Raw genomic sequence first — 72,089 nt, forward strand, 5'->3', positions numbered from 1 at the left:
CTCTAGTGTCATCTGTGGTCTAAGTAAAATATCACAGCTCTAGTGTCATCTGTGGTCTAAGTAAAATATCATAGCTCTAGAGCCATCTGTGATACAAGTAAAATATCACGGCTCTAGTGTCATCTGTGGCCTAAGTAAAATATCACGGCTCTAGAGCCATCTGTGGTCTAAGTAAAATATCACAGCTCTAGTGTCATCTGTGGTCTAAGTAAAATATCATAGCTCTAGAGCCATATGTGGTCTAAGTAAAATATCACAGCTCTAGTGCCATCTGTGGTCTAAGTAAAATATCACAGCTCTAGTGTCATCTGTGGTCTAAGTAAAATATCACAGCTCTAGAGCCATTTGTGGATGTGGAACTTCGGTCTTCAGTTTGATAAATCATCTTAAATAAACATTCATGCAAACCGACATCGTCATATGAACAGCTGTTTATTATATGATATTACAAATTTGAGATATTCGTGTATACCTTCAAAAGAACGTTAGCATAGGGTGTCCAAATTTGCATATAGTGCCTTACAATCACGCTTTACCACCTTGCCTTATCACAACGCCTTACCATCATGCTTTACCACCTTGCCTTATCACAATGCCTTACCATCATGCTTCACCAAAATGCCTTAAGGTACACCATGCATGCCTTAACAATACCTGGTCACATTTAAACTTCCTCACAATGCTTATACAGTTAATCGACTTGGGCTCAATATATTCATTTATTCATTTATTTATTTGAGTGATGTTTTACGCCTTACTCAAGAATATTTCACTTATACGAGGACGGCCAGCATTATGGTGGGTGGAAACTGGGCAGAGACCGGGGAAAAACCCATGACCACCCGCAGGTTGCTGCAGAACAACACATTCATTGTGTACAATTTAATATTCTGTTAGTCAGTTTATTTGATTTGAATTTGAAAAAGATATTTTGTTCGTGTCTACCAAAATGAATACATAAATTTATAAATTATAGACTTTATTCTTAAAGGGCCACCGTCGTATATACATAAGTGAAATATTCTTGAGTACGGCGTAAAAAAAGCCGTTCATATAAATAAATAAATGATCCTGAAAGAGCGTGGATGGATTTTGAAGGAAATAGAACAGGGCTTCATTTGGTGGAAATATTTCCATTGCATTTTGATATTTGGATTTCTCTCACTCATAACAGACGACCAACGGTCTGTTTTGATCATTTCTTTATATATCTTGATTTTTTTTTTACAATCATCTCATCACAGTGAGTAACATTAAACCAAAAATATAAAAACACTAAAGCACTGTTGTGTTTTCGTAGTTGTGCCAAAGAAAATAAAATGTTTATCACTTCGACGAAAATAAATGTAAATAACGTAAATAGAATTTCAAAAAGTGCTGCGTGTGAAATCTGTGACACACTTTCTGTCGTCGCTACTTTGATTTCGTTCACTTTTGCGTAAATTTCATTTTTATCTCACATTTTTCTCTTTTCACTGACAGATATTTGCTTCTTTACACCTCTCCACCGCCTCACCCCGTAAAATCCTCTCTCGTGGGGGATTTTTCAGTGAGTATTCAAACAGGCTCGCCAATGTTTAGAGCGCAATACCTATAACGTTATCGACACAAGCATCAACAAGCTTAGTAACATTTTAGATGACGTATGCGTCCCTAATTTGAAACGTTATTTAAAACATCAAAGATAGTGTTCAGTGCTGATAATAACACAAAACACTTCAGCATTCTTTATAATTGCTATAACTATGTGCCATTACTTTATGTCTATTTTTCTATCAGTAGGATAGCATCGCGGTTGTGTGTATGGAATAGTGCCAGTGTGGCGTCAAACTGTATAATTATTCATTTATTCTATAGTAGAGAGAATAAAGAGGTGACACCAAATAATGAAGCAATTTTCGCGGACCGTTGATTATTGTTTAGCTTCCTAGCTGATGACATTTGTGATGAAAGGAAACTTTTGAAACTTCACAAGCATAGGATTTATTTATTTGTTTTACGCCATACTCACGAATATTTCACTTATACGACGGCGGCCAACATTACGGTGGGAAGAAACCAGGCAGAGCCCGAGGGAAACCCACGACCATCCGTACGTTGCTGTTAGACCTTCCCTCGTACGGCCGCATTGGTGAGAGGCTTCTGGGTCATTGCGCCGCGCTGGCGTGCTAACACCCTCACCAACAGAGTCCCGAACTAGCAGAGGAAGGGTATACGTGAGGTGTCAAACTATGTTGCGTACAAATTCCGAAAGAATGTCTTAAGTTAGTTGTAAATACTAAATTCCAGTTATTTAGCAACTTTCATGGCTTTCTCGTTTCAAAACCCGCAAGCATAAAGCATGTGAGAACCTGTATGTGTAGAAAGAAAGGTTTAATCTGACTTTAATCAAAATCGTAGAATTTGACTTAAATTGTGGAGTTTGACATCGAATTGTGGAATATGACTTCAAGGTATGTAATTTATCTTCAAATTTTAGAATTTGTGAGATGACATTTTCAAATCCATATATGGTAATTTATTTACTTATTTAATTATTTGTTATTCATTTCTTTTATTGTTTGTATCATGTGACACATTACTGTAAGGTGTGGCATAGTGTCACGCAATGTAATATTGCTACATCTTCTTACAAGTTGTTACATAGCGTAAAACTGAGTCGCATTGTTTAATATTGTTACATGTGAGTGATACGGTATATCGTTACATTGTGTGATGTTTTGGCAAAAGACCTAATATTGCTTTATCGTGTGACTAATCGTGATATTGTGTGGCATAGTTTATTATTACTTGTTTGATTGGTTTGTACATTTTATATCGCTATATTGCGTGGCATAGCGTGGCATCGTGTGGCATACTGTGCCATTTTGAATTATAGTACAGTTGACTATACCTGAATGGTGTACACATTATCTGATATATTGTTAAATTCTGTTACAAGCCGTGATATCTTGTGGCACTTTGGCCTAGTATTGCTGCGTCGTTTGATGTATCGCGAATCATTGCTTACTGCCTGAATGGTTTATGCATTGTATGGCAAGCTGCTACATAGTGTGACGTATCGTGGTATTTTATGGCATAGTGGGGCACTTTGGATTAGTAATGCTCCGTCATGTTATATCTTGAATAGTCTTGCTTAATCTCTGAATGATTTATACATGACATGGCATATTTTTACTTCTGATAAGAAATTGTGACATCGTGTGGCAGTACGACGTGTAATTTGTGACATCGTCTGTAACACTACGGCGTGTAATACATTGTGTACCACTGCTTATACTATCTGAATTATTTCTTCACTTTGTAACACATTGTTGTATCGTGTGACACATTTTGACAGATGAAGTACTTTGAGACAAATGGTTACATTTGTCTTACATTGTGTTCTGTGACCTATAGTGCCACAGGCATAACATCGTAGCATCGTGTGACATCTTCCTCGTCGTGTCGCGTGTAGCAAATCAGTATCCATGTTTGTATAATTTAGGAATTTATAAAAATAAACTTATGCAGAATGTAAAAGCGACGACAGTATAATAGTAGCCAAATGGTCACACGTAGCCGGTGAAATACGGTCTCTGGTCAATTTACCTTGGTTCGGATTTTTATTCTAACTGTTCATGTAAATGCTTAAATCGTAGCGAATTATACGTAAAATGCTGAGTTGGTATTACATTCATTTTAAAACAATGACATAAAAATAATGCAAAGGGGCCTATTCTTAATTTGACTCTGAAAGTACAGTTGTTTTGTAGTAACAACCAATGCAGAAAAGAATTAGTTCAACGCGTGCCGCAGGACAAACTACCTTTTTCTTTGTCCCATATTTTATTCAAAATTCCATCCAAGAAAAAAAAAATAATCTAATTAATCAAGGCTTGAAAAAATCTATCGGCCCACTGGGCAGTGATATAGGCTTTAAGCTGACATTTTCTAAGAAACGTAACAATGGCCTGCCGCCAACTCCTTTAGGGCGTCCATTCTGCACGACACGTTTTATACAGGTAATTGAATAATAAATGAATAAAATAAATAAAAGTTACATGACGTATGAATACCAGAAAACGAGTCAGTGAATAATTGAGTAGGCTGGCAGTTTCACATGATTCATTAGTTATGATCGTAATTGACCATGTGATTGTTCACAATTTATCGCTTGCGTGTTAGTAACCCTGGGCGGCAAAACATCTCTTGCGTGTGGCAAAATTCCGGACGTCTTATTTATTAGGTCTTCAGGGGAAACATAAAGTATGAGGAAATAAATGACGACCAATCGGATAAAAATGTTGCCAAGATGTTCGAAAATTTGATCATAATCACACTTTGAACACGAAGTTACTATATTACAATTAATATGGTTAATTATAAACCATATATGTAATCACTAAGTCAAATTTCTAATAAGACCATATGATGTGGAAATCACATTGTTGTTTTTTGTCCATATAATTAGCAGCAGAAAGAGACCCTTAGATTGGAAAGAACTGTTATGCTTTAAATATAGACGCATTTCATGGGTCGACTCTTGGAGACCTCGAAACTAGCTTTTGTCATTTTGACTTCAGCTGTGTCAGCTGGTTTACCTGAAACAAACCATCGTTACTCCTCGTTTTCTCCACTCGTGTAACTGACTCAGTAACCACCTTTACACTCAGGTTTTCTCCACTTATACATCTAACATAGTAACCACCGCTATTCCTGGCACTCATGTTGTCTCCACTCATACATCTGACCTTCGTCATAGAAACCATATTCTTGAGTAAGGCGTCACCAGTCAAATAAATTATATGAACCATACTGTATGCATACCAGTGATATTTAAACTGCATCACGCATGTTAATACATCCTCTGAAACAAGGCCTCGTGTCAATTTACCTCAGGTAAGGTTTTATTCTGACTGTTCATGTAAATGCTTAAATAGTACCAAGGAATACTATGCGGTACATAGAGAGTTGCGAGTATGTAATATAGTGCATAGAGAGAGAAACCAGAGCAACGACGACAGTGTGATAGGTGGCAAATGGTCACACGCAAGCGATGAAACACGGCCTCTTGTCATTTTAGCTCATTTAAATTTTGTTTCTAACTGTTCATGTAAATATTTAATTTTGTTGCAAATTACACCCCCCCATAGCACCAAGACTTAAACAGAATTAGATAAAAGAAACTACGAAGTGACGTTAATTGCAATGTATTGGGCAGAATTGATCTAGATTTACTCAAAATGTTGTATTGTCATCACATTTAATGTACAATCACATTAAAACATTAAACAGATACATAAATGATGTCAAACGCCACTTTGCTGTCTGATGTATGAATGAACTATGAAGTCCGTTAAACGCTCGATCTTTCCAATGTGAACAAAATGCCTAAATACTTGGAAATGAATCGCCCCCAGTACCTGAACATCTCCCCAGTACATTTTTTTTGAGCATACAGATTCAAATGCACGCGTTTTCACTAGCTGTAGAACGCTGTATTCGGGTAAACCTTACCGCCTTTTCTCGTCGCCTGGCTTGTTCGTCAAAAGCGTTCATGTTGCAGCACTGCGTTCATGCCGGCACGAATTGTAACAGGTGTTCGGGGTTCTCACCATGTAGCCAAGTGGTCCTGTCCAGAAGTGAACAGTTTCACAACAATATGTGCTTAAAGGCTCTCTGAGGTGACGGTGAGCAAACATTACTGCAGTAAGTGACGGTAACTTAACAAGACGGCTTCACGCACACCGTATACCACTTTCTGTTGACACACCTTTGCAATGCTCAGGTTCTTTTCAACAGGGCAGAGTAACATTTGAGGCAAAAGACCCATGAAGTGTTAAAGAGCCGGAACTGTGTTCGTAGATTTTGTGGAACACTATAAGAAATCATGTAATGAAGTAGAATAGAACGCAGGCAATTTCTAAGATGGGGAATTTTCACTCAGAAAGGTTATATAGAAGTCAAAAGTTAACTTTAAGAAGCACACATTCAATAAAAAAAATCATGCAAATTGTATAACAAGACAAGAAGCCATGTTACAGTTTTTTTGCGGCTGTCCGAAAATAAGGAGGCGAAATCTAAAAGTAAAGAAAATAGATCGACCCATGCATAAAAAGCTGAAACAGAGTTTTCCATTAAATTAATGTAGGAAAGATACATGGTTAATTCGTTGTTCTAATTGTCCACGCTTTTGGCTGGACGCAATAGGGAGCAGACCAATTCCTAAGGCGTACACGTATATAATTCTAGGCTATAAAAGTGTTAATAACGCGGTAAGATTTTAGTTTTTGGCGACGATATATCATATCGTAGATACAGTGTACATGGTAAATAATTTATTCTACTCTCTGTTAATAACAAACGAAAAGGAAACAACAAAACTACAAACAGATAGTTGCTGACGCGTAAATTTAAGAACTTGCAGTTTACTGCATCCATGCCAACTTTTTGTATGTGTCATGCAGAGAAATTTCTAGTACACAGTTATTGGAGAGATCAAATGTACGTTAATTCACCCGATTTTATTTAATGGGTAATTTTCACCAAAAACAGATTTTTTCATGTACCGAATGTGGATTCCAAAGATAGCCACACTTTCAGAGATAACTCTCCAGTCAAAGATTTGTTTTTAAGCTGGCGACTTTCGACGAAATCCATGAAAAGCTCTGACAAATAAATGGTATAGACGAGGAACAGAGGTTCAATCTATTTACAGGGAATACAATTTTAATGTCTTCTTTAAAATGTTTCAGACGGACAATCCTGAGGAAAATACATCAGTTCAACCAATTACGAAACGAAACAATATTATCACTATGTTTGGAGACTTTTCTTTCCAGATTTAAGGAATTCTACACTAAAATCCTTTAAAATATTCCTGTAGGGATTTATGCATGCAGAAACCTAATTTCCTCAGTGATATTGGGAGTAACTCCTGGTTGTTGACTTATGGTTTTGTACACTGATTGGCAGCACTTTTCAGTGTATTCATGAACAAACTGTATGGGCATCCCGCTGATAGATTTGGAGATCTACAAATACATGTGTAACCGGGAAACGTTAGGCCCCAAATCATTATTATATCTGAATCAATAAATTTAATTGTAATCCAAGAAAAGAGATTCGATTTTAATAATACACGCAATTTGTTTGCTCCACTCTCATGCAGGACAACTAATTTATGTGCAGACAATATGCAGGTGCTTACACCGAGATTACAGAAAAGCGTCATTGTTCTTAACTGACATATTGAGGTAGTATTGCTTGTATAATTCATGCTTGTCGAATAAATACAAATTGTTGTGAATTCAAGAAAAATTGAAGCAGCATGCAGGTAGCAAGCACTTGAAAATGGCAACAATAGTTGAGAGAAGTCTGCATCCATTTTATCGCCATCCAAACGACGAAATTATTCCCGTTTTTCTTTATGTTCATGCAACTGATCAGTCCATTATCGACAATAAATCTTAGTTTATATTCTGTAATGCCTTGTCTTATCCAAAAGGAACAGTTGTCGACAAAGCCAATGAGGGAAAACAGAAAACATGCAGTTTAGTATAGATATCAATGGGAACCTTGCTGAGCAATCTGTTAACATGTCAGGAACGACACCACTTTTGTGTGACTTAAAATAAACCCATCGGAGGAAATATATATATACTACGGATGTTATATTGGAGATTTTTGGCAATAAATCCACATTCGCTAATCAAATCCGATTTTCCGTATTTACCAAGTTTAATCATTGTCTTTCGGTGTAAATGTCAAAAGACTGGTATACTTGTATTATTTACAGTATTAAAATGATTCTAAAGTTTTAAAAAGTTATAATGCGATCCGCTTTATAAATTATACGAAATATATTACTGGTTTTGAACGGTGACACTATAATAATTTGGGCCTTTCTAAAATAATGGCTGTGTCACCATAGCTTATAACGAATGAGCTGATATCTGTGTCACCATAGCTTATAACGAATGAGCTGATATAGGCCAAAGTGTCACCATTGCTTATAACGAACGAGCTGATATAGGCCAAAGAGTTACCATAGCTTATAACGAATGAACGCATAGGCCAAAGTGTCACAAAAGCTTATAACGAATGAGCTGATTTAGGCCAAAGTTTCACCATAGCTTATAACGAATGAGCTGATATCTGTGTCACCATAGCTTATAACGTATGAGCTGATATAGGCCAAAGTGTCACCATTGCTTATAACGAACGAGCTGATATAGGCCAAAGTGTCACCATAGCTTATAACGAATGAACTCATATAGGCCAAAGTGTCACCATGCCTTATAACGAATGAACTCATATAGGCCAAAGTGTCGCCATGCCTTACAACGAATGAGCTGACATCTGTGTCACTATACCTTATAACGAATGAGCTGATATAGGCCAAAGTGTCACCATAGCTTATAACGAATGAGCTGATATAGGCCAAAGTATTAACATTGCTTATAACGAATGAGCTGATATAGGCCAAAGTGTCACCATAGCTTATAACGAATGAACTCATATAGGCCAAAGTGTCACCATGCCTTATAACGAATGACCTGATATAGGCCAAAGTGTCACCATAGCTTATAACGAACGAGCTGATATAGGCCAAAGTGTCACTATAGCTTATAACGAATGAACTCATATAGGAAAAAGTGTCACCATGCCTTATAACGTATGAGCTGATATAGGCCAAAGTGTCACCATTGCTTATAATGAACGAGCTGATATAGACCAAAGTGTCACCATTGCTTATAACGAATGAACTCATATAGGCCAAAGTGTCACCATAGCTTATAACGAATGAGCTGATATAGGCCAAAGTATTAACATTGCTTATAACGAATGAGCTGATATAGGCCAAAGTGTCACCATTGCTTATAACGAATGAGCTGACATCTGTGTCACTATAGCTTATAACGAATGAGTTGATATAGGCCAGAGTGTCACCATAACTTATAACAAATGAGTTGATATAGGCCAAAGTGTCACCATAGCTTATAACGAATGGGGTGATATAGGCCAAAGTGTCACCATAGCTTATAACGAATGAGCTGATATCTGTGTCACCATAGCTTATAACGAATGAGCCGATATAGGCCAAAGTGTCACGATATCTTATAACGAATGCGCGGGGTTTTGCTTTATATCTTTATCATCACATTTTTAAATTAGACTGGGTCTCGGCATCGTCTCTGGGAAAATATTCTATTATATCTCACGAATTTACGAATTCCCCAAACGCGTTCTGTCTTCACGATGACAGGTCACTTGGGAACTTTCTGGAGTCATGCATTGATCGAGATGGAGACTCTGGCCTGTTCGGTTTAATTAGCGCCAGGGATTTGGACAAGGTCCATCTGGTCAGCGCTCTATAGTAAGGCTTGATTTTGGCATAGATCGAGTCTGGATAGTGTTCAGGAGGATTTGATTCGTGGATCAAAACCGAATGATGAAGTGAGTGCCAGCCAATGGCGCTATCGCTATAGGCTGTTGTGGTTGTAGACAGCGCATACATTACATACAATCAAACTTCAAAGTCTGACAAGGAGCCCCCATGGCCAAGTATTGGTTTCCACGGGTTCTGTCTGTTTTCCTCCACGGGTTCTGTCTGTTTTCCTCCACGGGTTCTGTCTGTTTTCCTCCCATAAAGTAGGATGCTTGGCGTCGTATATCAGTGAAATATCCGCGTAAAATACCAACCAAATAAATCAAAAGATGCTTGGCGTCGTATATCAGTGAAATATTCCTGAGTACAAATACACAATACAGCAATAGCATATCGGATCTATAGTGTAGAATGGAGTGAAGGTTTATGTCCACTGTTAATACTTCATTTCTTTCCATAAATTTTTGCTGCGTGCTACTGACGTTTGTTGAGATAGTGTAAAACACTGAATTCATTTTTAAAGTTATGAATATAAAAAGCTCAGCATGGAGAGTAAAACCAGAGGTTTTTATTCCAAATGTTCGTGCAAATGCTTGTAAAGTATAGATGGGGAAAAACCAGGCATGTTATTTTCAATACTTGTCCCCAGCTGTATCAATACAGAGTTTGGAGTAAATTTTCAGTCGATAAATTAATTAATCTAATGTGTCCTACACGAATTTTAACTTCAGCACAAATGCAGAAAAACTAACATTAATTTATCTATATTTGAAAATGGAACAAAGTTAAATAAGGATTTTAGCAATGAAATTTGAATAATTCATAATGTCGTCATCATGATACGCGCCATCATGAAGGAGAGTTTGTTTACGATATTTGGATATTTCTTATTTTTTGCCTAATTTTTCAGGTTGTTTTTTGATTTTATATGACCCTTATTTGTCCCCAAAGTCATAAATAAACACCCCTTAGCTCTTTCATACCTCTATTTAAAAAAAGAAATCGCCTATGGTCACTTTTAAATGAAATGTAGACTTTGAAATATAGATTCAGACGCATGTGTAGAACATTATCAAGAGTTGCTGTCTGTTTTGTTACATGCAACGGACGAAATAAATCCCAACGATAAACAAAGACACGGATATGTAGTTTTACCCTCAGGAATTTTAATGTTGTTAACGTTTATCTTCAGAGTTTTCTGTCGGTCTTTTGTTGTTAAACAGAGCCCACTTTTCCCATGTACATATAAAAGATAAATGCGTGACAAATTTTTTTGTAATTGATAAATGTATCACTTTTCAAACTGTACATGTATTTACCATACGCTCCAGGGAAGTAGGCTTCATATCAGTGGGTTTATTCTTGGCAAATAAGAGAAAGACGAGCTTATCAGATGTTAATGCCAAACTCGCCTTTTCACCGTTTTTAATTATTAAAATGTTGAATCCTGGCACACACTTTGATAACGGGTCAGTAACTTAATTAACACAATCAGGCGAATTGCTGAATATCGACGAATGGTGCATGTGATCTTTATACTGTTACACAGGCCATGCATGGAAAAACACCAAGCATCAAGCGCTCCTTATAAAACTAATAAGAGAATATCATATTTCCAAATCAACGGTAAATGAATTTGATGATAATTAGCGAGAGGTGACCCTAGTTTACGACATATGATCGCATTTCAAAAAGGCGGCGAAGCCAACTTGAAATAGAAAAGAGTTGAGATTTATACAGATATATATTATCATGAAGTGAGTCGAATGTTAGAACTCAATGCAGGTGTGTTTCGTATTTATATAAATGCGAAATTCCATGACATCTTTCACAGATAAAACTGATATTTCACATTCTGTTGGTACAAATTTGTAACAACATTTTTGTTGTCATTCATATTTGTTGTTAAGCTTCAGACATTACAGATTTGCTATTACACTTCTGTTGTTACACCTGTGTTATTACATGTTTTTTGTGTTCAAGTTGTGTTGGTTCCACCGGCCAATGATTCAATACTGATCAGAAAAATTCGAATATCATAAATATATTTTTCTCGTGAAAAATAAAAAGAGTACATGACGTTTTCACGAACATTGTGAATCAGCCTGAAGGGCTTACCTTGGAACCCAGGAAACCCAGAGAAAAATTGAAAATCTCTGTGTTTTGTGCCACGACGCCAAAATATTATAAATAATGATGAACTTTAAAATAGTCAGTATAAATAGAATCAAACCTCTTAATTGTAGCATTCTGTATAAAGCATAAATTCTTGTCAATAGACAAGTTCGTGTCTCCAGGTAATTCTTCTCATGTTGCTGGCTTTCACATGTCAGTTTGGAAAAAGGTATTGGTTTTTTTCTTTGAACTATTAATTGCCTCCTTTATCACATTCAGTTTCGCTTAATTTTAAGGTAACAAAAAAATTACAATTTCAATTAATTTAAATTTCTCACGGAAAAAAAACAAAATTACATTCTTGTTACAGTGCATCTTAAATAAATGCATGTTAATGATGCCTTGCTACAAATGTAAAGATTTGAGTTATTGTGCTCTGGGGCCACTTTCACAAAACGTTGTAAGACATATTTCTTTTAACTTTTCTCGTAAAAGACGTTGACTGCGTTATTGCCATAAGGCAACGTCATTTACGAGAAAAGTTACGAAACACTTATTTACGAATTTTGTGAAAGTGGCACCTGGTCTATATGTTCTCTTTCTCCACTCGGATATCAAATTTAAAAAATGCTACTTTTGTATATAATCGTCGTGAAATGTAGCCTTAAAACCTCCCACATAATATATAATAAAATAATATGATTTGATTTAATATTTAATTTGTATGCGCATCTTTGCTGAATTTCAACAAAGCCAAAAACTCTTTTTATGATCTCAATAGTTATAGCCTTCCACATCAACGAGCTTATATACTTATACTATATAACAGCTGACGTACAGAGTTATATTCCTTCACTCAGAGAACTTGTCAATTTTTCTCACAAAAAGTGCTTTTATTCTTTTTCCAAATAAATTATAATTTTAATGAAGCAAATCATAAATTTTTATTCAATGTTACACTAAGTTTTGTTTATAACACGTTTAAATTTCATTCCCGATCAGTCTAATCGGTAAAAGTTATCAGAGGGTGTAAATAAAGTAAATTTTTGTTTGGAGGGCCCGACAGATTAACGGGAACAAAATATCGGCGTGATATTCTGACTTCCGAATGTATGTGTCATGTTTTAAAGAAGTCTAAACTGATTTCTTACCTTACAAGTTTATCAGAATTCTGTCCACGTGATCATGTCGCCTTTCGACTCACCATGCTCTGACTACACAAGTATACGACCTTTGTATTAAAAGGTAAAATATTAAAATAAAGGATACGCGTAGTTACAAATTCGAAATTTCTCCCTCATCAATATGCTGAATAGCTTGTTACACTGCAACAAACAGGACGTGGTTTTTTTTTTGTTTGTTTGTTTTTTTTTTTTATCTTGCGAGAGACGAGAACTATTTCAAAGTATGCATACTCAAAATGAAGTTGTGAAGAGTTTTCTGGAATGCAAATGGCGCTTATACAGTTTAATTCAAATGCTGCTCAGGTATATATATTTACATCTGTGAAATGAATACCAGTTGTTAGCGTCAAATTATGTGGATCGGACAGAAGCATGCTTGTATAACCATGCAGCCAAGTATAGAAGGAGCAAAGCCATTTTGTTAATTTTTACATCACTGCTTGTTAATTTTTACATCACTGCTTGTTAATTTTTACATCACTGCTTGTTAACTTTTACATCACTGCTTGTTAACTTTTACATCACTGCTTGTTAACTTTTACATAACTGCTTGTTAATTTTTACATCACTGCTTGTTAATTTTTACATTACTGCCTACGGGTGGAACTTTTTCAGAGCAAACTGGCAGCTTCATTGTAACATGAATCCTTCACAGGTCAAATTCCACTGCACCTTGTACATTAATGTGGTTGTAGAACAGCCCATAAGATGTATTATACCAGATGTTCTGGAATGATTGAGACAACGAAAATGCATATGTCTTTTGGCATTTATCTGTATGTGCAATATTACGTTTAAAACATTTTCCGTAAAGATGGCTGAGTTTTAAGTGCCAAAAAACTGTGTTTTGTCGGCTCTGTGTTATCGGATGCCAGTCATTACCCTGATGTCATTGCTTTGGTTCAACACACTTCTTCATTTCATTATGTATTATTATTTTTATAATACTGGACAGGAGCAGGTGTCCAGTATTAAATCAGTATCGCGGCCATAAATCAGTTATATCTCTAAAGTCAAGCGTTAGTCTCTTTGTTGTTGTACGGTAAAAAATGTCGCAATCGATGTCGCAATTGATGTTATCACATTCATAAATCAAATTTCCACTGGCACGTCGCGTACCCTTCCCTTTCCAATTTTCAAGCGAGTAAGTAGAGACGAAATTAGTTTTCAAACTTTACATTTCACTTTTGTTTGATGATCTGACAAGACAAAAATACTGGTAAAGACGAACAATTGGTTGCTGAATAGTTTCTGTACGGATAGCTTACATGTTAGATATTTTGTTTCTGCAGTCAAAAATCACAACTCGTCATTTTTTGATAAACAATAAAGAATGCAAGGAAGAAAATTTGCATGCGTGTTTTTATGGGTGTTTCGACGCATAGATTTATGTTTTATTGTTCTATAAGCTCTTGAAGCAATCCAAAGATCTTGCAGAATACATATGTTTGCTTTAAATAAAACTGTTTGTGATAAGGCATAAAAAAACGTCCGAATGGAACAAAGGGAGTATATACTCAAATTGTCGATTGCTTCTTCATGGAAACATGCATATATAGCATAACGCATGTGAGAAATGTAATATAGACATGTATGTTTTGCTGATAGACATTTTTGTAATATAGACATATATGCTTTTGCTGATAGACATTTTTCACATTGTATAAAACACAAAATCTTACATGTTAAAATTGAAGGATATAATATAAACGTTTACCTACAAATGTGATTGGCCGACTTGTACATGATTTCAAACTGATGTCACGGAACAATTGTATGCATATAGTTGTGTTATTTTGCGTGTACATACCCGAATAATGTTCCTTGTGCTCCTAATGTATTAAGCATTTGCGTTGAATATCTTGGGGTAGTCCTAAAAAGATGGGTGGTGTTACCATAAGTAGAGGAAGGCAGGTGTGTGTTTCGGTGGGTGGGGGTGAGCGGTGAATACCTGGCGAGCTTAGCAAGCGTGGTTGGATGGTTATAAGAGAAGGCGGTCTGATCCAAAGGGAGGAGATTGGAGGATCTAAGAAGGTGCTGGTAAATCACAGAAACATACTCAATGTACACTCGCGATTCTGTTCCTTATTGTTGGGAAGAGGCATTCTGGGCCATTTCTGCTTAATCCGTGACATCCACATCAAGACGTATAGGAGTTTTGAAAAAAACAACGTGTATCTAATTATAAGCGAGGGCGCCGTGTATACGGTGCTGGCGAGACGTTCCCCGTCCCACGTTGTCTGCTCTTTTGGTAATCCAGCCGCCAGAGAGTGCCTAAGGGGGCAGTCGTGTCCTATATGCCAACGACTCTTCCTTTTGTACAGTGATTTGTTAGTGCTTTGTGTTAAAAATGTTCTCCTCTCCATAGAAAGTAACTGGCCTCTCCGGGGCAGTGTATACCTGTCGAGGGATCAGCCAACGCTTGGTCGGGAAGCGGGAACAGACACCACAGTGGGCCGGCAAGACGTCAGCATTGCTTTCTCAGTGGCCATCTACATAAGAGCTATTGGTATATAGATCTGCAGCCTGTCTTTTTTATCTTTATTCACAGCGTGCTACGCTTCTAGCAGGATTGCAGCCTAATTATGGACCTGTTTGGCATGATGTATCCCTGGTAAGTACTGACTACCCTTCTCTGTCTCTATCATTACCAGGTATAAAGTTACAACACAACGTATGTTATATAAGACCAGCACCCTAAGACAACACGCCAAATACCCAACCGCATACGTTTCTCTCCATGCAGTCGCTTCGCCTGTCTATTGTTAACCTATATAAGCAGTGCAGCGGAATACATTTTATCGGCAGAGCCTTCTAGCTAGTGTAAAATCAACGTAACTTAATACCTACTTTTACTATGAATACGACTGCTGTTCCCAAAGGCGGCCTATTAGGTGTGGGGTTTTGACTGGCGTTGTATTTTTATGCTGATCAAGTAAGTTTGCATCAAGCTTGCCTGTAGTGAATCCAAAACTACGGTTACACGTTTGCGCCTTCTTGCTTTACAAGCAGAGAGGCACCCCTGCTAAATGACCACTGTTTAGTACGTTCACCACGTCACAGTTAAGAGTTAGGTTGTTAAAAGTTATAGAAATTGATGAGTCTATAATTGAATGTTATTTTAAAATTTGGGTTAAACGTGTTATAGCAATGAAGCATTATCATCATACGAACTTAGACGTCCTGGTAGGGCCATAACATGTCTCAGTATGTTGTCACAGAAATAGACGATGAAATAGGAGTCTTTTGTGCAAGTGTTAAGGTCAAGGCTCTGCATGTTTATGCAAATCTTTGCAAATAAACTGTACAATTCACAGACGTACATTTCTAGATGTCTATTTTTATACACCTTTGTGTTTGTGTAACGATGATAATATTTGCATAACGAGATATACCGATAAAATTGCGTCAATTTGTCTCTATGTCTGTTGCATATGTGCAAATTTCATTATTATCACTGAAAAATTGAGAATTCCTCTGTTCATATTCATTACATGTTTAATGCATTATAACTTTTCCTAAATGGCGATATGGCCGATGATCAAACAACTATACTGTCTGAGTTTATGCTGACAATATAAGCTCGGTGGTCTCTTAAATTGTTCATACAGTCATACACTAACACCATGATATTTTGTTTTGCCCTGTTTGTCGGAGATACGGCATAGCTGAGATTTCATTCACGGTGTCTTTTACATATTAATCTCATATACACTCCCAGACTTATATAAATATGTACACGAATAATTTTCACGAGCATTTCCATTATGTTATTAATATTGATTGCGATTTGCATGCATATTACCATAGTTAATCCGTAAATCTGCTGTCAGAAGGGATTATTTCATGTTAATGACTGGAAACTTTTAATATACATATATCCCCTCTTTAACCACTGCTGGTCGTTTTTTTAACGCTTTTTGGACTGTTAGTCACGTGTAGGTGTGGTTAATTCGTGAATTTTTTTATGTTAATCAGTGAAAATAGCTCCTCTGTCAGACAATATTTTGAAAGACAAAAGTGATGAATTATCGAAGCGTACAGTGTCTGTTGATAAAAAAAAAATTAAAACTGAAATCGTGATATGTAGTTATCTGCCATTACACAGTCGCCCAATACAACACTATATTCATAACATATATCCTGTTGTGCTTTGATTGTGGTTCAGCTAAGCATTTTGACTTTCCACTTACACGATGCCGAAAAGGCTTATGGCTATCATAAGTCGTTGGACAACCATGTCTTATTTGTACAATAAATAAAGATTGGCCGCACTCAAGTATATTTCACTTATATGACGGCGGCCAGCGGGAGGAAATTTTTCGATAGAAGTGAGTTGTTCGGGCAACTCCCTGTATTCCACGGGTAGACAATAACGTCTACCTTTAGATACATAAATACCGTCGCATATACATGCACTCTAACGTTATATAACTAGTAATCCGCAGAATTTCGATTTTCACTTTGAAAACGCATCATCGCCAAAAAAAAAAAAAAACTCAGCATGTTATGACTAATTGGCCATGAGTTGTCCATGTACCTGTCTTACAGTCAGCTCGTGTTTTACGACTTTATGGAGAGAGGTTTTGCCCGGAGCCAATCTTAATTCGTCTTGTTATCTGACTTAGACAGGTTTGTACACGAAAATCCCGGGATAATGTCTTTTAATTAAATCATCATTAAAATTTAAGAGAACAAAACTGATGACAATGTTAAGCTTCAAAAACCACTGTCATGGCGTCCAGTCTTCACTACTCGGCGTTTTGTTGAATTTAATGTATATTGCAACCCTTGAACATTATTAGCTGTAAAACAACTTTGCACATTTTCGGATGTTTTTCTTACGCCATTAGCTCTATGCCTGGAACCAGAGTGATGCTGATTTGGTGAATTTGAAATTTTATGAATATAAGATATCTAATCATTACAATTTAATTTGTTTATTGTTCGATTTAGACAAAAATAAAATATGTTTTGAATATGTTCTCTTTATCTTAGTTACAAACGGTATAATTATTCTTAATTATTTTAACTTTAAACATGTTTAATCCTTGTACAAATAAAGTAGGTTAACGGCTTTAAGGCAAACCCAGCTATAAGGTGTGCCATTTACAATAAGCCGGTGAGCTCCGAGAAAATTTTTGAGAGTTAAGTCAAAATGAAAAGGCAAACATTCTTGTCTTTAAACAAAGTTTGAAAACAGCTACAGTCTTAAAGTTCACGTGTGTATATCTAAGGGACGCGCTTGGGGGCTACAAAAGGGTTAAGCAGTTTGTGCTAATCATGTATCGGAAGCAAGTGAACATATTTTCACGACAACATACCGGTGTGTACTTTACAATACAATACTGTTGTGCGAGCATGCTTCGCGCCACATTTTCTCTATTATGGCGAGATATTTGGGACTGACTTCGACCCCGGCTTGTCTCAAGGTTTGAAATCCATCTGCCAACACTTTAGACAACAAGGGAACAAAAGAACCTATACGTAGCTACTACACCACGGCACGAACGATACCCCGAAGAAAGCTTTGTATAAAGTGTGCCCAACAATGATGCAGCACTCTACTGACAAGGAGGGCAAAAAATGTACAAATAGTAACAAAAAAGAAAAAAAAACTTGTTTAGATTGCATTCAGCTGCTATATTACATACATGGGTGACTTATCTCTGATTCATGGACAAAAGTATGAAAGAAAGACTCAAATCGCCTTTAGTCAGCTGTCTCCTTTAAAGTGGTTGGTATATAGAGAAACTGACAACAAAAAAAGAAAAAAAATGCTACTTGTGATCGCCGCATACTTGAATATTTATATCGCACCTTGAGTTGATCTACTTGCATATATCGATGTGTAAATCGGTTTTTGTATAACTCTTTTTCATCACATCCGCGTGACATGGCATACCATTAACATACACGAAAGCGGTACCTTTGTCTTGTCCTGACTTTCTTCTGCACTCGTCTTTGGATAAATATTGTGGTCTCGTAAATATCAATTTAAAGAATATATAGGACAGTCGAATTGTTATTTTATAAAAAAAAATAGCACAACACTAGCCATATTTTCTTTAAATGAGCATAAAGATAAAATAATAAATGAGTATAAAACATAAAACATTTCATCAAAAGAACCGTTGCAAACTGTATGTCAAAAATGTGTCTCATGAAGCACAACTTAAAATCTGAAGAATCGGGTGCACTCTTCTGAGTAAAACAAAATGAATACAAAACAATCAGTAGACATAATGTGTAAATACATGTTTACACCATCTTTTGATGATACTTATATATACCACGCGTTTCTTCTCTTTTATAACAAACATAAATAATTGAACTTATAAAGTGTTTCCGAAATCAAGGTAGATCATATACTGCACTATTTTCTAGTAATTAACTATGTGGTATACATACATATGTATATAGAAATACATGCACATCATCGTCATCATAAGAAGAAAAATAGTTTGATTAAACGAGTGTTCATGTTATAATTTAATTTCAAAGCTATAGTGTTATCGGAATTCGTTGTATTTCCACAAATTGGAAAGGGTAGTAAAGAATGTTTTAGACAGTGTCATGGGATTTAATAAATGCTTTTCATTGTTATGTAGTAAGTATAAGTTAATAATAATTATTATTTTCTGTCATTTAAACATGCCATAAGTTATATGCACATGCATTCGTGCACGTTGTTGCCATGCATTCATATATAAATATCTAGAACCTAGGAGAAAAATATTGGTGGAAGTACGCCCAAAAAAGTTTTCTGTTAAGTTTAGCAGAAAGTCTGTTGTGTAAGTAATGATATAATGTATTCTTGCTATTGTAACAGATTATTCTGTGAACTATAATACACATTTTCTAGTACTTCAACATAGTACTTCAAGATAATAATGTTGACTATAACACAGTATTATGTTTTAATAACAGAATATATTCTAACATCACACAGACAACAGACTTTTTGTTAAAATTAACATATTAATTTTTGAGTGTAGATGCACTATCAATTCAACTAAAAATTTAATGACTTCAATGACACGTGTTCACTGGTGTCTCAGTTATTTATGTTGAAATGAAATTAAATCGGAGAAATATTACATATATGTCTGTAGCCATGCGGGGCGACAATTCTTGACTCCCTGCTAAGAGAACTCACATTTCTTCCCAACTCATTAATTCACCGTTTGACATATTCATAGCTCTGCCATGTCTCTTCAATCCATAATCATGGAAGCCACAAGTTGTCCGTTTCAATTTGAATAAACACGGCGAGAAATTTATAAATTTAAACAAGAATTGGCTTAGCGGCCTGCATATTTGAATACGTATCACTTCAAGGCGACATGAATTCTATTTTAATACTGGAGCCGGTAAATTACATACCAGAGTTTTGAATTTCCGATTACCTGTATCGCTGACGTGTTAAGGGGTTTAGCAACGCGATAGTTAGAGATTAAGACTAAAGGTCATTGAATTAACATGCAGATCCTATTTCTAAATTCGATTCTCATAACCGAGTGAGAGGACAACCCGCTGAGGTATTTTCAGGTGCCAAATATGTAATTAATCTCAGCGCCGATCACGCGTATCGCCCTCGTATTACACTACACAAGCCTATCACACTACAGCTCACGATATCAACATCTGGCGGATTGGTTATAATGCTCTCATTTGTGTATCCCCGAAGGACAATAGGTACAATAACACACACAATATGTTTACATTATCCACTTAAGCACACACATTGTGTTATACTCTGCTACACAACAATGTTATACCAGGGCGTAAAACTCCAATCAAATAAATCAACTCAATAAACAACAATGGTATACCAGGGCGTAAAACTCCAATCAAATAAATCAACTAAATAAATAACAATGTTATACCAGGGCGTAAAACTCTAATGAATAAAATTAAGTAGATAACAATGTTATACCAGGGCGTAAAATTTATTTATTTATTTCATTGGTGTTTTACGCCGTACGCGGAATATTTCACTGATACCACGGCGGCCATCGTTATGGTGGGAGGAAACCGGACAGAGCCCGGGGGAAACCCATAACCATCCGCATGTTTCTCGCAAACCTTCCCACGTATGGCCATGGGCGTAAAACTCTAATCAAATGAAACAAGTAAATAAACAACAGTGTTATACCAGGGCGTAAAACTCCAATCAAATAAATCAACTTAATAAACAACAATATTATACCAGAGCGTAAAACTCCAATCAAATAAATCGACTTAATAAACAACAATGTTATACCAGGGCGTAAAACTCTAATCAAATAAATCAACTAAATAAACAACAATGTTATACCAGGGCGTAAACTCCAATCAAATAAATCAACTTAATAAACAACAATATTATACCAGGGCGTAAAACTCCAATCAAATAAATCAACTTAATAAACAACAATGTTATACCAGGGCGTAAAACTCCAATCAAATAAATCAACTTAACAAACAACAATGTTATACCAGGGCGTAAAACTTTAATCAAATAAAACAAGTAAAGAAAAACAATGTTATACCAGGGCGTAAAACTTCAATCAAATAAATCAAGTAAAATAAACAACAATGTTGTACCACAAGGTTGTTGACTTGTAATGTACCTTATAATGCACTCATTCAGGTACCTGTCATGTTTGAGCAATATTTCAACTTCATGAATCCAGCTGCACGAATTCCCAACGACATACTCACCCGATGTATATATGAACGAATCAACGATTGATTTATCAAACGACAAAATTTTTTAATCCAGGCAGTGAAATGCAGAGCGAGTTTATTCGTCGAAGTATTTGAAATATTACGTAATAGTTTGTCCAAGTATATGAATCCCGTTGACCACCCAACGAGATCATTTGTCCAAGGATATGAATACAGTTGAATACCCAACAAAATAATTTGTCGAAATACATTAATCCACCTGAATACCCAACGACATAATTTGTCAAAGTATATGAATCCAGTTGAATACCCAAGCGAGATCATTTGACCAAGTGTGTGAATCAAGCTGAGTACCCGACGAGACAATTTGTTCAAGTATATGAATTCAGCGGAAAACCCGACGAGATAAACTGCCCAAGCGTGTGAATCAAGCTGCATACCGAAGATGTTGAGTTGTTTAATTGTAGGAATCGTATTGTATTCGCCCAACGTGGTTCTGTGTGCAAGTACATGGGTTCAGATGAACGAAATAGTCTGTCCTAGAATACACAAGCACATCTTTATGCCAAACGTGATGCTTTAGTCATTTTTTTAGAATAAAATTGTATTTTGACTGAAACTGTGTTTTGAATTAAAGTGTATACACTTAACGGGCTGGCTTCCTCTCCGGCCGTACGTGGGAAGGTCTACAGCAACCTGCGGATGATCGTGGGTTTCCACCGGGCTCTGCCCGGTTTTCTCACACCATAATGCTGGCCGCCGTCGTATAAGCGAAATATTCTTGAGTGCGGCGTAAAACACCAATCAAATAAATCAATTAATAAATACACTTAACGGGTTACATTGTTCAAGAATACGAATCCAGTTATGTATCTAATGTGAAAATCTGAGCAATTAGCGGAATCAAACAGCATCAGCTACAACAAAGTGTCTATAGGAATTATGTGAGTGTTTACAATGAGATAAATTGTTCTCCAGTACGAATCCAGCTGTATATATAGAACGAGGTAGACACACTCCAAATGTAAGAATCCAGCTGTGTATATAGAACGAGGTAGACACACTCCAAATTTAAGAATCCAGCTGTGTATATAGAACGAGGTAGAGACACTCCAAATGTAAGAATCCAGCTGTATATATAGAACGAGGCAGACACACTCCAAATGAAAGAACCCAGCTGTATATATAGAACGAGGTAGACACACTCCAAATCTAGCTGTATACCGAATGTCACACTTTGTTCAAGTATGGGTTCCATTCCTTATGTGTGATTGCACATTCTGTTTCACACAATAAAAAAACACATGCATGTATTTGTGTGAATTTAGCGTCATGAGTTCGAATCTCCAAGTAGTGTGTTTACGTCTTGAGATTTATTGTTATCCGCTGTACACATTTTACTTCCAGTGGACCCCTCAGTTATATTTGTATTAACTGAGTAAACAAATAATTTCTTTGAACAGCATACGTTTGAGCACATTTTCTGTATAAGTATATGTCCGTGTGTTTTGTGGGTAGTGTAGGTGTCCCCCTCCACTCCCCGAGGGTGTCAGACAATGCGCTCAGACAGGAGATGGTGCGGGCATTGTTAACATGGCGTCACGGAAATTGGGGACGTCAAATTGAATTATAGGACTTTTAATCGTCTCTATATGTATACATTATAATATTTTAAATGTAAAATTTTGTATCTGTCTACTCATCTATGTACCCGTGTCACGCGGGCTCGGTGCCCTTTGACAAGTCTCTATTAATAAGTTTATTTAAATCTATGCTAATTGCCTCGGCTATCACAATTAATTCACATTATCACGATGAACCTTATTAGCCCCAATCTGCACTTCACTCATGCACCTGTCTTCCCACAATCCTTAGCGATTCAGCTGGTGATCCGGTCGGTATACAGACGCATGGCGATAACTGCCGTGTAGTGTTAACCCCTTTACATAAAACTGGGGGGCGTGGGCGAATTGTAAGGTAATGTTTTGTTGGCTTGGTAGTTTCTCTGTTGGTATGTAAATTAGCTAACTCGAGATATACTATATGGTGCCCTTTCTAGGTTAGTCGACTAGAAGTTCTCTTCTGACCTGTGAAGTCGAGGGTTCAAATCCAGCTCTCGCTGCTTCTGCTGCGGCTTTAAGTATATTTTAAGAAATATAGTATGAAAATACTATACAACACATAGCGTAAAACAGGGCAGCGACGGTAGTGTCATAGTTGACTCGTATATAATAAGTGAAATTCGACCTTTTGTCAAACATCGATGAAATGTAACCAATGTCAAGTCACAAACCAACAAACCCGTACTAAATTAGAAAAAAAAGTAACTACCTCTTTTGTATGTCGTTAATTATATTTATTCATTTATTTGATTTGATTGGTGTTTTATGCCGTACTCAAGAATATTTCACTTATATGATGGCGACCAGCATTATGGTGGGAGAAAACCGGGCAGAGCTTAGGAGAAACCCGCGACCATCCGCAGGATGGTGACAGTAGTAGACCTAATTATATCTATCTACAGCACACTGAAATGTTTTCACATTCACCACACTGTTAAAATGTGATTCACCGTAATCACAGGTTAATTATATGCTGTTAAACTTGGTCTCAACCGTGCTTGACCTAAATGTTATATTTCTATATGCGCCAAAACAGACATTCCTTTGCCAGTCGTCAACCACAATGGACCTTTAATGTCAATAATTGCAAGGCCAAATCCCAAAACGACGATACCCACAAACTACCAACAAACCAAGGAAGTCTTAAGACGGAATGTTAACTCTGCATCGTCTCCGAAAAAAATGTAGGACTGAAAGAAAAGTTAAAGCTTTCCCTCATTTTTCTGTGCCATGTAATATTTGGCAGCGTCTTATAGGTGGAATTACTGTATGTGGCGGGTCCAAGCATCACAATAACAAACCACCACAATAACAAAACACCACAATACCAAAACACCAAAATAACAAAACACCACAATACCAAAACACCAAAATAACAAAACACCGCAATACCAAAACACCAAAATAACAAAACACCACAATTAAAAAAGCATCACAATAACAAAGCACTACAATAAGAAATGATTCGTGAAATTTATTTATTTATTTATTTATTTATTTATTTATTTATTTATTTATTTATTTATTTATTTATTTATTTATTTATTTATTTATTTCAATGTATTTGACGAGTAAGTTTTCCACTATACGTTATGTGTGTGGGGGCGAAGGAAACGGGAGTGTCTGCTGTAAATCACCTCCCTGACTGAACTCATCGCCCGATAAGCCACGGAGGTAAAAAAAATTTACTGACGGAGCGAGGGATATCCCCTTTGGAATTTGCTTATATTTACCGGTGCAGAGGAAACCGCAAAGGAAGAAACCAAATCTGTAGGCATTATAACATGCCAGTGAACCATAATTATGGGCATTCCAGGTCAACGATCGTAAGACCATTTATCGAAAACAGCGATCAGCACAAACCACCACAGAATTAGGAACTATGTACAGGAAGAAATTAGGACTTAGATGTCAGTGATGCTGGAAAGACTTACTAGGAGAGTAAATGTTATAAACAAATCGTATACTATGATTGCTAGAATATATAAGATGTAGATCACCAAACAATAATGTGTCTCTTTGCGCTTTGGTTGTAGTTTTTCATTTACCCAGCGTGATTTTATGCAAAATAAAATGTGTAGACATCCCACCTATAGCAATTAACGGATGAATTGGAAACAGATACATTTATAGGACGCGGAGCGTCAGAGATTCTGGATACTCCGTTCAGATAAGCGATGACTCTTTGGTCAAAGAAGATGGAACTATATATGAATTCAAACCCGCGGCCTTGTGTAGTAGTTAAAAATTACTATGGGAAATGTACATAAGTTGAGGTTGTATATTCACTCGGCCATCTGTAACCACCGTGAAATCCCTTTGAGATACCCAGCAATAAGATAACACGGTTAATTTGGACATCTGTCGTGAAGTTGTACAGTTTTGCCATCTGATTTAGTGGCGACAGACGTTTGAATACATGTACTATTATTTATTTTTTGATTTCGCTCTGTTTGAGATAAAGTTATATATTCTTACGTGACGTCTGATATTTGGTCAAAAGTAGAGCTATCATTGCTCAAAAATCACCCAAGGGCAAAACATCTCAAAGCCTGACTGTCCTCAGAAAAAAACACGTCGCTCGTGGCTTCGTATTCGACTCCTACCTCGCTGACCTACGGCAGCCGTTTGACGTTGCCTTTACATATCTGATGTTATATCAGCGAACATTGAATGCATTAGAGGGTGTAACTTAACATATGTTACCCTTTTTGCAAACATAGCCGATATCATTCTATGATAACTGGTCTGTGATATGCTGTAGATGTATTCAGATCTATGGTATTATGGTTTGATTGCTGCACCAGATGTTCCTCAAGGATGAACGCCTACGACGGGGAGTTCAAAGTTCCAAAGTGCATTTGGCTGAGTGATGAATGGCGTCCCTCGGTGTATACATAACCACAAAACCGTGACTTCGACCTGACCAAAACTATTGGTCATGAGGTTTGTCTTCACTGATCTAGAGAAAACAGATAACAGGCTCTGGATGACGTTATAAGCTACAAATTCTTTTAGAAACTTTTGAGCGCATATAAGAAATTTCTGTTAGAGAAAATAAAACAGACTTTATTTGAGGGTTGTATTTCGTTCATTATGACCCTGACAAATAGCATTGAGATAGTTGCTTTGACCACGAAGTTTATGTTAAGCACAACTTATAAATGGACTTGTTCCGTCACATGACAGATGGCAGTCTATTCTAATCTCCACACTCGGATTAACTGTTTGACGTAAATTTGTCAAATTAAACGCCACGCGTTACATGTTTAACAGTGTCGTTTTTTCGCTGACTGATTTTTAGTCATTCCTCGTCGCCCCATTATTAACTGCGGGCCTGTTATTGCGGACTTCCTGAAGTGGTGAATTCCAGTGCGTGGACCTCGTTTCTAGCCAGCCGACCCAAGTACTTCGAGGGGACGACAGCGATTGAGACAAGCAACCACTTTAAGCCAACCGCGACAGGAAGCTTGTCTACTTGAAGCTCTACTTCTTACAATTCAATTCGTCCCATTGCGAAGCCCTTGTTGACAATTTTTTTTCGTCTCTAGTGACATTCCGGACTTTTCTACTCTATTCCGCTAGATTGACCGCATCCGCTTGAAGGTGATCGAATCAACAAAGAACTGCAAAGACCTCGGTCTCGGTTTAATACAATTACTCTACGCTATACCTGTAAAACGATACCAAATTAAGTTCTGAAAACCTTTAAGACTCCCTTTTCCAAAGAGGGAATATAACATTAAGATTTATAAATTAACACACAAGGCTCGCTATCTGTGGGACAAAATGATGTCTTCTTTTTCATTCTGTCTTGATGCCTAAAAGTTGGTCGCCATGATGAAGAAACTCTGTATGATCCCCAGTGAAACCTGATTGACAATCTCACTTCATCATAGGGCGGCTAGGCCACTGTCACCTCTTATATCCCATTGTATCACATTCATTTATTTATTTGACGTTTTTACGCCGTATATTCAACAGTAGTTCACGTATACTACAGCGGCCAGCTTTATGCTGGGAGGAAAACGGACACGCAGAGCTCGCGGGAAAATTATTGTATTTCCGGAAATAACTTTCTAAAACTATACACAACATCTTTGTTGATTCTGTAACATGTCTCTGCATAAAGTGGGGTGCCTTTTCCAGTGCAATGGAGACTCCGGGTCAAGAAGGAATTGTCCATTGTTTTCGTTCAGTGCATGAGTAACAGGTTGCTCGTTTGCATACAAATCGTCACAAGACGCAAGAATAAAAAATGCTCTATATACAGCTTGGCCAGAACACAATTAAGTGTGACCTCAAGTTTATTAAAATCCATCATCTACTAGTTCCATGTATGTGTGATAACAGCGAATACTGCACGGTATAATGACGTCACTACTTTAACCCGCAGTGCATTGTGGGACTGGAAATGGGGTAGAAGGAGCAAGGTTAGACATATATACTAGATGAGACACGGTTACGCTTATATTTTCTGGTCATGTAAACAACGAAGGGTAGCTGCAGCGTTCTCAATAGCGCAGAAAAAAAGTTTCGGAGACTTTTAATAACAACTAGTTTGAGATGTCATTGGATACAAGAAATAGAATGGAACCAAGTCTGTTTAAGGCGCATCCAATGAATGAGTAATTCAATGATGGATTCATTCCGATTCGGGCTTTCATTTACTGCTAGATCTGGAGAAAATGCCGCGCAGCCCTACGCCGTGGTCCTGGCCAAATCCTCAGTCAGCCCGTTAATTTCTTCTCCCTCCGTCCCTTCCTCCAATGAAAACACCGTGAGAAATTCCTGTCGATATTGCCCCTGTCCTAGTCAAATATCCTCCAAACTGTTGTACAATCAGCCCCGGTGAATACCACGAACCCAGCACCAATTATCCTTCGGTATATCGCCGCCACCGTAACTGGCTCTGCATGGTGATACAGACGGATAACATTTGGCACATAATTCGATATTTTCCTGTACGTCAAGTTCTTTATCTGGGTATACTCGCCTTTAATCAGCTCTCAATTGGCTGGTTTAATTTCTGTTTTCTTTGGAACTGAACCAAGTTCGCTTCGCCACAAACTACTTTGCTCCATGCGACCCAGGAAATCGTTTTCGATTCCGTTTTTCGATTGTGAATTTTGATGGGGCCCCTGAGCGCGGCCAACCGATAAATGCCGGATTGAGGAGAGCCGGCGTGTCCCGTGCTTTGTCGATTCGCCGCGTGCAATTTCATAAATGAACTGTTCAGAGGCAAATCTCAAGAAACGCGAGCAAACTAAGATCGAACCGAACATTCTCGGCTACAGATCCCTACGCACCATTGACTACAGGGAAAATAATCCTCTGTCAAGCGTGACCAGAATCGAGTATTTGTTTGCACTTCTCCAGCTAGGAAATTAACTTTCCCTTTCCTTAGCCGAACAGCTTCTGACGTAATCCGCGAGAGCTCTGGCCCTCTAGCGGACGTTTCTGTCCAGGCCCACGCTTGGAGACTTGCTCGACACTTGAGGGAATCACATGGATTGTTTGAGCATCATATTCAGCGTCATTTGAATACGCCTTTCTTTTTATCTGGCCCCTCGGAAATTTTGGGCCAGTGTTTTCTTCTACCCGGCCATAAGGATTCCGCCACCAGTGAACGTCATTCGCCCTGCCTTTTCAATCCTATTTCCCAATGTCATAAACAGACTGGAGTCCTTGCTTATTAAGTTGATGGCCTGTGATATTCCAATTCATTTCTCCCCAGATCTTGCAATTGTATCATTCTGTTGAAGTGGACATTAGCGCTGCTTCTGCTGAATTTGTTGTGTGCAGTCAAGTAGTTCTTAGGTGATACTTCAATTTATCGTTTCTTCAAACTTGCCCATTTTGTCGAAAATGGTTCCAGGTTGAATTCAGTCCTGCGCTGGTAAAATGTTCCAGGTTGGATTCAGTCCTGCACTGGTGAAAGGTTCCAGGTTAAATTCAGTCCTGCACTGATAAAAGGTTCAAGGTTGAATTCAGTCCTGCACTGATAAAAGGTTCTAGGTTGAATTCAGTCCTGAACTGGTAAAAGGTTCCAGGTTGAATTCAGTCCTGCACTGGTAAAGATTGTGTTCTTTGCTTAAGGATAATGATACTTCAGTCTCTTTAAAACGAGTCTCATTTCTGAAATTCAAGAATTTCCATCACTTCAAAGAATATTCTTCTGTAACATTTGTATTTTGTCAAGGTCTATGAATAGTGCTCATAACTGATTCAAATTCATTAAACACTGCTTTAACACATATATACTCAAACAGAATAAATAAAAAAAAAGTATATCTTAAATAGCTAGCACATTTATTCCGAAATCAAGTTCCATAGATAAATATACCACTATATTGATATTTAAAAGAAGCTTTGCTTATTGAATCCCTGTACAGTTATTGGCATGATACGACATAAGGGGCATATATACAGTGAATGCAATGATTCGAATATTCTTGAGTAGTGAGACTGCCAGTGAGAAAAGCAAACAATCTCTTAATTGTTCACATCAGAACCACATTTTCATTAAAGCCTGGGCGATGTCAATGATTGCCATGTACACGTTAGGCAAATTAAGTAATAATCTCACATGTACCTTTGTCTCACGTAAACATCGCATCACGTGACAACGGGTTGTACTTTTCAACGCTAATATATAATTCGTGAGTATTACTTTAAGGTATACATAGCGGTTTCAGTGCCCTCATGATTATACTGACTCCAAACATGCCATCGTCGCATTATGTTCAGGTACTCCCTCGCGCTTTACAGCTCCGTTGACATTGTAATAAATATTTGCAAAATGATTATACTTTAAGCGCTGTTTTTTTTTTCAGATTTAGAAATTTTGTTTCGTTTTGAAACACGTTTACAATTGCTGCAGACACACATTTATGACTTCAGTGTGCATGCATGTGAAACTGAAATGTGAATTCAAACAAACTTGAATGAGTGGTGTTGGATTTTTACATAATTCCTTTGAAACTATTTTTCTTTTTATATCCCATAATATGAATTGATTGCAGACTAGTATATACTAGTGTTTATATGCATATCGAGTTTTTAAAACATCTGATATCTGTCACAGTGCTTTGTAATTGCATCCAGTACTTGTATCACTATACATATATAACAGTATATAAATATACGTAGTCTATTCACCTCACTTGTATTCCTTATGAAGTGCAGTACAACTGGTGCATGTTCTATCTATCTATTCCCTTACATGCAGATTAACGTGGATTTATTTACATCGTCTGAGATTATAGAGCTTCTATGTTATTTTTTATCAAGTTTGGGTATATGCAAATCTATATAGATAAAAACACCTCGTATATATATATATATATATATATATATATATATATATATATATATATATATATATATATATATATATATATATATATAAATATATATATATATATATATATATATATATAAATATATATATATATATATTTATATATATATTGATAGGCTGAAGTTGAGACACATTATAACACGGTACATTTTAACTAATACTCATGTATTATCAGCAGTGCAAAGCCGCCACACAAAAGGCTCCAGGTCGCAGGCTGCGTCATGCATTATGTATATCGACGCAGTTGACTTAGAATACATATTTGATGAGATTTTCACTAAATGACAGGTGATCACGAATTTCTCACGAAGTAAATTCAAATGCTAGAGTTTAGTCTCATCTGCAGACAGTAGTTTAATTTCCATATTAATACATCTAGCCAATGAGATTATCTGGGGATTATCTCACCTGATACGGATTAGTGACTCCTGGATTGCTCCAAGTGTCTGGCCACTCCTGACAAAATATACATCTTTCATGTTTCATGTTAATGTAGTACTTTGTCACTAATAGTATGCGTTTACTTTATTAAAGTAAATCAATGACGTATCTTGTGGAATCCTCATTTTCCATATATATGGTATATGCAATGGAAACAGCAATGTTGAAGACATGAAATGAAATGCTAGCGTGCATACGATTTCAACACAGGGTAAACGTTAAAGTACGCACACTTGCCCCAAACTGCACGCATGGGTATATACTTTGCAATGTTGTAATATTTCTACATTTACGTGTTTACCTCTGGTGCCATCTTGGGTGATAGGAGTGAAAATAGAGAAAGAATTAACACAAAACACCATGCATTGCCCAAGAATACAGCATCTGTTTTATCCACAGGCTTTTTAACATGCACGTGCTGCTCGTGTATGAGGATCCTCTATGCATGCATACTTCCGTCACAGACATATACACATAATTATGTCAAAATTTAAAATATACCGTGAAAAGAAAATCCAAATGCAATTATTTTACTGAATAAATTGCAATTTTCTTTCAAGACCATCCTAATAAAACCAGTTTAATCAAGACTCATGTAATAAAATATGTCTTATATGAACAGTTATTTTAAACTAAGTAATCGTGTCCGGCCAGACGGCTTATATCTGCCAGCCCGCCCTGTTCACATCCACTAGGCAACCGTGTGACTTATGACAGGGACAAATGCTGATATATCATTTACTCATGGGCGGAGAGTTAGCCCGGGGGGTCGGGAAGTAGGTGTGGTCAACAAGGGTGGGGTGTGCTGGGGTAGAGTGGAAGTTAGACAGTCAGACCCTGTGAGATACAGATTTTCTTTTCTAAATAAAAAGCTGTTCATTACTAGTGTTTACTTATATACAATGCTCAAGTGGCGCTGTTTGACCACATTGTATCTACCTTTTAACTTCAAGGCGTTTAATGTGTATATATAGTGTTTATGGTGGGGTATTCCTGTGGGGGAAATATGTTTGTTTTCTTAGATGTCACTCTCGTGTAAGTCAAGCTTTGTTGAGCACGGTGTAAAACACCAATGAAGAAATGAATAAATTAAACACCACACTAACCATAAACTCATATGGGTGGTGCTCCATTTAGAATGTCTGTGACCGTTTTCTTTTTTCCCCGTTTTTTGAGCATGTATTTGTCTGACCATCTTTTTGTTCAAAAATGTTGTTTTGTTTTTTTTTTTGACTACACTCAGAATATTAATCTGTTAATGTTAACAGAAAGTCTGTTATTTGAGTGATGCTAGAATATATATTGTTATTGCTGCCGATTATTTCGTATACTATAAACACATACTCTACTAATTCAAGTCAACCGTTCTACTAGACTAACAGGATATTATGTTGAATATGACACAATATTGTGTTATAATAACAGAATACACTCTAGCATCACTCAGGCAACAGACTTTCTGTTACATTTAACTGGCTAATTTTTTGAGTGTAGTAGAAATATTTGTCACTGAGACTGCCATAAGCTAAACACAGTCGGTTATATCATTTGTTGTATTGGAAATTGTTGTTAATAAATTACAGTAAGCAATTAAGTTAAAATCGACAGTATACAGCAGGAGAATTTCAACTCCAGATATGGCAAAAGAGTCCAATTACATTTGTTAAAGATATGGTTGTTATACAACATCAGGATACAGATATTTTGCATGGTTCATTAGTTTTATGTTTTTATTTTTTTGGTCAGTTTTAGCAACTAACGTTATGCAAAACTACAAGCACGAATAAGGTAAAGTGTTCTAAATCTGCGGTGGTATCGGTATGCAGTTCACCACTGGGAGGCTATAGTTTACTGACTGCAGATTATGTACTCACCTGATTTACGTGTAACTTTTTACAATGTAGGGGAAAGAAAAATTTAATTTTTGATGTGTGCGATGAGAAGAGATAATCATATTCTACTAACAAAAATATATGGATCATCATCATCAACGTTGTCCATAGAGTACACGCTTTGGTTTGAGGTTTTTGCTGGGGTGGAGTATATGGACCCTGGGCGATCAATAAAAAAATGCATCGGACCCACCCCCACGAATAGTCCCCCCCCCCCTCAGTGGTAGAGGATCTACATTATAACAAAAACTACCCATCACGTCAGTATTATATCCTCTCCGATGTCATAAATTTCTGTTTTGTGCTCTATCAGTGTTAGTTTTACAAAACACAAACTGTGTTGGTCATAAACCGTGTCATGTGATCAGTCTGTTTTGATATGTCATTAGTGCATAAAACAAGACAGGAAAACTAATTTGCACTACAATTCGCACCCTTGAACAAACAAACGAGCTCGGCTGCTCTGGCATTCGTGGGAAACTTCACAACATTTCTGAGGCTGACTTCGAATCAAATACACGCTTGATCTGACGGATTTACACTTTGATTTATTCGTCTGGAACGTTGTTATGACCTAGGATAGTATACAATTAGCTAGGTTCATGTCTGGTGAATCCGAATTAAAAGACTTAAACTCACAGTCCGCATTTACTACACCCGAGAATTTGTATACAGCACAGAAAATAACAAAGAGTTAATTTTAAATTAAAAGCTACAGATGTAAATCAAATAACACATTGTTATAATATACGTATTATAAAGAAGCTGTTTTTTTTTTGGACATGCACACTCGTTAAAGACTGAAAACTAAAAATATTCAAAGACGTATAAATATATAGCATGTTTTATGTAATAAGCCATAAATATTTTTATATACAGTAGATTTGTTCTAGTTTGTCCATAAGTGAATTTAAAAAAATAGAATCATGTACTGATGCGTATAATTAATGTTTCGGACGTGCCATTCTTATAATAATATTTCGACGTTAAATCCTTTTATTAGTGCTTTAGATAGGTATGATATCCTCATGTTAAAGTAATATAGGGGCCTACAAGACTGTAAGTTGGTGTATACCTCGGTGCAAGCAAAAATAAAAAATCAAAATACAGATCAGCACATTTATTTCTACATATCGGGATAGCGTTACACTGGTTCGTAGAGACAGCATGTATAACGTCAACACCGTGCAAAAAGCATGGTAAATATACCGGCTGTCTGGTATATAGTAATTCGTATTCATACATTTATCAAAATATTCATTATTTTAATTATTTCCACTGTTGACAAGACACTTATACCACCTTGCTGTATCTGATATACACAGCTTGGCTATAGCATAGCTATATATACATAATACACGTCCATTTAATGCACATCATTATAAATAGCACAGTTCATCTTTCCTTGTAATACCATTGTGTGGTCTGCTATCTTGGGTCGACGTAAGTAATGTGACCTTATGTACATATTTAACTGGTCATAAATTCAATACAACGCCATTTACCGTTGTAAATATAATTGTCGCATATATGGAAACCCATATGTCATGTACTTGGCATGTTTTTTTTTATGCAGTAACCACCACGGTTGCTTCAGCCAGCACCGTGCATCTTGGCGCCAGCGGTGTCAGAACTTCTTTCTCTTGCCTTTTTTTCGACCAATTCTCCCCGCACTTGTTTTTCCTCGTACAGTTCCTATATACCCCCATTGGTGTCATATCGAGTTAATAATGTAGAAGTCCTTAGACACTTATACTTTTCTTTCTACCTTATTATTGCCATGCTTACTCGGAACCAGGCGCCTAGGCTATAAGTGGCCCTTAAGTCTGTGCGTGGTATATAACCGAAACCAAAAGACAAAATATCTCAAAAGCCAACGTGTCAGTAACTATATAGAAGATAACTAAGGAATATGTTTTTTTTCAATAGCACTAGAAAACACCTCACTTAGACCAACACGTGATCTTCATCCAATAAACTAAAATGGGATAAGCACTGAAAATTTCAAAAGGAGTATATTGTTCAGAAAAATCTTTGTCAGGTCGTTATATAGTATTACAATTTGCACCTATCCAGTCAGTAAATAAACACAAATTTGAACACATTTTATTTTCTCTTACATGTATTATAATGTGATGAAATCGAACCATTTGTTATTTTACGACTTAAATTCAGTTTTTCATTAAAGTTTCATTTTTTTTCAATTTCATACAGCTTTATAAACTGAACAACTGAACTGAACCTAAATGCACATCATGCATGTAAGGTAAGAAAGGATTGCGTACAAAAATATTTATCCTGCGTTACTCAAACCTGCAGTATGCTGGCGGCCATATATATATATATGCATTTTGCCCCGTCTTGTAGACATGTAAACGAAAGCCATGTGTTTGAGCGACTCTCATAATGGTGATGTGCAGCATCACATTGGCTGGCAAATATACGGTGGTTTGCAGCAATATAGACCACTTGGTGCTGATTAATTCACTGACCTACATCTCTTAATTTTTATCATTTTGTGAGAAATCATCCCGAAATATATTAACACGTGGAATTCTTCCATGGGCCTGCACACTGCCTAATTTGCGCTGGGCACTATCCGCTAATTTTATATATACGACTACCTGTGCATATATTTGTCAGAACTGTTTGGATATTCACGGAAATCGTATTTGTTCTAGATAAATAAAAGTTTGAATGAAATGCTATTTGAGACCATGTATTTATGGAATGGTGTCAAAGCCTTGTGGTGAAGTTCGAATTTCATGTAAATCAGATTGTAGCGGAGCGTGAATTTCAGAAACGGAACTTTGTCATGCATACTAGAGATAAATGCTTGAAGACTATCGCTGTATGTAATGAAGCAGAAGTCAATCAATGTTCGTTGCCATTTCTTATTCCAATCGGTAGCATACCAACAATTCAAAGTGCATTTGTACGAGCCGTAGAGATTCTGTACGAATCATATTGCCCGTGGACGTTTTTACTTTAAAGTCCTCAAAATTGTTACAATTTGAATTTATTGAATCTACGATGTCAGCTGTGCGTGTGTGCGTAATATATATAGCTTGTGGATCAAAAAGAGATAGGCTAGATATGTTTTAAAACTATCTACAACTGTTTATGTACCTAACACTGAAGGTAGTTTGCCCGAGGCGTTTGTTTAACAACCCGCTGTTAAGCTCAGAATAGCCATGTTTTTTGTTTAACAGAAACATTAAAGATTCATACAAGAGTTCCAGGATATGAATCTAACTCTATCTTTGCCCGCCCCTTTAACGGATCGAGTGGTATATAGTCATGCAGACACCACCATGTCTGGATCAACACTGATGTGTACACGCCAGTGTTAACGACGTAATGAATTAATTCGGCATTAAGTGCTCTTAGTACAATGAGATAAATATCAAGTAGCGGCCTTGTGTATGGCATGCTTTGGTAGGTCGCCGTTGTTTGCAGGATTTACTGCCGCTCTGACCGCCTCGTGGGTCCGTTCAGGCAAGACTCCCGTGGCATCTGAGTCTACAGGCCGTGCAGAAATGACGCAGGCGCCAAGAAGATTAGCACGTGAGACAAACTCGGCATTTCTCCGCTGATTACCATACAATAGCTCCGATAGTACTTCAAAAGACTGCCTACGGGTTTCCGTATCATTGCTGATTCCGCCTTTCGCACCTACCCATGTAAACACCAATTACCGGACTTGTCATCGGGTTCGCCCACGGACTTTTCCAAACTCGACAGTCAGTCTCTGACGATCGGTGGCCCCCTCTTCGTCCGAGTATCACTAGCCACCGGAGCACGGGTGCGACAAATCCCCGAGTCAAGTACCGGCTTAGCTCCAGATGTCCGGGCCGAGACACCGTATCTAGAACCCCGGAATGTCACTTACACCTTCAACCCTTACTAACGCAGGGCACAAAATTTCGTTATCGCTCTCGAAGTTTTAGATACATTAAACTTATGATAAGCACTGTAGAGTCAAGTCTAGCCGTTTAGCTGAGTATCGACGACTTTTTCTGTGTATGTATGAGAACTCTGGCTCTAGACCTGTCGACATATTTCACCTACCATACAAGTTGGGTTTCAGCTTGCCAGAGTTGTAAATCACACACTTGGCCATCTTCCACAATATATTGTCCCGAACTTATGCTTTCTAAAAGAATACAAAGATAGGACCTACAACTTGTATATGTATTACTGTACAGCCTTCATCTGTTGTAGACGTATTTAAGGCACAATGTCCATGCATAACGACTATTTTGTCGAAAATTATTTTAAAACTTCATTTCTGTTCTTTTTTATTTTTTATTTATTTATTTTTTTTTTTTTGCCTTTTGTGGGAAGCGGGCGAAAGTTTGCCATTGTATGGTAATCAAAACATGCATAGATCTATGTCTGTATAAAAATCGCACAAAAACATGCAGTTACACACACGTTTTTCTTTTAATGCAGTATATTCTTGCTACATAAAGAAGTTCCACAAGCCCTAATTTTTCGTCGTAACCATATTGTTTCTTCTCGTATAATGACATAAAAGTTACACTATTGAGTTTAAATCATATATTTATGCTGGCACAATGGAACGTTCATATACATGTATCTGTACTGTATAAAAGCTCAGATATTTTAGGTTCTTTAAAAGTGACATTTCCAACGGTTTGTCATTTTCTGTTTTCTTATACGATATCAGTACCGTGATTAAAAGAAGTTCTGTTGACGTAGCCTATTGAAAATGTAGTTTCACTTCACCTTCTGGGACTGAAAAATTAAATGATACGTGGCTGGGGTCTAAATTTGCCCTTTGTGTCTGACACAAGGACGTGGCCAAACGACATGAGTGGTATATTTGTACCAGGTGACAATGGAATTAAGGACAATGTTGCACTTCTTTTGATGGGGATGATTGAGGTAAAATGGCAGTTTGTACGATCGCCAAATTACGTTTTTGATATAGATGAAATCAGGTATATACGTTTATCAGCATGATGCTCATGGCTTACACTTTCGGTAACACGCGGTTATCACACCAGATCGGGTTTCTCTAGTCGTAGATACGTGAAGTTTGATAGATAAGTTGTGTGATTTACTTTGTGCATCGAAGACACCTGTCGTAACATGTTGTTTTCTACTTATTTTATTGACTGAAACACATGCGAACAATTTTCTGATGCAAATAAACAATCATTTTTTAATTTTTAAGTTTTATTTTTCGGAAGTATTGTGTGATAAATCTTATACGGTAATTTACAAAAGGACCTGTGGTAAAAGTAACCAAAGATTATGTTACATCTGTTCAACATATCATCCATCAAAGTGCATTAATTATTCAAGAGTCTTGTCGCTGCAAATGGCACTAAGCTCAACAGAAATGGATTATGTAATTATGGTGACTGATTATACAGTTGATTCAGCCCTAGAAGTTCGACATTGCTCCAGAGTTCGCACTCAAACCTGACAAATCTAAAGTACACAAGAAAAACAATATATTTATTCAGAAATTAATCATATTTAATCCGACATAAGAAATATAAACTACTCAAAAACCCGCTAGTCCAGTGTAAACGTATGCTGATTTTTTAACAAAAATCTTTACACGATATTTTAATTTATATTTATTTTTATCTTGGTTAAATACACAGTCTACAATTATGAAGCAAACCTTGGAAACGTATATTTTTTGTCTAGGTCAATCAGTCAGATTCCAATATCGGGCACCATTATAAGCCCAGTATATTAATGACACCCTGCTACGGACGCTTACAGTAATTGAGCGAGCCCCAACAAGTCAGTTTTTCAGGGTTTTTTTTTAGGATTTATGCAGATGTGCAATTGATTAGATACGCATTAAATATTTTATTTCACAAACTATCATAAATGTATCTTCATATGAATATATATATAAAAAAATTTATTCATTAAATTATTTAATTGTTTTACTGTTAAGCATTGTTCAAGGTTTGTGTGTACAAGTTAACATAAATAGTTTATATGAAGAGCTCTCTCAAGGAGCACTAAATTGTCCTTCTTTGTTGGAGACTTCTGCATTTCCGGTCTGAACTGTTTCCTTGTACAAACCTTCTGCATAGGTGTTAATAGGTTTCAACCGAATCTCACCGCTGGCATTCCATGAACGTATCTTCGAAGGAAAGTTCCCACGAATGCCACCGGAGGTGAAATTTGTTTGAGTAACAGGCGTTAATTAATTACCTCTATCAAAGACCAACTGTTAATACAACAACAACTGATCAGGCGGGTTTGAAAGAGTTTTGGCTTTGGTGAAATTGTACAAACAATTCTCAACTACCACCTGCTATCGCTTAATAACGAACCTGTGATCTACTGAACTCTGCTCGTGTTAAATTTGTGGTAGATGCGTCTTACAAAATAGTACTATACCGTATTTAGTATCTATGAAGCTAAATGTGATAATTTCCTATATTTTCTTATTACATATTTTGACAAACGAAAGCTTTTTAGTGTGCGTTATTTAGTTTTGCTAGGAAACGCGAATTCTTCCCATATATTTTTGATAAACTTTTGCAAGTTTTGAGGCTTGGGTTGATTCTGCTCACAGCCTAAAGCCCCCTTTGACATGGCGCGGTGTGGTTTATCTATCCTCGTTCAGGGCGGTGCTCTAGTATAATTCATTGATCAGCAGCCCGCACGACTGTGACGTCAGCGCCATGGCGCCGCGAGTACTTCGGCTACTGAATTCTGTGCATGTTTTGCCTTCTTCAGTGTTATTTTCTTTCGCTGCGTACTCTTGCCAGTCTTATCCACCTTCGGTGGCCCTTTTTTCCATGCCCTCATGCATTAACCACGTAGCTTACTACATGAGTTTGATTTAATTTCGCTCAGATAAGGTTATAGTTTTCGGAAAATCTTGAAACCCCTTCGAAATTCTCAGTCACTCAATTAATCAACGACCTTAACGCGAGGAAAAGCAAATATTTGTTGACGAGGCGGGCTTGCTAAACTCTTGACCGTATTGTCCGGTCCGAATCTCAGACAACATTTAACACCTCTTTGGGTGAAGTACAGGGGGCGTCGGTCAAGCCGGTCATTTTGTATGGAAAGGGCTAGTTGCTGGTTATCTTGAACCTGCTGGACAGTTGCACTAAAGACGTAACCGTGTCGTTGTGTCAATAGGCCGCCATTGTTGGGGCGCGCTCAATTACTGTAAGCGCTCGTAGCAGGGTGGCATTAATATACTGGGCTTATTTATCGGCCAGGCGCCAGTTGTTTCGGCAGCCCCGCTATCTGACATTGACGAATCGCCCAGTCAGTGAGGAGAAAAAAGGGATCGCAGAAACGGGGTCCTCACAGTCAGCTCCCGTAAACTTACATCTACACACACTTCAGCGACGGGAGCTGCGAACAGGCCACGCCTTTTTCCCACCGGCTCAGCCAATCAGCGTCGAGCTGAGGATGGCTGTGAGTCGATGAAAACAGAATGGCTTGTGTTAGACAGCAATAGTCTAAGCCTTCAGATCGCTGTAGCCGGCCGTACCGCTAAGTACGACAAAACACTGAGTGAGCCGAATGACTCTCGGCGGGCTAGATCGTAACCCGGCGTATCTCGGTCGACCCAGTAACCCACAGCATCACACTATGTCCTACAATCCCTTCTTACTTCACAGGTCCATGGACTACGGGATGGGGTCGCTGATGCCCCCGCCCCAGTACCTGCCGGCGTTCGGGGGTCTGCCGTCACCCATCGGTTTCCCGACTTCCATGGGACTTCTGCCTAAGTTTACGGTGGGTCCCGGTCGCTCCCCGCCTTTCATGGGGGACATGTTAGCGGCATACCACCATCAGCTTCAACAGATCGGGGCCGGCATGGACAATAACGATGCCGATGTGAGAGACGATCCCAAGGTGGAACTGGAAGGGAAAGATTTATGGGGGAATTTCCACGAGCGTGGAACCGAGATGGTGATCACAAAATCCGGCAGGTAGGTGTTTGACATTGTATATATATAACTATATTTTCACCCTGTTCTCATTACGCCTTTATATAATGTCATGCATGTGTACAATACCTAGACATACCCCTTTCCCATCTTTTTTTGATCGACTGCATTTATTACGGAGATTAGATGATATAGTTCGTCGTTTGATGGGAAGTTAATATCGTCTTATTAATGTTTGCCTTGGCAGTTGTACCTTATTAAGCGGTGAAAACATCTTTTTTCAGCCCTGGGCTGGACCCCTGGATTTTACGTATAAATTATCAATTTATTAGTCATTTTACCACTGTCGGTGCATCGTATCTATATCCCCGAATATCCCCAAGAAGGTACCTGAACTATATTGGGCTTATGCATTGTTTTATATACATGTCTATTTTGTACATCATATGTACACATGTTGTACACGCTGTGTGCATTTTGGCGTGTGAATAATTTGTATCAAAATTTATACCCTTTGTAAATTGTTATGTTAAATTAAAAATATGAAGTTCATGGCCCCCGCATAATTTATGAATACTTTATGTGCGGTGCAAATAAATTAGAGCTGCGAATAAACTGGAATGAAGTTGGATAGAAGTATAAAACCGAAGGCCGTCGTGTTGGTAGACAGTATTTAATGATAAATGTTGAGGAGAACTCACGTTTAAGGGGTCTGGGGAGTCCCTTAATAACTCTGGGGTCGGGCAGAGAAGGCTTATTTACCCTCCGTCTGTGGGTGATCTAGAGGCGTTAAAATGACAAGCTCTGTGGTTTGTTGTAAGAGATGCTGTTGAGGCTCTTGTTTAAAAGGGTGCACAAACTACTGAATAACCTCGACCCCCAGAAGAAGAAGAAGAAAAGCAGGGTGGAAATCTGTATAGATCTTGTTAAGATTGTTGTCCACTGTCTTGTGTGTTCAGTAGATGCTATGGCAACTCGGCCGACATTTTTGGAATGATGTCAGCGGCGTCACATTGGAATTAGTGATGTGTTCCACATCGCACGTGTGAGGAGCGGACTACCTTCTAGCTGTGTATAGCAGAGCTAGGAGATAGACGTGGATCGATTTTTTAGAAATCTGACTAACACAGATATAATATTAAATATTTAATTTTTGAACACACCTTTTGAGCGGAATATGTATAGTGGTAGGGAGAAGGTGGAGGTGGTGATGGGGGTAGTTAATTGACATCTGGGCATGAAATAGGAACTGACCATATCCGCCTTAAAATAAATTCGGTTAAGTTTGTTAATTCTTTTGCGAAATATTGTCCTTCCTCTTAAAGGTACGGTGTATCTGATTAATTGGCTGTCAGCCGTCGTTAGCACTCTTTCAAGGCCTGCATATACTAGTAAGCGAAAAGCCCCTGTTTAATACTGTAAATAAAGCGACGAGAGAGCGGGTGAGATGAAAGGCCGAAGCTGGCGCCAGGTGGGGAAAAAAACGAGAGCGAAAACAAGCCTTGTGTGTCGCCAGTGAAAGTCACTGCGGCGAAAAAAAAAAGATAGGGTGTTGGAAATTAAAGTCAGATTCTGATCTGTTGAAGTGTATATATATATATATATATATATATATATATATATATATATATAATTTAAACCTCGCTGTTTGTTTACTTGTGTGTTTATTTTACGTGTAGGTTATAACACGAAACAAAAAAAAAAAAAAAGAAAAACTACATAAGAAATAATCAGAGGATGAAGCCAGATCTGTCGCCTCGTATAACTATGCACACTGACCGCATACAATGATGCCAGTTTCTCGCTGTAACTGGCTGTCCGAGCCGGATCAGAGGGTCTACTGTGTACAGCCCGTGCTCTAGACTGGCGCCGTCCTCGCCTATCCTAGTCCCATTTCCGCCTTGAGGCAACTAGTTGTCTTTCGTGAAACACATTCAACACCTCGGGCCAGTAATAACTTATACTGTCGCATGGGTATCGAACACTCGCGTCGAAAAGTCACACAACCTGCTGGCGGATGATCTGGGCATGCCGAATTTTCATTAGAAGAGGTATTGATGTGTATTATAGCTTTTCGATAAAATGTATGGTGCACTGATTTAGTCGGAAATTTCATAAAATTAACATGAGTCTGTCTCTGTATTACAAACCTCACCCTTAAACACTAGTTCTAAACCCAATTCCCCACCCTCTCACTCTCCAGTTGAGCCCAAGCCACTGTCCACACAAACTTGACGAGGTCACTTGAGATGGTGTTTCCAGATATAGTCCTTCGCGGAAGGATGGTCGTGTGAGTTCTCCAGCCACAAAAGGCGATTAACCCCGAATTAATTTTGCGGACTAATCCGAGCGGTTATCCACGTCTTTTGTGACACAGGAGACCGCAGGCCCTGAGACCCTTGGCGCCTCTCTGACCACCTTCAGTCTGGTCAGCTAGCAATCCTTTACAGGGCTGGGGCATTTAGTCAAGCCCCCCACCCCCACCCCCCACCTTTCCCATACATATCGGCACCTCCAAATTAACGTACCTGTGAAAACAGAGGCGACGTAAATAATGCGTCGTATTTTATGGTTATCAACTTAATGACGCCTAGTTAGGACTTCTACACCACATTAGGCTCCCGGTTACCTCACAGCAAAGTGTGTCGGTATCGGACTGAGTAAATACAAGTATGTACTTACTATACTGTAGTGGTCAGAGACTATATTTTCCGTCGCCAGATTGTCTTCGGGGTACTTAAAATATAATCCTAGTCTATACCCAAATGTGCTGTTATGAATTATGATGTGGTGTTACACGACTGACGTACAATGTGTCCCGTTTCGGTATTAAATTGTCAGCTTCAACATAAATAGTATGAAAAACGATGTTACATAAATATGCAAAACTGAAAATAATTTAATTTTGAATTAGAAGTACTGCATTGCACAACATGGCCTTAGCCCCCACCCCCTGCCAGGGTATGACAGCATGCCTTTGGGTTCGCCCTATACCACGCCAGACCAGAATCTTATAAAAGTCTTCCCATCTTCTTCAGCCTAGTTATACCTTAATGACAAACTGCCTCCCCAAATGAAATTAAAACGTCGTAGAGAATTTTATTTTTCTCTTTTCGCTCTATTGCTCTTGGCACAAATAACGTAAATAAGAAATAAATCTAGAAACAAAATTAAAATTATATGAAACAATGGATTGCTATGGTCGATTGCTTTCATATTTACAAGGAAAATTAAGATTATTTTCGTGTGTATATATATTGTGAAAGTCTGATTGTTATATGTAGTACTTTCTACTGACTGACTGTGTAATATGGGCTGTGCGTGTTAATTGGCAGGTAGATAAATGAAGTTAACGATAGAAAGATGAGAATTAAAAGAACCAGTAACGTTGTATCAGACGTTATGTTTTTCAGAACGAAATATCAAAGCTAGAATTTCCAACAAATAAGCAAAAGAAAACAAAAATAAAAATGGTGTTATTTCCTATCCAAGGAACATTTATATTTGTAATTTGATCGATTATCTCAATTGAAACGCAAAGGGATTCTTTGTAGCTGTATCTGGCCATTGATTTTTCTCAGGTATTTTATGATTTACATAGGAAACTGATTTCAAATCGTAGTGGATAGAACCTATAATAATGGCCGTAGGAGTGAAATATTCTCGAGTACGGCGTAAAACACAAGTCAGAGAAATAAATAAATGGTAGATAGAAAGTGTGTGTGTGTGTGTGTGTGTGTGTGTGTGTGTGTGTGTGTGTGTGTGTGTGTTTTTTTTAAATCATAATTTCACAGGGTAATATTTTTCTTATGTGAAAAGTCTGTGTTGATTCTATCATTTCAAGAACCATAAAAATCAGATAGTCGAACACTCAGATGCTTGTTGTAACTCGCAGTTCATTTTAGTGAACTAATACTTCAAATAATGAAAGAATTCCTGGTTTAGCCTATACTCGATATCTATCTCACACCTCTTGTTTCTTATGTACCGTTAGTTTTTATCTTACACCCCGTTTTTCTTGTCTACCTTCAATGTCAATCTCACACCTCTTGTGTCTTGTCTACCCTCGGTTTCTGCCTCACATCCTTCAGTGTGTATCTCACATTTCTTGTTTATTGCCTACCCTAAGTTTCTATCCCCCAGTGTCTATCTCACACCTCTTGTTTCTTGTCTACCCTCAGTTTCTACCTCACTATGTATCTCACACCCCTTGCATCTCAGTGCGTGTCTCTCATTTCTTGTTTCTTGTCTACCCTCAGTTTCTACCTCACTATGTATCTCACACCCCTTGTTCCTCAATGCGTGTCTCTCATTTCTTGTTTCTTGTCTACCCTCAGTTTCTACCTCACTATGTGTCTCACACCCCATGTTTCTCAGTGGGTGTCTCTCATTTCTTGTTTCTAGTCTACCACCAGTTTCTACAACACATCCCTCACAAACCCCTTGTTTCTCAGTGTGCACCTGGCATTCCTTGTTCCTTGTCTACCCTAATCAGCTTAGACTATCTCACATTCCTGGTTTGTAACCTGTACCTTCAATTTCTGCCCAACATTATTATTTTCCCTATCCTCCCCCAAGTACATTCTGTCTGTATGTTCCGATACATTCTATAACGTAGCCCTGTGACGTGCGTTCTGTTTTGTGGCATCTCTTCTACTAAGCTCTTATCCTAGCTTCTGTTTCCAGAATCTGTCGCTAGTTTCTACGCCCTCTCCAGGTGTCTGTATATTCACCGTGGGTGACTGTCTCTTGTTCTGGCTCCTCAGTGTTTATATCCCCCCCCTCCCCCACACTCCGAGTGACCGTACCCCACATATTATATAGCCGGTCCGATTACTGCTTTGACTCGTGCCAAAGAAGTGCAAATACTGTTCAACCAAACTAAACGTCCAAGTCATCAACACTTATTTTATCACCGACGCCAATGGAGATATCATAGTGTTTGCACAGTCAGAGAGACCGTCTGCGTTTTAAGTAAGTCACAACTGTAGGCGGAGGTCGAATGGTATATCGCTTGAGCCGGCAGGGTTTACGGTTGTCGACCAGCCCTGGTCCGGGACCTGGTAGTTATGAACGGCCGGCGATATTGCACCACACACTTCCTCTGTATCGTACAGAGCTCTCGGCCAGCGAGGCGATTGTCGCGTCTGTGGGCCTCGCCTAGCCACAGCGTCATCTTCCCCCGCATCGGCCCCGTCTTGGAGCCGCCAACATCCGTACACATTTCCCGCATAACCCTCGAGTCCCATGACAGTAATAGTGTCTGTGGCCTATCCTATACTACCCCAAGATAGTCTCTTAGAGATAAAATTGTCTTCGTCAGAAATGTTTTTTTTTTTTTGGTTTTGTTTTGTTTTTGTTATTTTTTTTTGTCTTTTTTCGCATAAATACTCTGCGGTGAGACTGTGTTGTCTTTTGACGCCTTCGCTAGGGTGGCGACAAAATGTATGTCCGCAAATTTAAAAGGCATGCAAATAAACAGAAACACGTGTTCTTCGTTTTGGCAGAAATTGCAGCGATGTCTATCACATGCTGTATTGGAAGTACATAGATAATCACTCGTATACCTTCTACAGCTTTACTCATAGGCAAAACGCGCCTCAGTGGCTTTCCGAGAATGTCTCCGAAACGTCCCGTTGACACCAGAGTTGTTAGGGAAGGGTAAAGCGATGCCATAACCGTCTGGTACCTACCGGGGGCTCGATCCCTCCCCTCCAGGCCCTATACCCTTCTGAATTAAGCCACGAGATAAGGAAGGTTCTAAATAAACCGAAACAGTTACTTCCTCAACATTGGCTGTAACTTTCAGCACTGGCTGTAAATGATCATTATAAAGTTGATGATGATATGCAGAATTCAACGAAAACGAAATGTCATAAGTAAATAGTACTCACAAAAAGCAAAAAACAAAAAAAGAGCGCAGGTAGCACAGTGTAGCGCAGGCACATGTTAATTTTAACAAATGTGCACAATTTGTGTAGAACAGGCACACATTAATTGTAACAAATGTGCACAATTTGTGTAACACAGGCACACATTAACTGTAGCAAAAGTACACAATTTGTATAGCACAGGCACACAATAATTGCAACAAAAGTTCCCAATTTATGTAGAACAGGCACACAATAATTGTAACAAAAGTTCACAATTTGTATAACATAGGCACACATTAATTGTAACACATCTACTCAGAAATATATAACATATATGAAATAATATATAAGGTTAATATATGCCTTGCATACATCATCTTTGTGTTTCTACACATTCAATGTGTAACAAATTGTGTGTACCTGTGAGACACATCTGGTTTACGTCGCGGGCTAAACAAACACGTGTTTAAAACGGTACACATTTGCTTTTTGAGAGTAGATGTAAATACACTATTCTGTTAAATTTCGTATACATTTGTAATGTTATAGTTCATAAGGTATGTTGCTTCGTCGTGTGCTTAATGATATCTGAGCCCAAAGGCCATCTTAATTGTAGCAAACCCCACTAGCATGTACCTATGCCGCACGGACCTGTGTTACCTGTGTTAACATCACCTTTAGCGTAGTCATCAGAAAAAAGAGCAAAATTATTTCCTGGTAAATTAGTTGTAGTATATTTGTTATTTTGTATCAGATAAAGTAGTAAACAATATTGCATCTGTGATTAGAGATTATAAAGTTATCTATTTTATATACAGGGTAAAATTTAAACATATTCTTTGACAGAAATAATAAACAATAAATTTATAAAATAATTCAAACGTTCGTAAACAAAAGCAATGCAGTTTAACGTCGAAAACAGCATAGGTACATATCGGTGTAATAGAGTGGTGTATTACTTCTGACTATGATAATACTGGTATTAGCTGAACTCCGTACACGCAATTGTTAATTACTTGTGTTTTACAGGTCCATATATAAAGCCAACCGGTATTGTTTTAAGTCCAGATAGGGAGTCATAAGGGGGCTATTGTGTCTGCTGGCTTGACCCGGCTAGATACATACACGTCGTATTTGTGCAGTACCAGACAGACAGCGCGCGCAAACTCATCGCGTCATTCCTAATTAGTCTGTTGAATGGGATTTTCTAACCATTAGGCAAAGAGTTAATGAAATTGTTGATTAGATATAAGTGCAATGCTAACTATACTGGGCGAGGTCTCACCTATGCAACTCAAGCATGTTTGAACAAGACGTGTATTCCGGGATACCGCAAAATTCGCCAGTAAACACTGAATCGCCGCCTTCCTTATGTACCAGTTTTGGGCAACATTTACTATTTGGATGGGTTTTTTTTTTAACAAAACTATTTAGGTTGTGTTTGAGATTTTGTTTCACTTTGTTGATATTTTTTTTCTTTAGTAAGTTTTGAAAATATTGAGGGAGCAAAGCTAAGTAATTTTAAAAATTCTGATTTTTTTTTTTTAATTTGTATGGTTGTTGATTATTCGCTGATATTTATCGAATTATTTGATTAGTGTGCAACTCCACGTGTAACAGTTTGCCACATACCTGAAGTCAGTCAAGTTTCATGACGTATGAAACGGAAGTCCCTCGGAGTAACCCACCCTTCTTCATCAAATACCTTGTAAAATACCTTGAATTAAAGCTGCCCCTGTGATTTACTGTTGAGTAAAACTCATTGCTTGCTGATCTGGATTGTGCACATCTGATTATTCATTTAACGCGATGCAGGTATTATGTCAAATTTTGAATTTTGGGGGTATTCCCTGAATTGTTCTGAAAGAGTACATACCATAAGCGTCTAAAGATAAGTAAAAATACCTTCGCAGTCTATGTCAGATACGAACTATTATATATATATGCAGAAGGATACGGGTTGCGAAGTAGATAAGAGTTGCGAAGTGTGTAACGTAAAAAGTGATATGTTAATTTTGTGGGGGGTTTTTCTCAGCCGACATGTACATCCGGCCTTAATTTTGTTTTAATTCAAGTTGACTGTTATCTCAATATCTGTTGACTTCATTCGCTACGTGATCAGAAGGGAAAATATTTGATTTCGTGTATCATAAGGCAAAAGTGTAAAAGCAACGCTTTTGAAAACATTTATATGCTGTTCAGAAAAAGAACAGCAACCATTCACTGGTCTAATTGAAGGTCAGCACCATATAGAATCCATGGCGATGATTGGCGCATTAAAATTTAATTATTGCACTATATATATATATATATATATATATATATATATATATATATATATATATATATATATACACCTGAATAGCATGCTTCATTATGTATTGAGCTAAAAGCGAAATGTTTACAGTATGTCCCTAAAACACTCTCTCATGTGTTCATCCTTTCCATGCAGATTACACATATTACATTATCGTGTTAAGACATTTTTTAATATTTCGTGTGAGAAATTTGAAACCTCAGGGATCCAACACTACAGAGCATGTTCACTGAAGTTCGTCTAGATTAAGGAGGTGTAGTTTTCCTCAGCTTAATTAATCTGTTTGGTGAAAGTAATATATTGCCGTCGTTGACCAATACGTCATTGTTTCGTATGAAGAATTTCGGAATTTCGCACATTTAACTGAACAGAAACTTATTAAACTTTATTTCTACATTTATGTCTATATTCTACATTCATATTAAATGCAGCGATTTAACTACATAAAGCAACACGTTTATTTATTGCTTGAAATATAGCGAAAGTGTTTAAAAGTTTTTTTCTGCCACGATTATAATTGGAGACTAATATCTCAATTAAGGTTCATTTTTATACTTGTTTTACTTCGGCTTAAACCACATTTCTCTCTTAAAGAAAGAATACATAGGAATAGTAAACATCAAACGAGAGATGTGTCCTTTTCATTTATATAGTTCACAGTCTCGCTCAGTTTTTACGCATAGTTAAATTAAAATAGCATCATCTGTGATATAAATATATATTCCATATATGTATATCGCAATACTGATGTTTGATTATTTTTATGGTGTTAAGCCGGAATGATTAAGTGCCTTATCAACACCTACACAACGTTTAAGGTTTGCTGTTTACATCAAGGATTCAAAATAAGACAAAAAGCCACGACGTGTTTATTTCATTTGCAATTTGTTTTGACACACATTGTCATCTTTCTTTTTCAATATCTACATGTGTGTCTGGTTGAACTCGGAAGCTTGGGTAGTTTATTATTGCGATTTATGCAACTTTCTTTTGCCACAAAGGAGACAAGTGCAGGTTTGCAACATTTGCTGGGAAAACTCGACTGGCTGAATCGGTCTAGAGATAAACATGTAGTTCGATGGTGAAGTCTATAAATATTTAATACAGGATCTGCTGTGATATCTGCCGTGGTAGTTTTAACAAATTAAATTCAATTTCTTATTATATAATTTCTAATATATGGAATCCAAAATGGGCCCATCTTGCATTGTTTTTTATCATATCAAGAACAAAGGAATATTGTCGAAGTATCGTTTTGAATATTTTATCTCAGTTAATTTATCTCAATATTCTATCGTTTTTCGTATATATATATATTTTTTATATCGTCCTAACTGGATATATTATATACATGTGCATATATCATTACATTGTTTTCAAGGCTTGTATATTTGTTATATTATTGTCAACAAATATTTTGTTACACGTTTACACATCTGTTCAGTTATATACATGTACATGTACGCGTATTATTACATTAATACAAAGGTTTATATAACTGTAGGCATGTCTGTTCACTGATTCATTTTAATTTTGCTTGTTTCCCAGGCGTCTTTTCCCTGCGTTCAAATTGCGAATCTCTGGACTTGATAAGAAAGCTAAGTACATACTTCTGGTGGACGTTATACCAGTTGACAGTTACCGGTACAAGTACCACAATGGGCGCTGGCAGGTCGCGGGCAAGGCTGACCCGGAAATGCCCCGGAGGGTCTTCATCCACCCGGATTCCCCGTGCACAGGCGAACAGTGGATGGAAAAGGTCGTCTCCTTCCACAAACTCAAGCTTACAAATAACATATCCGACAAGAATGGCTATGTAAGTAATGGATATGTAAGTGAACCTTTTTATCATTTCTCTTTTAGTTACTTCCACTTATTTCACTTGAACATTGTTATATTTATTTAAATATGACTCATGACAGTCTGTGTTTATTATGAAGACCTGTGCACGCGTTTATACCGATTTGTTATCAGATTTGTTATCGTGGTAGCACGTTTACGAAATTGAGAAATGAAATTATTTCAGAAAGGCTCAATTCGATCTTAACGTAGCCGCTGACAATAATACAAACCACAGGCGCGTTATTATTCAAAACGCGGAGATGAAGAAGGAGGGCATGGCAGATGACATACCCTTGTCTGATGCCGCTGTTAAGTGAAATGCACGAGGTTATAGTGCACAGAACAAAGAGTACGTGCGGGCCTCAACGAGGACTAGACGATTCAGTTGCTATGGGCTTAGGGCGAATTGAAGATCGCTTATTAAGGTGTATATAACATTGATTGATTTTGAGCGCGTTGATAAACAAGAAGAATATTGGATGGATTCAGGTTTTGTATGAAGCCGAGGATGAACACGTCCAGTGGCTCTGCTCGTATGAAAGGCGTTGTAGATTTCACGGCGTCGTGTTGGGATTCTCATAGTCATCTGGTAGTTGATCGAATTGTCGTGTTCCAACATTGACAAGGTACTTGTTTAACTTTTCTCTAGTCCCCGGTGCCAGTACATTGAATAACGATATCCCACCGCTCCTCCCCCGCCCACCCCGTAGTAAACCATATTATCGTTGGGTGATTATACAAAAACACTGTTGCACTGTTGAATTGCTATGCGTTGATTTGAAGCAAATTATTAAAATGAAATGTTCGTGTAGCCGTCAAGGATGATGCCACGCCATTTTTTTCATTCCTGTAACTGAGCCTACAGCTATTATACCGATTGAATTAAAGAGGTCGCCAGATTACGATCTGTGATCTTTAGGGACTGGAACAATGCTGAGTGGTTTTGCCAACTTTGTGTCGAAATCGGAGATAAATTGAGAGAAATCTGCCCTGGAACTCGCGACATAGACTTCCCATTTTAGTGCCTCTGGTGATTTGGATTTGGTTCCCATTAAAAGATAGGAATCTCTTCTTTAGTCAAGCAATTTGTGTTTTAGCATCATTTGTTGGCATTTGTGGAGGAGCATTCTATATGCAATTTATTTTCAAACCTAATTTACTAAACTGTCTGCCTGTTTACTAAAAACCAGATGATGTAAAAAAATTTTCTTAATTGCTTGTGCATATTTTGACGAATGGATTTCTTCTCTTTCAGTTTATCCTGAACTCCATGCACAAGTATCAGCCTCGCTTTCATTTGGTGAGAGCCAATGATATTCTTCGCTTGCCATACAGTACTTTCCGCACTTATGTGTTTAAAGAGACTGAATTTATAGCGGTGACAGCGTACCAAAACGAAAAGGTGAGACTGTGAAATTACTAATATACCTAATCCATATATCAAAACGAAAATGGTTCTTCACTTAAGTTTAGTGATCCAGCAAGTCGATCGGTCAATAAGTTGACACGAACTATGTAAGTAATATCCTTTGGCTGGTTAACATTTCGATGTAAAGATACGACACATATATTCGTAGTGCTGTGTATTTTTCTTGAAGTGTAACTGTGGGTTTTTTTAACCTAAGTTATGTACATACATATTAATTTAAAACCTGACAACACCTTCCACCTCAATCACATGCGTCATATAATATCTTCATTTGAATGTTTTAATTATTAATGTTTATGAAGTTCAAGTTTGTGATTAAATATTTATTCTTTCGGATGTACTTCACACATTTTTTTTGTACCAACCTTAAAACAATTTAGCTATGGATATCGATATATCTTATCTTGAATTCTTTTTAAGTCTTGTTGATAGTTTGTGGCCGTATAGCATTCATTTCTATAGGTACTATATTCTATCTGTCACTCACCCTAAGGTTGTGTTATTGTAACATATCATTGTTTGATAATCCGCAGTTGTGACAGACAATTATGTAATCCAGCTAGGTTATCTGCTGAATCAAATAAAACACCAACACCGATAATTTACTTATTTATCTTTATCCTGAATTCTTATTCAGTGTGACTGAGATGTATATTTTGTTACTGCAACATTCGTTCTTATTTGAGAGCCAAATTGTTATGCTTCCTTTCTGTCATTGTAATAGACTTCAGTCCCCAAGTATTCTGCTTGTAAATGTTTAACGACTTTTATCTGCCACAATATTCTGCTATTCCATAGCAGAGGCCTATTTATCAAAGCATTCTGTTACAGTAACTGACTTATAGTCGCCACAATATTCTGTTATTGAATCAGACAGTTTTTAAATGCCCTTAAGTAATTTACTGAATCAAAAAAAAAAAACATAGAGAATTATATCAGCCTGAAATGTAATGAAATTCAATAGCGTGGACAACCGGGTCTAAATGTGGCACCATATTAAAAGTGTGTTTTCACTGATCTCGCATTAGGGTTATGTCAGCCATTGTATTTGTATCTGATTTTTGATTGGTCAGATAACACAGCTGAAGATTGACCACAACCCGTTTGCCAAAGGATTCCGAGAAAATGGGAACGGCAAGCGAGAGAAAAAGTAAGTGAACACGTCATATATGATTAAAATCATGCGAGCATTTGTTAGATTTAATTCAACAGCAAATTTAACACGAAAAGTTTCGTGTATAGGAGTGTTACAGTTTAATGTGATGTTTTTCATTTTGTTAAGAGGCGTATATGTTTAGACACGATGTCTCCACATCAAAAAAAAAAAGGTTTCTTCACTTGATCATGGCGAAGTTAAAGTGTTGTTAAACAAATTACATAAATTCTAATTAAATTTATCTTAATTACTTTTTTCCGTGAAGGATAAAAGAGATATTTCTAAACTCGCCCTCGTCGTCATCTTGGAAGCCTGAGAGCAAATTCTCCCTGCGTTTTGCAGTATTGTTTTACTCCATTAAATGCACACATACGTTAAACGACACGGTTTGTCTGTCACAGTGTGTAATTTGTAGACGGTATATTGTATAATTTTCAATGAGATTGACGAATATACATATACACTATGTTATCAACAGTGTGAAAGTGTCACACTGGGGAAATACGTTGACATTCAATTATTTTTATCACACGAACACACTATTTTACACATTTCAACTTAACGACATTATCTTCCCTGGAAATTAGTAGGCTAGATTTTCTGTTTGTGTTTTTTTTTTCTTTTCATTACAGTGATTAATGGACAAAACTTACAATGGTGCAAGATATTTTATAATTATGATTTGATCATGTGCTTGAATTAATAATACATCTGCAAATTTGAATCAATAAACAAGATTATTTCGCGCAGTATCCTTAGATAGTGATTTCATAAGCTGTCAAATTATTCGGAAGCGATTTATTTTGCAGCATTTATCTGATTTCAAATATCTCTTTAAGAGCAAACAGACTATTTTAGGTAAAAATGCAAAGCATTTGTTACATTGTTGGATTGTGCTCTTCTTTTATGTGTGTTGATTTGAAAACATTTATAAATGTCTGGATTTTTATCTGTTGTAGACGTCTAGTCTCTACTGCTGATGGTGAAATCGTCGTCCATGATGATGACGTCAGAGACAGTAACCATAGTGATGATGACGACATGGAGGAGATTGACATGGAAGATGTTGATGACAAACCTCTGCCAATCATCACACCAGAACGTAAGTTTTGTATCCACAATTGAAAAATAGATATGTAAGAGACAGAGAATATTATTTATGTAACCAATTTTTCTGAAACTTGACCTTTTGGTATTGATCTATTGATATTTGCTCCGACAGTATGTCCTGACAAATTCGCTATTTAGAAATGTGGCCCCTGTTATTTCTGAACCATAATGTTTTTCAAAGATTTTTTTTTTTTTTTTTTTTTTTTTTTTTGATTGGTGTTTTACGCCGTACTCAAGAATATTTCACTTATACAACGGCGGCCAGCATTATGGTGGGTGGAAACCGGGCAGAGCCCGGAGGAAACCCACGACCATCCGCAGGTTGCTGACAGACCTTCTCACGTACGGCCGGAGAGGAAGCCAGCATGAGCTGGACTTGAACTCACAGCGACCGCATTGGTGAGAGACTCCTGGGTCATTACGCTGCGCTAGCGCTTTAACCGACTGAGCCACGGAGGCCCCTTTTTCAAAGATAGATATTCAAGAATGTAAACTAGTATTTATGTATCAAATTTAGAAAAATAGTACAGCGTTCCTGTTCGTTCTGTCACGGTGTTTAAGATGGCTCTTTATTTCATTTCAATGTGTGCAGTCTCAATGAATTAGTCTTTCCCATTGCCATCCTGTAGCAACTTTTATCATTTGGTATTTCCGGTGCTTACTTTCAGCCACCGACAAGAGTGAATCCCAAAATGTCAGCAGCCCACCTGAAGCTGTGTCAGTCAAAGAGGATCCGAAAGAGGCTTCGTCCCAAGCCTCACCCAGTCAACGAGAAGCCAAGTCCCCAAGTATCGCGGAATCCAGAAGTTCCACGCCAAAAGACGCATGCAGGTCTCCACCCTCAAGGAATCGCTCACCTCACCAACCCTTGGTTCGTCTGCCGATGATGGACCCCCACGCCAGGGGATCACTTCCGGTGTCCCCAATACCTCACGTGCCAAGGCCTGCAATCCCATCTCCAGAACCACAAGTGACCCCCGCGAGGACCCGGGAACCGCACTCTCCGGCAGCCGCCGTGAAGCCTTCCCCAGAGTTAAAGACCCCGCCAAAGTCACTGGATGAACCTCGGCATCGTCACGATCGGTCACCAGACCTTAAGACCGAGAAGTCTCCGTTGTCATCGAAGTTCGTCAGCCCGCCAAATGTGACAGTGATCCAGCCTACAGCCACGCACGCCTCCCCCGGCAGTTTGTCCTGCTACTGCCCCAGTGTCAGTGCAGGGACTATGTTCAGTTCGGGCATGTGTGGGCTCCCCTCGTCCTGCTTGCCACACCCTATTCCGGGACTTCCCGCACCCTCCAGCGTGCCCAGTTTGTCCTCTACCTCCGGACAGTCCCCTCTCAACTCACACGCCATGCTGGCCTATTTTCAGTTTCAGGCGGCGGGGCAGCACTTGGGGTTGCACCCTAGTTATCCTAGCAGCACAGCTCTCCCCGGAGGCTGCAGCAAACCGTGTACCTCTCCGAACTGCAACTGTCACTATGGACCCGTGTTTCCTTCAAGGCCCGGCAACACCTCGCGATTCTCACCTTACGTTGTGCCCAGCTCCTCACATCTCTCTCCAAAATCAAAAGACAGTCTTCCCAGCTCAAGACATTCTCCCCATTCCCCCGATGGCTTCGGACTAAGGAAAGACCCCATGTGCAAATGTTGTGACAAGTGATAGTAACCAGTGAGGACATGTAATGGCCTGTCTGATGAATGAAGCAACCTCAAAAGTTTTCACAAAGTTAAAACCATCACCATCATCATCATTATCATCATCCTAGTGGGCTTGCGCATGCGCCACATGGAAGAATGGTCCCAGGCGTGCTGGGACGATCACCGCAATATCGGGTTCAAGCTTCAGCCTGTGTGTACATGTCTATTCATTCCACGTCGTCGTTGTTGTTGTTACTGTTGTGCATAATACGCCGTGAGGCGACCGTCTAGTCAGTGTGGCTACACTTATTATTTGACTGAGGAGCAGGGAGACAGGCTTCTAAGGGGAAAGTGGAATTCAGCATAGAATGGAGAGGAGCGGGTGGGCAACTGCAGAAGATGGAAATGTGCTATCCATACAACTGACCCGTCCATTATGATCAGGTAAGCCAAGGCTGTTCAACAATTGCGAACATAAAAAGTTCCATTATATTTCAATTTGTGGTGAGTGTTGGTATGGGTAAAGGTGAAGACAACTGAAGTATAGACACCATTTTGTGATATTGTAGCTATAACTAAATGTTGTAGATGATAGTTAAATGCTCTTTTATAGAGATGGAGCCCAGACCCCGACTTAAAATGTTCGCATCTTTATTGTTAGTCAAATCCTTACTGATATGTTCAACAGCTGAGAATGGAGAAAGTTTTTGTTATTATAAAGAAATCGGCATAAAACTAGCTTGTTCTGTCAAAGTAATTCAAGATACGAGCTTGTTTATAATCGGGTCTAAATTTACAGAACATTATCTGTGCTTCAGTGCAAAAAATATAGAATTTCTGTTGCTAGTTTGTAATATAGAGGTGTAATTTGAATATTTGTCTAATTGTTTTCAGTGAGCTAGGCGTTTTGTCGTTACTGGCAGATGACTGTGCTATTTGTCATATCCTGGTCGAAAGTTGACAGTACACTGACATGCTTCGAATTGTAATGGTGAGTGTCTTCATGTGAATTTCACCTTATGCAAGTACTTGCGTTTTAAAGAGAACAAGCTCCATTTGTTTTAGTAATGAATAGAATATTTACTTTGGTATATGAAGTGTCATACACATCAAGTGCTAATACTGACATTGTCATCAATTTAATCAGAAGAGGTCTAATATTTGAAGAGAATGAAAGCTAAAAATGTTGTAAGGCTCATCAGATTAACTGTTGAAAACTATGTGTAAAAATGTTTTCCTTTTGGGGGGAGGGGATTTGTTTAAAGATATACTCCAAAATATTTAAATTCTATGGTGTGCTTGATTAGTGACGTAACAGGTGTTTTAGATACTCTGACGTCATGAGTCGTTTTTCTCAACTCTAAACACAGCTTTTAATGCTGGATTAGTTTTTATTACTGACTAGTAGGAGATTATTTAAATAACCCTGGCATTTAATTCATCCATATAAAAAAAGAAAAAGATCTCTCTTGTTGCTTACTTCATTTAAGTGTCTTCATTTAATGCTGTCTTTTTTATTCAAGTGTTGGTTTGATAGTTTTCTCGTGAAGACCATTCTTGTTATTAATCAAATGGTTTTGTTTTGATTCCTTTCAGAATCATAGCAACTGATGGGAATTTATGGAAGAAGTTAAGTGACCCGACCCTCCACTTCCGGTCACCATATCGAGTCACTGTTCGTCGTGCATAGCCGCAGATTCGGACTCTGACATCGGATATATCATTTATTACCTCAGATTTCGCCAGGCGTGGGCTGCCTGCAAACCCAACAATCGTCATGCAAAATATCCTATTACTCTGTGGAAAACTGATGACACCGTTACTTTTGTAGAAATAAATTTACATTTGTGTATCCATTTTATGGTGAAAAATCAAACATCTCTGTGTAGAATAGATTAGTCATAAATGTCATTAGTACATCAAGATTGTCAAGATTAATTTACAGTGATTGCAGCCAGCACAACCGAGTAATGTGCAGTTGTGTTGCGTCGTCCTATGTTTTTGCTGACAATATTTTATGACGCGTGTACTTGTCCACTTGTGCGTATTGTCCACTTAACCCAAGGCTGTCCTGAACTCCATGCTGAATGTCTGCACTTTTAGTGCTGAATAACTTAACTTAAATTGTGATATGTATGAAAGATATATAAATATATGAAATATATATATATAAATAAATATATAATTATCAAAAATCCACACAAATGTTGAATGTACATGTCGAAACATTACTTCTTTTTTTTTCAAAAATGTGTTCCATTGTGCAATAATAAATGAAAGTTGATTAAGACATATGAATTACGTTGTATTTTTCATTATGACCTTTTTTAATCGCCCCTATATGGTTGAAATAATGTGTCAGTCCCAGTCATCCATTACTTGGAAATGTACCGCGGTTCAGATGCGATTTGATTAGGCGCTTGATCAGAGATCACATGCTCGTAGCCCGCTCTCGCTGTTTTGACTACGGCTTTAAGTCCAGAGGTTTGCACGGCACAAGGCACTCCAGTTTCCTCCACTCATATACCTGGCCACCAGCTAATAGGGTTAAAAAGCTGTAGCATGATGTTTAAATACGAATCACGTCAATGACTGGATGTCCTAAACGTGTCGAGTAACGTCTTATGAAATAATGTACAACTTTTTATTTTCTACAAACGGATCCAGATATTTAGGTTGTGGCCAATTTTGTGTATTCTGGCGCATTATTGGTGTATTTACTTATGTATAAAATTTTGATCTCATCGTTTGGCATCTTTGGACATTGATATTTTGTTATCAAGCTTTTAAAAAATCATATCACCGGAAAGTTGAGGATTTTAGAATTCATTCATTTACTTGATGTTGTTTAACGCCATACTCAAAAATTTTTCGCTTCTACGATGTAAGCCCCCAAATGGGTGGGTAAAGTCTGAACCGCCGCCCACTGGCAAGTGAGATGAACCACCGCCCATTGGCAAGTGAGATGAACCACCGCCCAATGGCAAGTGAGATGAATCACCGACCATTAGCAAGTGAAATGAATCACCGCCCATTGGCAAGTGACGTGAATCACCGCCCTTTGGCAAGTGAGATGAACCATCGCCCATTGGCAAGTGAGATGAACCACCACCCAATGGCAAGTGAGATGAATCACCGACCATTAGCAAGTGAGATGAATCACCGACCATTAGCAAGTGAGATGAATCACCGCCCATTGGTAAGTGAGGTGAAACACCGCCCATTGGTAAGTGAGGTGAACCACCGAAACCACCGAAAATTGACAAGTGAGATGAATCACCGCCCATTGGCAAATGAGATGAATCACCTCCCATTGTTAAGTGAGATGAATCACCGCCCATTGGCTAGTGAGATGAATCATCGCCCATTGGCAAGTGAGATGAATCACCGACCATTGGCAAGTGAGATGAACCACCGATCATTGGCAAGTGAGATGAACCACCGCCCATTGGCAAATGAGAAGAACCACCGCCCATTGGCAAGTGAGATCAACCACCGCCCATTGGCAAGTGAGATGAATCACCGATCACTGGCAAGTGAGATAAATCACCGACCAGTGGCAAGTGAGATGAACCACCGACTATTGGCAAGTCAGATGAACCACCGCCCATTGGCAAGTGAGATGAATCAACTCCCATTGTTAAGTGAGATGAATCACCGCCCAATTGGCTAGTGAGATGAATCATCGCCCATTGGCAAGTGAGATGAATCACCGACCATTGGCAAGTGATAGGAATCACCGACCAGTGGCAAGTGAGATGAACCACAGCCCATTGGCAAATGAGAAGAACCACCGCCCATTGGCAAGTGAGATCAACCACCGCCCACTGGCAAGTGAGATGAATCACCGATCACTGGCAAGTGAGATAAATCACCGACCAGTGGCAAGTGAGGTGAACCACCGACTATTGGCAAGTCAGATGAACCACCGCCCATTGGCAAGTGAGATGAACCACCACCCAATGGCAAGTGAGATGAACCACCGCCCATTGGCAAGTGAAATGAATCACCGATCATTGGCAAGTGAGATAAATCACCGACCATTGGCAAGTGAGACGAGCCACAGCCCATTGGTAAATGAGATAATCCAATGACCATTGGCAAATGAGATGAATCACCTCCCATTGTTAAGTGAGATGAATCACCGCCCATTGGCTAGTGAGATGAATCATCGCCCATTGGCAAGTGAGATGAACCACCGATCATTGGCAAGTGAGAGGAATCACCGACCAGTGGCAAGTGAGATGAACCACAGCCCAGAGGCTCTAAACCGATGCGGTTTTAGCTATCTCGTCTTAACCATGGGCGCTTAACCAGTGCGGGAAGATGTCTGTCTTAATGAAAACCAGTGACCCAGGACACAGGACCCACGGGCTAATACTGGTCGCCGTGGTGTAAATGAAGTATTCTTGAGCATGGCATAGAACACCAAACAAATAAATAAATGAATACTAACCAGGGGCTCGTTATATATGAGATCATGGGCCGCTCTTAGCAAGAGGGTTTTAACCAGTGAGGGAAGGCGTCTCTCTTGATCAAAGATTCTCAACCAGTGAGATCGGATGTCTCTCTTAACCAAAGACTCTTAACCAATGAGATTGTGTGTCTGCCTCAACCAGTGGCTCTTATCAAATGAGAGATGATGTCTGACTTTAACCAGAGGCTTTTAACCGACGAGACCGGGCGTCTCTTCAGCCAAAGGCTCTTACAAAATGAGGCCATGAATCTCAATAATTTCTGTCGGTCGAATGTAGCCCATTGGCCGAATTGTGGCCAGGTAACAGCTATTTCAGTACTATCATTAATTTTTTGGGCTGGAAGAAAAGCTATATATGTACATACATTTCCTCCTAGCCTAACTTGTACCGGAAATACTAATTAGCAGGTCGTACGGTTGATAGATTGATTATTGATTGATCTAAGTATCGGTGACATGATTCAATCGTTCACTAGACTAATGATTGATTCATGCGTTCACTGATCTAATGATCGATTCATTCGCTCACTGATCTAATGGTCGAATCATTCGTTCAATGATCTAATGATTGATTCATTCGTTCAGTGATTTAAGCATTGATTCATTCGTTCAGTAATCGAATGATTGATTCATTCGTTCCATGACCTAATGATTCATTTATTCGTTCCATGATCTAATGATTGATTCATTCGTTCAGTGATCTAATGATTGATTCATTCTTTCAGTAACCTAATGATTGATTCATTTGTTCAGTGATCTAATGATTGATTCATTCTTTCAGTGATCTAATGATTGATTCATTCGTTCAGTGACCTAATGATTGATTCATTCGTGCAATGATCTAATGATTGATTCATTCGTTCCATAATCTAATGATTGATTCATTCGTTCCATGACCTAATGGTTGATTCATTCTTTCAGTGATTTAATGATTGATTCATTTGTTCATTGATCTAATGATTGATTCATTCGGTCAGTGGTCTGTTGATTGATTCATTCCTTCAGTGATCTAATGATTGATTTATTCGTTCAGTGATCTAATGATTGATTCATTCGTTCCATGACCTAATGATTGATTCATTCGTTCCATGATCTAATGATTGATTCATTCGTTCAGTGATGTAATGATTGATTCATTCTTTCAGTAACCTAATGATTGATTCATTCGTTCAGTGATTTAATGATTGATTCATTCGTTCCATGACCTAATGATTGATTCATTCTTTTAGTGATTTAATGATTGATTCATTTGTTCAGTGATTTAATGATTGATTCATTATTTTATTGATCTAATGATTGATTCATTCTTTCAGTAACCTAATGATTGATTCATTCGTTCAGTGACCTAATGATTGATTCATTCGTTCACTGATGTGTTTTTTTTTTCATCAATTGATCCATTGTTTCATTGATCTGCTAAGTGATTCATTTTTCGCCGATTGGTCTACTGATTTGTGCGTCAATTGAATCCATTAACTGATTTATTTATTCATCGATCTAGTGATTGATTCATTTCTCCTTGCACATCCATTCATTCATGTCATGATTTATTAATTCATTCATCACAGCTTAATATGAAGATTTGTTGATTTTTAACTTAAGCTTGTGTAAGTATATTCCCTCGAAAGTATCAGTGTTCAATCAAAACTGATTCGGTCCATACTGTTTCTTATACACAAACGGACAAATAGAACCTCCATGACAGACTCATTATTCCGATGCCTGGAAAACGATTAATAGTATGAGATTCTGCAGCTGATATGGCCTGCCATGCTGATAACGATAAGTCTCTGACTGAACTCATTAATGATGTAATCTCACGCGCGAATTTAGTGTGCCGAGTACAAACAAGTCACATGGGGCAGAGGTGAGTCGGTGCAGTTCTCCGCACAGCACCACGTCACAGTAGTCAGCTGGTAAGGGACAAGAAGGTCCGGAACTTTGCTTGCTCTGGGAGCTTTTTTTATTTCGTCGCCCATTATGGAACTTTTGTACGCAAACTGACAGCAGTAAATGTGCAAGTTTTTTTGTCACAAATTCTGTGAATGAGTGTCTTCACGTGTGAAGAATGTTAATGATTGATTCATTAGTTCGCTGATCTAATGATCGATTTATTCGTGCACTGATCTAATAATTGATTCATTCGTTTACTGATCTAATGATTGAGATGATCTAATGAATTAGTGTGCCGAGTACAAAGAAGCCACATGGGGCAGAGGTGAAGCTGGGCGTTTTTCATTGCGTGTCCCGTTAGGGGACGTTTGTATGCAAATTGCTACAAACTTTCGTTTTTATTCCAGAAAAAGGTTCATGTGCAAGCTTTTGTCACGTACTCTGTGACGTCTTCACGTATGACGAATGCTGTTTTCAAACTGCCAACGCCTAAAAATAGAACTCTTCTCAAGACTGTCATATATATATATATATATATATATATGTAAAGAGGATATTCAAGCTTCAACTCATCAAACGGTATGTTGTCTTTATGCACGCTTAGTTGAATTAGTGGATTTTTCTGGAATTTTTTTTTTTTTTTTTGTTTGTTTGTTTTTTATTTTTTGTTTTGTTTTCCAGATGATTCGAGCAATATGATAATAGTGCATGGTCAAGGTGGTTACCACGCCAGCACGGCGCATTGACCCGGGAGCCTCTCATCAGTACATTCGCTGTGGTTTCAAGTTTAGCTCATGTTGGCTTCCTCTCCAGCCACATGTGGAAAGTTCTGCCAGCAACATGCGGATGTTCGTGGAATTTCCCCGGGCTCTGCCCGATATCCTCCCACCATAATGCTGGCCGTCGTAGTATAAGCACGGCGTTATACACCAATCAAATAAATAAACAGATAATAGCGAAAACATCCTCTCGCTTTTTGTCCGCCGCTGTACATATTTCATTGAGAGCCAGACTTTTTGTCCTGCTCTTTAAAACCAATACAGCAAACATTGATTATATGACAAATAAAGAGGTATGAGGGCGTCAAGAGAGGCAGCTGCAAGTACTGACCAGAGACATTTTTAAAGTCTCTGGTATGACCCGACATGGGTTCGATCCCAGGCCTCCTGACCTCGAGGTGGACGCTCAAACCCTGAAGCATTTTAAGACGGAAATATACTTGCAGCTGCCTCTCTTGACACCCAGCACTGACAGGTAAGAGCACGAAAATGAAACTGGTCTGCCCGGTGTTATTATAATGTGACTGAGTGGGGTGTCATGTCTGGTGTCCTGGCATGATACTTCAGTGGCTGTACTTATTGCGGGAATAATTGTGGTTTGGCTTTTATTGCGATTATGGCTGTAGTTATGGTTGTGAGAATGACTGTGGTTTAGCTTTTATTGCGATTGTGACTGTAGTTATGGTTGTTGAAATGATTTTGGTTATGGCTTTTATTGCGCTTGTGACTGTGCTTATGGTTATAGGAATGATTCTGGTTGTGTCTTTTATTGTTGTTATGGCCGTAGTTATATTTGTGGAAATGATTGTGGTTCTATCTTTCATTGCGCATATGGCTGTGGTTGTGGTTGTGGGAGTCACTGTAATTGTGGCTTTTACAGCGGTTACGTCTGTGGTCATGGTTGTGAGAAAGATTTTGGTTAGCACATTCATTGCGCTTTAAACTGTAGTTATATTTGTAGTAATGATTGTGGTTATGACTTTTATTGCGCCTTTGGCTCCAGTTTTGGTAGAGGGAATAACTGTGGTTGTCGCTTTTACTGCAGTTACTGTTGTAGGAATCATTGCAATGGTGTCTTTTACTGTAGTTATAGATGTGGTTATGGTTGTAGGAATGATTGTGGTTGTGATTTTACTGCAATTATGGCTGTGGGAATGACTGTGGTTGTGGCTTTTATTGAACTGATGGCTGTAGATATATTTGTGGGAATGATTGTGATTGTTGTTTCCATTGATGTTATGGCCATAGTTATGGTAGTAGGAATTATTGTGATTAGAACTTTCATTGCGCTTATGACTGTAGATATAGTTGTGGGAATGATTGTGGTTCTGACTTTTATTGTGCTTATGGCTCCAGTTATGGTGGTGGGAATGACTGTGGTTGTGGCTTTTACTGCCGTTATGGCCCCAGTTATGGTGGTGGGAATGACTGTGGTTGTGGCTTTTACTGCCGTTATGGCTCCAGTTATGGTTGTAGGAATGATTGTGGTTGTGGCTTTTATTGCAGTTGTGGCTGTAGTTATGGTTGTGGTTATTTACCTGTAGCTGTTGTTAAGGTCGAGACTTACTTCCTCAGTAAGCCAACACCAGCGTTTGTTGTCACTATGGCCTCGTACACCGTGAGAGCGCACAAAACTTTAACATTCCGACCTCTTGTGAAGCATTTGCAATTAGGTCTAAACCATAACGCGACGCTGTTTACCCGGAAAACGTAATTTTGAGTTTTGCGAATTTTGGTATAATATGCCAACCACTTGCCAAGACAAGAAGCCAGCCCATCAATCTGTCAGTCAGTTCCTGAGGTGGCCAGTCAGGCAATCAGTCAGTCACTAAAACGAGCGTGTAGCCATTCAAACATCAACTCAGGCAACCAAGCGGTGACAAAGACATCAAACAAGTTGGGGTTGTGACTCAGACAACCAATCAGTGACAAAGTTAGTCAGTCCACAAACTGTCATCGCAAAGGCATGAACTAACAAAGGGGCTCCACAGCTTGGACCCGAGGCTACATTAGGCGGGAAAGGTTCTTGGTTATGAAAGTCCAATGCTTGAATCCTGTAAATCCATAAGCTGAGTTGCGACCTTACGTCAGGAGGGACATTGTTTACGTGGGAAAGAGCGGTCGTGGGTCCCTACCTTATATATATTTCGCCCATAAGCCTAACCACCGTCATAAGAATGAAATATTTATGAGTACGACAAGAAACCACAAACAAATAGATAAATAACTAAACAAAGCATGTTGCACAGTCAATACCATGACGATGTTATGTAATCTTTAATTCACTAGAAAGTCAGTTGTATAAGTAAGAAATAATACTTAAAAGGGCTAAAAATAATTACCTGAAAAATTAATCCGCATTTCTTTTCTTGACGATAATCCCGCTCGACTGACTCACAGGTATTTCGTCTGCCTTTGACAGACGCCATAAAACCTGGAACAAGTATGAGTAACGTATCAACATATCGAAATGAATTAAAACAAATGCGTAGTGTTAACATCGTGGGAGAAGGCGGCGGGTATAATGTAGGCCCGGTAACGACTTGTGATGGATACAGACACCGACTCGTCTTATGAGGCAGGGGCTGACAGGAGTTAATGAGAGACAACCAGGTAGACAGACCAGGTATAAGAGAGAAAAAGAGACTTTGTGGGGAAAAAATGCCATAGCCTGGAGCAGGAGTCTTCTGACGCCTTTATCAGTCTGGCATCTGATGACATGGCATGAAAGGCGTCAAATCGGGTCGGATTTATCAACGATTAACACGTCTGTGTCGCCAGTGAATGTTTTTCAATTTCCAGCCACATTACTACAGGCTGTTTGTCAGTTGAGCCATAAAAAGAAAGAAAGAAAAAGAAAAAAAAACAGAACAAACCGTTGAGAAAATCCTGTAAAGGAACGAGGCTTGAGCGAAGAATTATGCCAATTAGTACCGCGTATCTCGCCCGAGGGGCCCGTAAATCGGGCTTAAATTGAAACGATGCTGTTGAAATCGGCCACAAAAAATCGCGTCTATTGTCTCTAACATAGCCTGGCTGACGACAAGATTCATGTACACCGTCTGTTATAACTTGTCACTTGTCAACAGGCCACTGTGAGTATATATATATATATATATATAAGTATTTATATCTATATATGGGTGTATGTGAATATACGCTCAACTGAGGATAGCCTTTCGTTCTCATGATAACACAGGATGCGCATACCTGTACATATAAGCCTACGCTGTACTACGGCCATTAAGTCTTCAAATTGGTGAGGCTCCTATCAACGTACGTTATGGTCATGTAGGTTCTTTTCTCTTACGAATCGCTGACCGATGATTTCCAGTTTTTACAATTTCGTTTTAATTATTTTTGAAACATATTAATTTTCGTAATACAAACAATACAATTGTCAAACAAAAAGTGTCTGACGTCAAGTGTATAGATTTTGTTTTACATATCGTAAAAATGGTTTTGAAAATAATTTAAAATGAAAACAGCACGAACTTATGGGCCTACATATGCATATGGACAGCAGAGGAAACCGGATTTACAAAACAGGAATCAGATAATTGGCGGGTCCATAGGCTGGATTCGATCTCATGATTGCGTCAGTGAAAGCAATTGACAGTGCCTTTTGCTCTGTGCGTAACTGTGAAATACCTTTGACTTAAATTTCAATAAAAAAATAAATGTGCAACGCATGTAATACAAGTAAACGATGTTCTGTTTAGCTTTTTCTCCACATGAAGAGAGGAAAACAATACATAAACACCTCCAGACATAAAAATAAATTTTAAAAAATTTTGAAGATAGGTTACACCATTGGTATAAATTAAGTTTCGAAAATATAAATTTTCCACAAAAAAAAAACAAACAAAAGAAAATATCCAATCTTACACAAATACATAAAGCTCCCACGGCTCAGATTTGCACGAATCTTCTGGTGAAATCTTCATGTCTTATGGTTTATTTCATGGGGGATACCGGAGAGAAGGAAACGAACCATTATGCTTTGCTGGGGGATACCGGAGAGAAGGAAATAAACCACTATCCTTAGGTCTGGGTATCGGAGAGAAGGAAATAAAGGTTGTATTTGGAAAATGCAACGCTCCATCAAGAACAAGCACACCTTGTCCATTCCCTGTCTCAGGCCGGATTTGAACTCGAACCCGGTGCATCGTGGTGATTAAAACACAAAACCTCCTATCCGTCCGCTTTAAGCACTATGACTTCCTTGACGATTGCACTAGCGTTTTTATCTCTTTATGTCTTCTATGTTAAACGCGATCACGAGCGTTTTAGGTTTAGGATTTTTAGTATCTGTTTTTGTCCTTTAAAATGCACTCTACATGATTTTCTGTAATCCAGTCAGTATACATCGCGTTGAATAATATATATCACGGCGTGCAATCAAATAAAGTGAGATTCATATTTGGTGCTTGACAACTTATAGCCTATATTAGGATGGTACACGATTTGGCTGCTGAGTAAAGTTATGCGCCACTAACCTTCGTTACTCGCGTCTTTAGACCTCTATTGAAGACTGTTGATTTTAAACATGCCATTAACATTTCTTTACTATATATACTTTCTTACTTCTTTTGGAAATTAGTCTTGCTATTAATGCCCTTTATCGCACATTGTGTGTAGCGACTGGTATGCGAAAATCTGTTTCGACGCTTACATATTCTCCACAAAATTGCAGTTTCTTAGGTGATAAACATGACGTTCAGTAAAGTTCCAGCGACTGAATCAGTGATGTGAGAAAACCATGGTTTGTGCATGTTGTGTTGCGAGTAAAACAATGATTTGTTTACAGCACCAAAGACCATGGTTTGTGCATGTTGTGTTGCGAGTAAAACAATGATTTGTTTACAGCACCAAAGACGCTAGTGCCAAGTCGTGTTGTTGTGTTTTCGAATCATAAATGACATATCTATTGACACACGTGATGCAAACGGCGATAAGCGATATCTTCATGAAACGTGGATGAAATCGCTAATAATCTATCAGTTCAGTCATTTCCATACAGCTGCTCCCTAAAAATAAAAGTTTTCAAAGTGTTAATTTCGATACCACCATATCAAGATTTCGTGACTCGAACATGGTAAATAAACCGCTTGTGTTGTTTAATAAAATAAGACAGCTTCCATTCATATTATCTTAAGGGTGTCAGGACAGGAGTCAAGTTGGGAGTAACTGAGCCCAGCACACATCGAATCCGCCATGAGCTGCGGTCTGTGCATCCGCAGTCGTGTTACTACGAGTTAATATCATAATAAGATCCCCGTGGGCCTTTTGTATGATTTGTGCCCTTACATTTTTTTTAATTACAACAACTGCAATTTTCAAAAACCACAGACTTCTTTATTAAATGTCGACTTATTGACACTCGTCCCGTTGCTGCTGTGGTACCCTTGTATTCATATATATCACTATGTTGTTATTCCACGGCAACCTATTTTTATGTTGCCTGTAAACTTCGAGAAGACCAGTAAATTTCACCCGATATACGACTTACTTGAGAAAAATCTTTTGTCGGCTAAACGGTTGATGGATTCGAACCGGCAGTTGTCCAACTCATTCCATTGCGGTGTCTCATTGAAGCCGGTCGATCTCAGACTATATTGACACCAGGTCCATCCGTACTTGGCCTATCTCTTATACCGACACCAGGAAACCACAACGTTCATCACAACTTCCACAGCGACCTTCATTACAACTTCCATGGCAACGCTCAATACAACTTCCACAGCAACGTTCATTACAACTTCCAAAGCAAACGTTCACAGTAAGAGTTCAACAACTTTTCATCACAGCTTTCAGCTGAACCACCAGCACAAATTCCACACCAGCCTTTAGCACAAAAGGTTTATTTATTTATTTGATTGGGGTTTTGCGCCGTACTCAAGAATATTTCGCTTATACAACGGCGGCCAGCATTTTGGTTGGAGTACTGCGGTGGAAACCTACGGCATCTGCTTCCTTCGGCGCAACTTCAACCACAACAGACAGTACAACAACCACATGACGTTGTGTTACAACATCCATGTCATGCTGCAGTTAGTCGTTAGCATTTAAGCATTTACTTGAGCAGTAGAAGGTAAATTGACAAGATGATGACATTTTACTCTGATTTTACTCTCAATGCTGTAGCAATTTATATTCAACATAACTTCCACATCAACTTCAACAGAATATGTCCATAAGAGGAACCACACCACTCTTCAGTACAGCTCCCGTATGAATCTTCAACACGACTTCCACAATAACCATCAACACAGCTTTTCCAGCTCATACCCGCAGCAACCCAAAGCAAAATTAAAGCTTTTGAGAGATTATCGACTCTTCATGATGTACGAGTCATATACGAATATTGAACTTTGACAATTTCCAACCACACAAGCAGGACATAGTCCAATATTATTTTTGTTTATGTTTCGCTTCTCTTATCAAGCTGACAGCAAAAACAGACGAAGGTTGATCATGCGTTATCCACTGTATCAATATTCACTTGCTAAATGGAATAGCCGGTACCTATAATATTAGCTACACACTATTAAAACAGGAAGCTGTATGCTGGTATCTCTATAGCTGTATTTACAAACACATCTACATGACCATGTTATCTAAAAATACAAATCCCCAAGAAACATGATGAGAAATATTGTGGTACAAATCCATTTCTATGAGATACATGTGCTTCAACCTAACAGTAAATTTTTTGGGCATTTTGGTCACAGTATGGCTAAATTTTATTAAAAGATACGCGAAAAGGTACTATAAACAGAAATGTACGGCTTTAAGGAAAATGATAAGGAAAAAAGAAAGATATACGCCAAGAAATAAGGAAAATTTTATACTTCTTAGTAATCCCTCTGTTATATATAAATTTCCATCAGTAGTTCGGAATATTGGGAAATAGTGTCATCCATGAACATACTGGGAACGTAAGACCAGACTAGCGACTTCAATTCGAGTTCATCCCCACTACCGACTAATTTCCGGACTGACCGCTGGAGTCTGAACAAAACGTCACTTGAAAGCAAATTTTACGCCCCATGGAGAAAGCTGGAGAGAATTTTTGTACTGTTCTATGTGACGCCACATCCTGAACTCCACATTAAAGCCTAAAACGCAGGCATTTCATGAAAGTTGATCTCTACTGGCTAAGACCGTTGATTCCTACAAGTGTTGAGTGGGTGGAACGTACCACTCTACAGGCGCTCTATGACATAGATTAACGGTTATTATGACACTAATTACTATGTTGCACTCGTTGCCTTTCTGTCACCTCGACCTTTTGCCGACAATAGGTCAATGTCGTGAACTTCTCTCAGGCAGGCTGTAATAGTGTTTACCAATTCAATAAAGCCCACATGGAGTAGAACAATGGAACCAAAAAGTGTTAGGCACATCTTGTCGAAAAGTGGCATCCGCTTTAAGCTTTAAACTTGGCCGGTACTTTCTCGTCAAACCATGCAGATAATCACAATACGCATACCTGTAGCGCTATGGATTGCTCAGCATGGTAATGTGGAGTAATGACCTTAAGTAACGTTCAGCGTCTTCAGTCCATCCGGAAAACTGTACAGAAGACCGCCATGAAATAACACGGCGCCCGAAGAACAGCACGAAGTATACAGAAGAATTGTATAGGAGACAGGGGAATAGCGTTTTGAATGCAAGAATACCAAAAAAAACAAACGTTTAAGTGTGTATGGTAATATAGACTGTAAGCGTGAACCTCATTTTTCAGCTATTTCTTGCCCTGATTTATATTAGTATAACACCCACTTATACGGGATGAATCTATTAGTTGAGTACGAAACTTAGTTTATTTCTTTTCTGTAATTTATCAGTGATTTCCCACATATTAACAACCTTACGCTGCGAAAATGACCTTGAAAAAACCAGATTCACCCATATTCAAGAAATGTCAATCCTTAGACGTAGGAAGAAAATTTTGAACGCGATCATTCCTACTGAACAGGGAAGGGCGAAAGAAAAACACGGGCGTTCTTAATTCCTGTCCAACTCTTCTCAGTCAATAAACATCCATGCTGTATTGTAGTTGTCGAGTATTCCTGGATATACCAGGATTGTGCTAGGCCTGGTTCCCTTGTAATGTTTTCATGTAGTCGTATATTTAAAAAGATGACATAGCGTTTTGAATAAAGCTAGATCAATTTAATGAATCGCGATTAACATCAATGTGTTTTTTAACTTATTCTACCTTATTCACGATATTATGGCACTATAAGTTTACACAGTTGGAATGAAACCCTGACTAGAAATGGACAAGAGGCCGGTTTTCAAGAGTTGCGTGTGGCCATTTACCAGTTAGTCTTTTGTATAGGTGCATGTGGTTTTCTTTTCTTCTCTATTCTGAATGCTTCCATAAAGACTTACGTCTTGGACTGCTGATAAATCCATGTTGTATATAAAAACAGCCATCGAGAACAAATGACGCTCAGAATAAAAATTCCAATGGCGTTTCGTAGTGAATACGTCACAACAAAAATGAGATTCACTGTGTATCTGCTTATAAGGAAATCCCCTACTGGTACCCTCGCTGTTGATCTTTGAACACAGAGTTAATGACTGCTTTGTGGTGTTTGTGTTCACCTTTGTTTCACAAACTAACAATTGCTGCGATGATGTTGATCTCATCTTGAAAAGGGAGATGATGGCAATGATGATGATGGTAGCGTTTATAAAGATGATGATAAGGAAAGTTACGCATCTAATGGTGTAGATAACATGCAAACAGTGTTACACAACAATGTTTGTTAAAAACAGGTCGAAGTTAATTTATTTCTAAATCCTTAAACAACTGGGTTCTATGCTTTTTCTTGACTTTCCAAATATATGTGTTTGTCTTACGAAGTTCTTATATACATTATATGAATCCAAAATTTGGCGAAATGCGCTAATATGTTACGGAAGATAAGCTTACAAAAAATCTCCTCAAGGTTGTTGCTAACAAAGAGGTTTGCAGA

General features: G+C 38.1%; 1 protein-coding gene across 2 annotated transcripts; it reads left to right on the forward strand.

The window, feature by feature from the left end:
* The first annotated feature begins 15,277 nt into the window (after positions 1-15,277).
* On the forward strand, positions 15,278-58,087 carry LOC135476590 (T-box transcription factor TBX2-A-like). 2 transcript variants are annotated; one of them, XM_064756667.1, is made up of 9 exons: positions 15,278-15,286; positions 40,307-40,621; positions 50,318-50,600; positions 51,867-52,013; positions 53,114-53,190; positions 54,156-54,298; positions 54,975-56,391; positions 56,842-56,938; positions 57,544-58,087. In XM_064756667.1, the coding sequence occupies exons 2-7, from the start codon at positions 40,311-40,313 to the stop codon at positions 55,967-55,969; spliced, it is 1,956 nt and encodes a 651-aa protein (XP_064612737.1). In that variant the 5' UTR covers positions 15,278-15,286; positions 40,307-40,310; the 3' UTR covers positions 55,970-56,391; positions 56,842-56,938; positions 57,544-58,087. The 2 variants fall into 2 exon arrangements, with proteins under 2 accessions (XP_064612737.1, XP_064612736.1); XM_064756666.1 differs by lacking the exon at positions 15,278-15,286 and having other exon boundaries at positions 40,200-40,621.
* Positions 58,088-72,089: the final 14,002 nt, after the last annotated feature.

Source organism: Liolophura sinensis, chromosome 10, assembly GCF_032854445.1.
Source record: "Liolophura sinensis isolate JHLJ2023 chromosome 10, CUHK_Ljap_v2, whole genome shotgun sequence".
In the NCBI taxonomy this organism is placed as follows: Eukaryota; Metazoa; Mollusca; class Polyplacophora; order Chitonida; family Chitonidae; genus Liolophura; species Liolophura sinensis.

What these genes read in the sequence shown, in the direction of transcription:
- LOC135476590 (XM_064756666.1), top strand. Translation starts at nt 40,209, where the DNA reads ATGACTCTCGGCGGGCTAGATCGTAACCCGGCGTATCTCGGTCGACCC. An exon ending in AACGGCAAGCGAGAGAAAAA is followed by an intron (nt 53,191 to 54,155) that starts GTAAGTGAACAC and finishes TATCTGTTGTAG; the next exon opens with ACGTCTAGTCTCTACTGCTG. An exon ending in GCCAATCATCACACCAGAAC is followed by an intron (nt 54,299 to 54,974) that starts GTAAGTTTTGTA and finishes GCTTACTTTCAG; the next exon opens with CCACCGACAAGAGTGAATCC.